This window comes from Talpa occidentalis, unplaced genomic scaffold (genome assembly GCF_014898055.3).
Source record: "Talpa occidentalis isolate TD23 unplaced genomic scaffold, MPIMG_talOcc4v2.1 talOcc4.5, whole genome shotgun sequence".
Classification (NCBI taxonomy): Eukaryota; Metazoa; Chordata; class Mammalia; order Eulipotyphla; family Talpidae; genus Talpa; species Talpa occidentalis.
Window position 1 is genome coordinate 78461963 of NW_023604861.1, and position 72089 is coordinate 78534051.

At 39.2% G+C, this 72089-nt stretch overlaps 2 long non-coding RNA genes across 3 annotated transcripts; one reads left to right on the forward strand and one right to left on the reverse strand.

The window, feature by feature from the left end:
- Positions 1-30222: 30222 nt before the first annotated feature.
- LOC119259845 (uncharacterized) lies at positions 30223-49382 on the reverse strand. 2 transcript variants are annotated; one of them, XR_005128585.2, is made up of 7 exons: positions 49286-49382; positions 48920-49176; positions 47548-47737; positions 45597-45707; positions 43935-44042; positions 38021-38129; positions 30223-30401 (listed from the first exon to the last, which is right to left on the reverse strand). It is a non-coding gene; the product is annotated as an uncharacterized LOC119259845 (long non-coding RNA). The 2 variants fall into 2 exon arrangements; XR_008554347.1 differs by having other exon boundaries at positions 49281-49382.
- On the forward strand, positions 48658-59476 carry LOC129146943 (uncharacterized). The gene is made up of 3 exons (XR_008554348.1): positions 48658-48806; positions 58844-58958; positions 59388-59476. It is a non-coding gene; the product is annotated as an uncharacterized LOC129146943 (long non-coding RNA).
- Positions 59477-72089: the final 12613 nt, after the last annotated feature.

The window sequence follows — 72089 nt, forward strand, 5'->3', positions numbered from 1 at the left end:
TGTGACTGCTAACATTTGAAGCCAAAGAATTCTTCATTATTTGGGATGATGCTGTATATTGTAGAAAACTTAGCAGCATCCCTGACCCCTATTGACTAGATACCAGTAGCATACTCCACCTTTCCTACCCACTACCTCCTTGAGTTGTGACAACCAAAAATGTTTATCCAAATTTTGCAAATTTTGAGAGTGCCAGATGATCCCTAATGGGGGCCAATTGTTTATTGGTCATCTCTGGGGATTACTATAGGGAAGAGCTATCTGTCTCTCAGAGATTTTTTTGAGCTCTGCTGACATACTCCTGATTGACCAAATGATGAACTTACTGCTCTGTTGAATGCCGTTTAAAAAAGGCACTCATGCAAACACAAGCATACCCACATGGCAGAATATTCGAGGAGCTTATTTCTTTAGATCTGCTCACACCTGGCACACTATCATGGGCAAAATTATTTTAGCATCTTAAGGAACCAGGCATTAGTTATTCCCCAACAGCAACACAGAGGGTGATATGGCTGAACACATGTCATATAATCAGATTTTTAAAACTCCAACTCATCAATTGATGATGATAATATACTTGGGCATTGCCCATGTTGTTAACCTCAGCAATCAAAATAAAGTAATTATACTAATTACAAGCCTCTCAAAACCCAGCTCAGTGTCCTTGTGCATGAGCAGCAAGCTGTGCCACAGTCGCTTCACAGGGCTCTGATACCCCATAAAGGTTTTAGTGGCTCATCATGGGGGCCAGACTAGTCACTCTGTCAGGCAAAGGAGAATTAGAGGTGAGTCCATGGGGAGACGGATAGTCTTTTCACACAGGAATGGCCTTACATACTGGAAATAGTTGTGAGTAGCCAGCTAAGCCTGATGATCTGGAACCAGAGATTTAAAATGCACCCAAGCCCAGCGAGCTGTGACTATCCAGAGTGTTCTGGCTGACAGAGCCAGTCATCCACTTGAGCCGGATCGCTTAGAAGGAATTAAAGGAAGATCCAGTAAATGCACAGTTATCGGAGACCTCCCTACTGAAAATGGAGGTGACAGTGTGCGGATCTGCAAGGTAGCCACATTTTATTACCAAATATCTTGAATTGGCAGCCAGGCTACGAGAGTAAAATGTGGCAAATCTGAAACTGGTCATGGTGAAGAGAAGCCTAGTTATTGAATCTCAAATGGATATATCACCAGGTGTGAGAGCTCAGGTCTGGGAGCCATGAGCAGAAATTTGAATATGGGTAGAGTACTTTGTATTCCTTGAAAAAATGGAAGGAAAGGCATAAACATCTAACAAAATTATAATAGTTTTAGGAAACCATAGCACTCGACAGTTTGCAAGAATTACATTCATGTGGCTTTGAATTTCTTTCATACTCTGACCTTTTAAAAGATATCACACTTTCCAAATTTTCTACTCTAAAATAATTAGGCTATTATGCATTACCTCAATAGTCAAATGATATGTCAGGTGTCAAATAACATGCATAAAACATTTACTATTGGATTGTTACAGCAGTTGGAAAAATGATTTAAAATAATCCACATCATAGCACTAACGGGGTGAATAGGGTGAAATGTAGTAAAACAATGGGACAGAAATTTGGCAAAGCCACTAAAAGCCTGGGAAGACTTATGTGGTATGAAAATAACCATGGATCTGACAGACTAAACAATAAAATTGCTCAGTTAATTAGTATCTTACATTGAATGAATTAAGTGAAGATAAGTTGATGGGAATAGTTGACAAATGCATACAAAACATTATAGAAATAGAAGGAAATTCAGGATTTGAAAAATTAAGATAAGTAATTCCAGGAAAACCAAATAAAATGTTCTTGGGTTTGACAATAGTGCCAATTAGCTCTATGAGCTTGTTCCTCAAATAGGATGTGTGATTGAATTGTTGGCAAATGTTTGCAAAGTTCCTCGTTCTGAATGACTGCAGCATTATGGTTGTGCGGGAACTAAATAGGGCAGATGAACCATGGAATTGTCAACCTATTGTCATATCTGAACAGGAGGTTACTGAAGAAATTCAAATAACAATTCACTAGAAAGCAGCAGGTTCTGACTTGCAACTAATCTAGTGCAAGAAGCTCCTAGTAACATGTGACCGTATTGCAAGATGTTTCCTGCAAACACCATGTCAGTCAGACATAAAGGTTGATTCATGACATCTGGAAACAGCTGCCTTTTACTGAAAAACAATGAAATTTCAAATTGTGTTAAATATAGCCTGCAAATATGCTTACCTGCCATCCACAAATCATTGGCAGACATTTGGGGCTAAGAAGATTTCCTCATGTCAGAAAAATCAGGTCATGACTAACAAACAGAAATTATGTTATAATTTGAACAAGGAAGCAACAACCAGATCCACCAACGGGTCAAGGACAGTGAAGCCAATGAAAACCGTCTGGAGCTGTGATGTGGTTACTCCAAAGTTAGGTTGTCTGGGATTCCACGTGAATGGAGTGACCTGTTAACACTCTTTAGCAGTTGTCTCTTTTGGGAGACACCTGTCCAGCCTGGATCAGATAACATCCATCGATATCACTGAGAAATCTGCCTGTAACTTAGTGTGCTCCTGTCTCATCTATACCATGATCACTGCTAATTATGCACAGTGCCTTTTTTTCAGAGTGGCTGAGAGCTGGGCAATCAAGATGGGGTGGCAAGTGTAGTGTAAGGTGGGTAAAGCTCAGCAGTCCAGGAAGAAGGCAGAGGTACCAGGATCTTGTGCATACTCAGAGTTGGTAGCATGCCATGTTGGATAACAGGCTCAATGTGAATGGTTATGGTAAATGTGCAAGTCCCCAAGTTTGCCTTTAGTAAGTCTTTTTTTTTTTTAAGATTTTTTTATCTACACTTAGAAGAACTGGGGTACAGGCCAGAGGTGTGGGAGATGAGAGGATTCACCAGAGACAGAGTGGGGAACAGAACAGGCAGAGTGACTGAGATACACTGCTGAGGTGAGAAGCAGGTGAGCCAGGAGAGGTCTGCTGCACCATATGCGTAGCTCCCTGGCCAGCCGGGAATTGAACTCCTGCTGCAGTGGCTGGGCATAGCTTCATAGGTTGCATCTTAACCCCTTGCGTCTTAACCCCTCCCTGGTTAAGGGGGTAACCCCTCCCTGGGAGGGGAGGCCCAAGCAAATCTTTATACCATTTGATGGGTTGTATGTTAATAACATTTGCTGCATAGAAGAGATTATTTGGAAAATCCTCATGTTCTTCACTTTTAAGCCATCTCCATCCTGATGTGCTGATAGTGATTATTTTTTTCTAACAGCTAGATGCTCAACAAACCTGTTTCTCTATGGCAAATATCTCCCCCAGTAATAACACTATAAAATTATATATCAGCCACAAAAAGCAAACTGGAAAAACCTCAAACAAGTGGAGATTAACACCAGGCTTCTGAATAGCCAGCCATTGGGTCAGTGAGGAAATTAGAGAAGAAATGAAAAATTATTTGGAGATAAACAAATGAAAACATGAGTTCTCAGAGCCTATGGGATATAGCAACAGTGATATGTAGAGGGAAATTAGGGGCCTCCCCTGGTGGTGCAGCGGTTGAGCGCTGGGGCTGCGAAGCTGCCCGCAGTCTCTGCAGCAAGGGTTTGATCCCCGGCCGCCAGCAAGGGTCCCACATGGCGCGCAGACCTCTCATGCCACCCGCTGCTCCCCTCAGCAGTGTATTTCATCACTCTGTCTGTTCTGTTCCCACTCTGGCTCTGGTGAATTCTCTCGCCCTCCCGTGCTTCTGACTGTACCCAGTGCTTGTATAAATAAAAAAATAAATAAATACGCCTCATCAAATATCTTTTTTGCCTTCTTGAAATTATGGCTTCATCTGTGAGATGAGGAGAGTAAAAGGTGACTTGAGAGTCCTCTCCTAGTGACTTTGATAGCCTATAGAAACAAGAATAAATTGTTTTTAAAGTGAAATTATATGGAATATTGTTATAAACAATACAGTTCAGCCATAATAGTTGTGCCCTCAATTCATCAATTATTTGTGTTTGTGGATTTTTTATCAATTCCTTTCTTATTTTGAAATAATGACATTGTTTATTGCTTATTTAAATAAATCTCATTTTGAAAAAGTGAAAAAAAAATCTTAAGAGGGAAGTTAGAATAGAGGGAAGTTGCAATAGAGACTTACATCAAAAAATAAGAAAAAAATCTCAATTAAACCCTAACACCCAAAGGAACTTGAAAAAGAACAAACCAAACCAAACATAGGTATAAAAAGGAAATAATAAAAATCAGAGTAGAAAAAAGTAGGAACCAGAAAGACAATACAAAGTATCAATGAATCAAGGGTTGGTTCTTTGAAAAGAAAAACAAAATTGACAAACCTTTAATTAGGCTCACAAAGAAAAGAAGAGGTAAAACTCAAACACAATCAGAAATGAAAAAGACAAATTACAATAGATACCATAGAAAAATAAAAGGATCATAAGAGATCATTTTGAGCATCTCTATGCCAATAAATTTGATAATCTAAAAGAAATGGATACATTTTTAGAACAATACAACCTACCAAGAACGAACCAGGAAGAAATAGAAAACTTCAATAGACTGATCATAAATATGGAACTTGAAACTCCCAGGACCAGATGGTATTACTTGTGAATTATACCAGTCTTCAGAGAAAAATGATTAACCCTAACCTTTAGGTAGATATGCAAATCAGTGGGTTTGTTAATGTGTTCTCTCCCTATTGTCCACCTCCAATTATACCCCGGTGTTGACAACTTAGAAGAATAATAGCATTTTTAAAAGCAAACATACTCAACTAGGATTGCAGTATTACTCTGGTCTAAGGAAGAGGAGAGGAAAAGACAGCAAGTTTTAGGGTTTGTAGTTCTCTCATAATTTAGAAGTATGGACCAATAGTTTGAACCTTTTGTCTGTGGACTGTATGAGTTAGGCGTAGCCCATAAGACCCAAGAGCTTTATTCTGGTGGACATCTCTTCACATGTCTACACAAGGATTAAAGTCATGTCTACAAACCACAGATGGTCTAATGGTCGCAAAGCATGTTCCTTTTCAAACTCATGTTACCACTGTGGCCTTTCCATGAATACTTTTTTTTATTTTTTTTTATACAAGAACTGGGGTACAGGTCAGAGGTTCAGGAGGGTGAGAGGATTCACCAGAGACAGAGTTGGGAGCAGAACAGGCAGATGGACCGAAGACACTCCGCAGGGAGCAGTGGGGAAGACAGGAGAGGTCTGCTGTGCCATGTGGGTTGCTCTCTGGCCAGCCGGGAATCGAACCAGTGTTGCAGAGACTGGAGACAGCTTCACAGTGCTGTGCTCATCCACTTGCACCACCAGGGAGGCCCTCCATGAATACTTTTAAACCAGCCAGAACACTCCTGGCTCTTGTATCTTCTCAGCCTCCATTTGGGGAAACCAGTCTCTTCATTGACCAGGCTGCTGTATGAAGGGTACTTGGAGAGCAGTGAGGAGAGATATAAACCCTTAGTTTGTCAGATGAGCTGAATCAGTCTTCAGAAAGTAGGCAGTGGTATATTCAGGTATCTTGCCATATTGGTATAGCCGGTGTCCTGATGGATTTTGTCATTGTCTTATGGAGCATTTCCCATCATAGTTATCATTGGTTTGGATTATCATGCCTCTTGCTAGTGTGTAAATTGGTTATTAATAAGGTCCCAAAGTCAGAATGGGAAATGAGATATGTCACCCAGTCACATAAAATAATGTGCATTTTATCTCCCATTCACACAGTGCATTTGTTAGTTTATAAATCCTCCAGTTTTTTATTTTGTTGTGCAATGGAATGAAACTATTACAGCTTTCAGGGAAAGTTCCTTTAAATTAAAGGCAAAACTCTTAAGAACAGTGACTGTTTCAGGGAGACTTGCTTGGTGTATTATAATTCTGCTTGTGAACTGAATCTATAAAAGATAAAATGAAATACAACTGGCTTTCACTTTAAGATCAGACATCAGAACCAATATCACGCAACAATATGCTGTATGTGACAACATTGCATTCTCAGCCAGTTCTAAGCAGGGCGGTGTAGCTGCTAAGAATAAGAAACTTAGAGATGATCTATAGTTGGAGTGAGGTATCAATGAATTTAAGTCACCCCAAATGATGAAAAGAGATCCTATTCAGATGTCTGGGTTGTGGTCAGGAATTGATATCTTCTGAGATTAGAGGACTAATCCCACAACATTTGGGATGTGTCAGTATTTCAGAAGAGATGACTACCCAAAAATAAAACTCCCTACCCCATTTACATATGAAAGGCACCTTAAATTTTGTAAAGCTCTCTATGCTGCTGCTTGATGATCCAGGGAGGTAGAAAAGAAAGTGGGGGAGGATATATTAAGGGGCATTACTGCATGCTGCTGTTTAGCTGGGAGAACAGCAAAGACCAAATGTCCCCCTCTGGGCCTCGAGGTGCTCCGGCATTGCCAGAGTCTGGAGTGACTCCTTCGGTGAGTAGCAACGGAAAGATTCTTCTGCCCAACAGTCAGGAGAGTCAGTGAACGTACGCAATTCATTTTCTGCACAGATTGCAAAACTGAATGTTGATTAAATTCAGATATTTAGAAATTGACCTGTATACATGACCACAAACTGTGATCTGGGCCTGGCAGTGCAAAAACAGCACTGACCACTTTCCCACAATCTTAGAGCTGAGTCAGGTTTAGAAATAGGTAGTACTCAAATGTTTTTGATTAGCTCACTCAATGTTCATTAAGATGACCTATAAACAAAAGGTCCTATTTATAGGAACTTGGAATAAGATGATGTGGAAAATATTGAGTTGATATAATGAGAATTATACTTGAAATTAAAGGAATACGTTACTTTCTCTTACTGTTAAAGTAAACAGCTAAAGCTATGCACAGACAGATTATAACTGGGTCAGTACGTGTGTAATGGGGCACTAGAGCATAAAATAGTATTTACAGTAGCACAAAGCATGGGGAGACTGTTTTTAAACCATATTCACATATTTGGACAAACAGGAGCTCTGACTTGCTCATTGAAAATTTTTTTGCAAAAGGTAGTGGATATTATTGCTGTCCACTAAACAGAAATGTCCCAAGAAGATAAGACAATGGATCAAACTGAGACAGATATGCAGATTTCAGTTTATGGAAGTAAGGCAACTCATTAATTTGGCTGCCAGACGAAACATTATGAGCCCTGAACACTGCTTAGAAAGCCACACGATGTTTGCCTCTTACCCACAGATGAGAATAGGTTTCAGTATCTCTAAGTCCTGTTTTACTCATTAGTTCAGAGGGCTATAATTCTGAGACATCTGACACTATTGGGAGATTAGGAAGCTAAGAAACAGTTCGATAGATTTCAAATTCACTTTGTTATGAAGTGATTCATGAGACAAGATCAATCTGGGATGTAGAAATATTAAATAATAATAGACCCTAGAATTTATGGGACATCTTCCCTCCTAGGAGTCTAAAGTATTTTCACATGGAATCTATTTGTTAGGTTAATATGAGCTAATGCAAGGAAGTAGAATCATTCCCATTTAAAAGAAAGAAGAACCAAGGCTCAAAAGATGAGTTGATTTACCTGGAAACTGAGTAATAGAAGTAGATCTACAGGTGTCACTTCATCAAGGCGTTCTCCTGCAAATGTTGATGGTCCGTACCCCAGGAGCATCAAAAATGCCAACATGGCAACGTTTTGTCTCTTGCCTCATATTGTTGTAATATCTTTATCAATTTTGTGTACTTTGACTTGAAGATTTCTCATGCCTCTGTGAGAGAAACAGAACATTAGAGTTTCTTTGGAAGTCAAGGAAATCATTATGATTTTGTGGAAGAAAAGAGAACCTGGCTAATTATTGCTCTGCCACTTTGAAAAATCAGTAGCAAAGACTTAGTTAAAGCTTAAAAGAAATAAATGTAGGACAATAAGCCACCTGCCATGGCTGGGAGTACAGAGGCAGTAAATCCAGGAGGTGGTTTTCATGAACAGTGTATAATTTGGGCCCTGACAGAGCTAGGATGAGGAATAGGCCTATATAACTATTGATCCACAGAGCTATCAGGGACATCATTTAACTTGATGGCTTGTGTTGGTCCCATAGGATGTGGAGTCAGCTTTAACCTGCAAAGGAAAAAAAATTAAAGGTAAATGAAAGGAATAGAAAGGGAAACCATGGAGAATCTTCCATACTCTCCTTTTTAATAGGAAATATTTCTGAAGACTGCAGTTTTCAGTTGTCCTAGTAAGTGTTGGCTTATTTTCTTCATGTACTTATCTAATTATATTGAGAAATGCTTATCGCTTAACACTGTGTTACACACCTAGTATTGCACAGTAGTCACGGCCTAGGAAACAAAGGAAAATGGCTACCACTGGCTATAATCAGTTGTGATCCCGGCTAATATGAGACTCCAAAGGGGGGTAATGGAATGCTGCCATTGGTGGATGGAGTCAGGTTTTGGTTAAACACAGAGCTCTTTCCTTTTACCTAGACTTTGCTGTACTTGGAACTGCAGAAGCTGGTGCACTTTAAGCTTTTGATCCAGGCCTGCTAGTGCTTTAGGTCATCAGACACATTCCTGAACCGTGACTCTGCCTCCACATCTTTTGCCTTCTGCTACATCCTTGCTGTGGCCCTCTTTAAAATTCTGTATTTGTAATTTCCAAACCAGTTTGCCCTTTACTTGGTTTCTAATGCCTTGATTGGGTTATCTGCTGGTGACTTCCTTCATTCTTGGACCTAATTGTCTGGCACTGTTACCCTAGTCTTGACCCTTTTCTTCTTCCTTTGACCACAGTTCAGATCTCTTTCAGCTACATTGTGTTTAACTGCCTTTGGTGAACACTCCATTTGGTCCACATTTGGGGCATTTGGGCGACATTCTGAAATTTAAACCTCACTGTATGCTTTCAAAGAGCTAATGCTCCCTCCAACTTCACATCACACCTGAAGGTTAGAAGCACACATATTTAAGGGCTGAAAGATCAAAATCCTAGTCCAAATTAATTTCTAGTATTTCATTCATTTCTGCCATTAACTTGAATACTTTGTTGATAATCAGCCCACAATCATTACTCAATCTTGGTGAGAAATGAGATATTTGCATGTTCTATCTATGAATGTGCACAGCTTCCATAGATTCAAGGTCCTTAAAAGTGGTGATGGTCTCTTGTTTTTCCTTCAAGATGCATCCTCAATGAATATTTCAATTGTTTCAGTGAGAGTGAATTGACAAAAAAATGTTTGTACCTTCTAGAAAGGGGGATTTCTGCTCTGTCAGGTGCCCTGGCTCCATGCTCTTTCAGTTCCTCATCCACTTCCCTCATCTTTCTAATTGTCCTCCACCCCATAGCTCAATTTCTCCCAAATCTATAGATTGAACTTGTGCTTTTTTCCTTTTAAATTCCAATGCCTTTTGGATTTCACTACTTAATTATAAAAAGGAAATTTCCCACAATAAATGCCCTAACTCATACTCATCAATTTCACCTCCTCAAAACTGATCATTCACTTGTATTCTCACTCTTAAGTGGTACCCATATTTCCTTTCCCACCTTCACCTGATATGACCTACTCCCAAGGCTCCTTGGCCAGTTGTTTTCTCCTTAAACCCACTGGGCACAGTATATAATAGGAATTCAACAAATATTGCATCAATGAATGGATAATAAGTATATTAATGATAAGTAGAGAACAAAGCCTTAGTGGTGAGTACAAGCAAAACCAGGGCAGTTAAATTTCAATTAGGTGTGGCAAGCACATTTCTTCTCCCTTACCAAGCACTCTCTTTTAGGACTGTCATAGTAAGATGGGGTTCTGCAGGTAAGAGAACAGTGGTCAGATAGGAGGGCTTAGAAGGAAGACATTCTGATAAGCCTTCTTATCAGAATTTTGCCACTTCTTTCTCTCTAAGCAATAGGATTTCCTCTGATTCATAGAGTAGTTAAAAAACATGACATTGACAAGTGTCATGGATAAATAGCTATGTGTAGGATGGGTTGTGATGGAGAAAGACTAGAGCCCCTATGTGAGTATGTGAACACATGTATGTCCTTGACTGTCTTCTTCGTGATTCCTGAACACATAGTTTTCACATATCTACATGGCGCCTTGCTGTATTCATGAGTTTCTGGAGGATGTGCTTTTTATTTCTAAACATTTTTGGATGAAAGTTTTCTTGCATTATTCCCTAATTATAGAACCTCAGTGCACCACTTTAGGATCAGTGGCTCAAATGGACTACCCAAGAATGGATTCTCCCAAGAAGTTTCCAGAAATTAGGAACCCCCTTGCTTGATGCATGTGTCCCCCAGAATAACTGGTAGAAAATGGGTGTTTATTGGCAGTTGTAAATAAAGATCATGGGTATGTTATCAGAGGTTATACATGCATCCCTGAGGCCAGAAGTTATGCTGCAGCAAAATGAGTCCAAACGTCCTGACCTGTCGGAAAGGGTGTGCCTTTATATGTCCATACACGTGAAAGTAAACACATTGCATTTTGCAGGTACCTCTGCTGAGGCATCTTCACTGTGTATAGGTTTATTCATAAAATGTCCTGAAACATAAGACAAATGCTTGTTTTCCCCCTCTTTCTGGCATCCTTAACGTTAGAAACAATTTTGCCCCTTTCTAAATGAAATTGCTGCCAATTGCATAGCACCATGAACTCTGCTGGTTAATATGGGAGGTGAAAAGAGCCCAAGTGGCTGAACATAGAGAAGAGAGCAAAAATGCTATCCCCTCGGGTCTGCAACTGTTTCTCATCTCTGAGATTTCTAGAACTTTACACGTTAAATATTACACTGGAAAATCTATTGAGGATCAAATGAACCTCCAGTTTATAGGACTGGGATAGATGTGTGGTCAAACATAAAACAACAAAATTAACAAGTCACCTGAGATTGCCAAAGAGAAGTTCTGGTGACATGAGGACACATGGCTGTGCACCTTTGGCTTGAGAAGCTGCTGAGTTTATCCCTATGGCATCTTGAAGTTACCTACAATGTACTGAAGGCACTGAAGCTTGACCTTAGGGATGAATGCAATTCTACACACTCCAGCATAATTCTAAGGTAACTATAACTGGAATAGAAGTTAGGAGATACAAATCTAGGCCAGATGCCACTCTGCCACTAACTTATTTAGAACAAGTCACTTATCTTTGAATGCTTCTATTTCCTCATCGTGGGATGCAGATGATACCTTCACCTCATACTTCTCGTTTTTGTAAGGATAAGATGAGCTTCGCCTGTGAGTGAGGAGCATGTGTTGAGATGCAGCTAGCCAAGAGAACTCTCAGTGTCTGATGGAAAATTACAAGATACCTTGATGGCACAAATTGAAGACATCAGGAAATGGAGGTGGCTGAGGGAAGCAGTGAGGAGATAAGGCATGCAGAATCTCTATAGCAGTTAGCAGGAGCATGTATATATTTACTTCAACAATATATTTTTGGGTCAACCTGCCGTCCACAAACACCAGATTTACACTGATTAGCGAAGGGAAGCATCAAGAGCTACTCGAAGTAATTGGTGGCCAGACTTGCTCAACTTGCTCCCATTTGTCCAGTTAATGGGAGCGTTGGCTTTGCTTCTGTGCTCTGGCCTTGACTTTTTTTTTTTTTTTTTAAGAAAAGTGAGTTCTTTATACTTCACTTTAAAAGTACTTTATTTGTCCTGGTCAAGAAAGACTAGAATCAGGAAGAATTGGTTTCTCAAAGGATACTATTTGAGGGATAAAACTCTCAAAATTATGGCCTTGCCATTTTAATGTGGCTCTCTGCTGGGCCCTGTGTGCTCTTGCTAGTTGACTTTGGTTCTTTGAGGTAGGACCTGGCTGGTTATCGTCTGCTTACTTTCTCAATAGGAGGATTAAAGATCAGATTTATAGGAATTTAGCTGACGCTGTAATATTTTCTCTCTGTCATGGGTTGTGGCAATATGGGAGTGCTCGTGGTCGTTCATATCAAGATTTTAAATAAAAATGTTCAAGAATGGTGGCCTAGCACAGAATGGAAAAATATGTAGGGAGCATGGGCAGAGGGAAGGAGCAGAATATGGAGACATTGCTTTTGTAGTTTTCAGTAGAAGAAAGAAGAACTTGCATAGTTCTTGGCAGGGGAGGAAACAAAAGGAATAAACTCTTGGGGCATTTAATGTACTTGAGTCTTGGGTCTCCCTCTTGAGGCAAAAAGCAGCTACTCAGAGAAAGACAATATAGGGAACCCTGGTTATGAATTCAGTGAAAGGATGCTATTTTTAGCATGCCGTATTTCTTTAGGCAGGGAGTTCAGTGTTTAGCCACACAGGAATTGGATTTGGTATGGAGGTTCTACCAGAAGAAAAGAACTGCTAGGAGAATGTGGTAGATGTTGATCGAGCAGGTCAAGGTCAGAGGAGTATTCATTCTGTTCATGAATGAAAAGGCAAGTATTGGAAACACTAGGACTCTGTTTAGGGGGGATTTTGCTTGTGATAGCAGTTCCAGTAAAGCCCTTTAGCTTGGTGCTTGAATTTGGAGACATGAATATGAAGTTGGGCTGTAGCAGATTGGAGGGTGGTTTCTATGACCTACCGTGAAGCTGGGTTTTTGCTTTTATTTAAGGGTTGAAGAAGGGGATCATCCCTGGAGTAGGGTGATCCAAAATGTAAAAACTGTGAAATCATTTGTGTTTAGCAATGTGCCATCAAGTCAATTGTTTGTGTTGTGAGAATTAAGACACCAGATTACTGAATTTATCTGAACATATGAGAAAGACTATTAAAAAACTATTAAGGAGAAATTTTTAGTTAGCTTTCAAAAAATGAAATTAAGCACTCAATCTTAGTTCACAGAAAAGATAGATATTAAAATTCTAGACTGTTATACATATGAAATAAAAAAACATATTCAAAAACTGATAGATTGTAGATAAAACTATAAACAAAGGAAAAAACCCAATAATGGCACCAGAGCAGTATTTTTAAAGATGGAAAATGCTCTCTTCGGAAGTTGGACTCCCAAGTAGTGTATTTCTTCCTATTGACAGGAAGTTAAAATACAAAACTTTATCTTTTATTTTAGAAGGAATGAATTGACATCCTTGGATCTTTAAAAAATTTCCCTGATATGGCAGGTCCCTGAATCTCCATAGATTTTTATATCACACCCATTGGAGAGCTATTTTACTAAGCTTGTTACTTAGTAAACATACTTGTCACTTATCCTGCCCGATAGAGTGGGTCAGTGCGATGATCTACAAAATGTCCAATATATTCCAGCCTCTTAAGGTTACAGTATGACAGAAATAGAGGGAGTTCACACACTATCTGGGCAAGATGGTGAATATATTCTATTGCCTGTACCTGGTAGGGCTGGAAAGCACCACATTCACCAGATTGGTGGCTCTACACCATGCATTTGAGGCTGTGTTGATCTGCTTTAGAAAAGGCACCACATCTGGCACAGCAGCTTTAACTGTAACTACCACTAGGCTGAGTTTGATGTCATCCTTCACTCTGTCTGGATTTTTAGTAGTCAGACTGCTGCATTAAATAGAAATATAGTGGTGGCTACCAGCTTGCATGCTAGGTGATGGCGAGGCCCTTAAGGGGGCTTTAATCTTTGCCATTTTCCCTAGTACACAATAGTATATTTTATTTATAATGCCCCTGAGAAGGGGCATTTTCAGAAGCTTCCACCTAACCTTCTCCACTATAGTAGCTCTTTCCCCAAAGACCAAGGAACCCCCATATAAGGACTTTACCAACTATCAAATCTATCCATTTTGTTTACACATTTGATGTCTAAGGACATTTTCGCAGAGTGGACCTGTGGACCCAGTGGGCCTGTAGTAAGTAAGAGTAGGCATTGTCTTCCATTTATTTCTTGGCCTCAGTGAGCTCCCACTTTGATAGGGTTCATGAGGATGTTTTGTGTGCCCGTATGTCAACTCAAATACTTTGTTCAACAGTCTTTGAAACACTGCCTTATTCCACTCTCAGTGTACGATTACCAGAATAAGTGGCTATAGATCTCTTGAGATATTATTATTCATACAACCTTGGTCTTGCAGCTTCTTTCTTTTGAGTATTTAGCTTCTCCTTCAGTCACAGGCTTTTGTGTTAGAAAACTAGCTAAAGGGCCTCCCTGGTGGCTCAGGGGTCTTAGCACTATCACCACCGCGGCCTGAGTTTGATCCCTGGCTAGGGAGCTGCCCACAAGGCGCAGCAGACCTCTCCTGTCTCGCCCGTTGCTCCCCTCAGCAGTGTATTTCAGTGGAGCTGCCTGTTCTGCTCCCACTCTGTATCTGGTGAATTCTCTCACTGCCCCCCACCCCCCACCTCTGGCCTGTACCCAGTTCTTGTGCATAAATAAATAAATCTTTCAAAAAAAAAAAAAGAAAACTAGCTAAAATCCAGAAACTGGGCAAAGGATCATGTCTTTTTATTGGTGGTGTCTTCCCTTAGCCTTCTGATTGCCCATCTGAGATTTTTAGGGTTGTTTAGATCAAGCAGTGATTTCATTGTCTGACCATCTGTTTCTCCCATTAGTATGTCATCTACATAGCTCTGCATGCTTCAGGCTGCCTTGTGGATCTTGCAAGTCATTATGATCATGTGCCTTTCGTGCACTTGACAATTAAGCATTACTACTAGGTCTTTGTAGTTTGGATCTGTCCTCTTTATTACTACCGTTGAGCTTAGCTTTATACCAGCAGCTCTTTTCCTCCACACAAGCCTACAGTGGACAGCCACTCTCATAAGCCTATTTTTTATTGCCTTATTCTTTGGTAAATGGGGTGTCCTCTGGACTCTTTACTGGTGAGGTTTTGGACCCCACTTTCCACATTCCAGTCCATGGAGTATTTTGTCTAGCACACCTACTTCCCTAGGTTTTTAACCCCCTCATTCTACTATCTGCTAAGGCAGTTTGGCATTTCTACTTAACCTAATATGGGCTCTTTCTCTGGTCTTTCAAGGGCAATCCTAGTGGTGTGTTAGTATCATTTCCTGGGTCAGGATATTAAATTAGATTCTGTATCATAGGAGAGTGTCTTCATATTGATAAACTCTCCCTAGCTCAACTTTATGTTCTGTGCTCTTGTTCCAGTAATCTCAGGATCCAGTCCCATACATACACTTGCAGCTCCTAGCAGTACAAGATGGCTAGGTCTTACATGACCTTGGGGATATAGTTTATTTCTTTCCTTTGCAGGCCCAGAATATTATCATCATCCAAGTAACCTGGTAACTTGACCCTCCATGTTGTTACTTTGCCCAGAAAGGAGTGGTGGGGGAGGAGTTGAAAGATGATATGTGGTCTTTGCAGGACAGAAACCCCTGCATCATCTTTGAGCAAGGAGGTGCTCTATGCTAGTGGAGAGCTTTGTGTCACTTCTGTAGACCCAGAGAGGTTGGAGGATCTGAAATGTAAAGGTTTTCAAGTTTATTGACCCAAATGGTCCATCTCAAATCTCAGGGTCTCACTCATTCCAAGTTAGGTCCCTGATCTTTTAGTGGCTTACTAGAGCTGAGAATTCAATTCCTCTGGAGTTGAATTGGCTGCACTTATAATTTAGTCTTGGGCTTGATCCTTAACCCTTACCTCTCCCAGAAGATCAGAAATCAGAGCTTCTTTACATGCTAACAGAGGTCCTTTGATTTTCACTCTTAGCCTTCAATTAATGATTAATTACCCTCAGCTTTTTCTTGTCTTTCTCCAGTGCTTCACTAACACTTAGCAAGCTATTATATTCCTTGCCTTTAGACTTATTATTTCCCCACAACCTCTTAAAGTTTAAGCTGCAGCTCTGCCAGTGCACTTCTACCAAGGGTATCCTGGCCCAGGTTGTCACCAGTGAAAAGTGTCAGCACTTGCACTGCCTCAGCACACCTGTAGTTTTCAGGGCTCCACCCACTAGGATGAGATCGTCATTGCCACCTGGTTAACAGATACTCCAGTTCCGAACTACATTCGATCTTCTTCCCCAGATAACTCCTGGCCATGACTGTCTTAGGACTGGTTCCCAGGGAAAAATAGACTCATAAGCGGAGATTCTCACCACCAGGAAGTTTGCTGGTGAAGGCTCTCAGGCCCTATACCTTAGGGGCAGTGGAGGGGGGTGCTGGGCTGGATACAGTTGCCAAAAGACCACTTCCATTTTCACGGGGAGTCCTGCAACTGAGTTGATTCTTCAGAATTTCCCTGCTCTGAAACAAGGGGCCTGAACCTTGATATATCTGACTTAGCTACCAGTCACAGAATATGGTCGTGCTGGAGGAGGAGTGTGACTGTGGGCAAGGCAACTTTCTCTTGATAAAGGCAGTTCCAGAGAGGCATTCAGCTTAAACCTGCCATCCATCATTACTCTACAAATAGTGCACAATCCACAAAGGCAGATCCCAGCTGTACATCACAGCAACCATGTAGAGTTCCTGTATATTTGTGATAGTTCAGTTAAAAAAAAAAAACATGATGGTAAAGATGATCTCATTATTAATAGCAGTCAAAATATAAAATGTGTTCATACAAACTTAATGAAAAATGTTAAGGCTTATTTGAAAAAAATAACAGCTTTTATGGAGAGATACTATTTTGATAAATGAAAGTACTTACCTCTTTCTGAATAAGAAAATTTCTGAATAAGAAAATAGTAAACGTGTCAATTCTTTTCAAATTAATGATAAAATATCCAAAAGTAGAACTAAATATATATAAGAATTTATACATAAATACTGAAAATCACTGGGGAAGGAAGGATTATTTAATATATTGTTTTGAAACAAATGCCTAGCCATTTGAGGCAAAAAAAAAAAAAATGAAGATTTTCCACTTCATATCATGTACCAAATTAAGTTCCATATGAACTTAATACTTAAATAGGGGAATAAAATCCATAGAAAGAATAGATGAAAAATATGGGTGCTTAAAAACAGTCATTCTTTAGTGGAGAAGACATTTAAGGCATAATGCTGAAAGCAGATATGTAAGAAAAAAAATTCATTTGCTAAATAAAGTCTTTCATAAATATAATGAAAATTTTAAAGTAAGTGAAAGCTAGCAATAAAATATTTATAAGGATAGGTCTACTACTATCCTTAAGGTATAAAGAACTGCTGTATTTTAAGAAAAAAGCACAAGCACCCTAATAAGAAAATGTACAAAATGGATTATGAGCAGATAATTCACAAAAGCAAACAAAAATCAATAAAGAGATGAAAAATACCTACTAGTAATTAAATACATGCAATTGAAAGCAGTAAGTAATATCATTTATTCTCTATAAAATTGGTTAAGTTTCTTTAAAAAATTGTAATATCTACTGTTGTCCTGGATGTGAGTGTATGTTCTGACTTCCAGAGAATGTAAATTTAGAGAATATAAAATCCACATAGAAGGTGATTTTTACCTATATTCTCCAACTTTGATTTAAGCACTTTCACCCAGATGTTTCATTTTGGGGAATGAGCCCTGAAGAAATAATCACTGATGTGCACAAAGGCTGTTCATTATACAGTTTTTCCTAATACTCAATGCTGGAAACAGACTATATCTCATAATCGGCAGCTTAAAACTAAAAGTAGCTTATCTATATCATGAAATACTAAATAGTCTTTTAAAATGATGTTGTAAACAGTATTTAGCGATACGGAGAGATGTGCATAGTAGTATTAATGGAATTTAGCAAGCAGTAAAATGGGATGCACAGATGATCCCATATTTTCCCCTAGTGAATAGAGGGAAACCCCTCTAAGAGTAATTCCTAAATGTCAATGATATTATTCAAAGCTAGCTGGCCACATTTTGGATAAATTCAATCTTTTACTTTTTGATTTTCTGCCTTTTCTGTAAGGTTCTGTCAATTAGGTTTACAGTGAGCATATTAGAAATAAATTTAAAAAAGATTTGTGCTTAGTTAATCCTGATTCCACCCTGATGGTATTCTGAAGAAGTCCATAGAAACTGCTTTGATTCTATTGATCCCTGAGCTCAGATTTTTAAAGATGTAAAGAAACATTATTTAGTTTTTAATAAAATGATAAATCCTAGACCAGGATTTAAAATGTAAAAATGAACAGAGCTAGCATAAAAAATAAAGGAAAAAAGGAGAATAACAACAACTACAACAAAAACCCAACCAGAAACCAAAAGCTCAAAGTGAATCAAGGCTTTCAAAAATGCTTAGCATAGGGAAAAGGATTTGAAACTAAGCATGGAATAAGAAGAAAAGAAACCCTCTTGGCTGGGAGCTTGGCAGCACCAGGGTACTGCTGATGAATGATCAGTACAGTGCGAGTCTATCAGTCCTGCTTTACATTCATCTTTTCTGCCAAAAAGATTGACACTGGGACTATAAACAGAACAAACATCAGTAGGAAGGAACTGAGGCCCAACGTGAATGAACAGATCCAGGGACTTCCCTGCTCTGGATGAATTCTAATTTCCTGGCTGGAGCAGACACTTTTCTACGTTCTTGTACACATGAGAGCAGGTCCCTGCCAGTGTTCGTGGGCCGTTTTAGAGAGAATGGATGTGGGGCCCGCAGGTGGGCATGTATAGCTCCTTGTTTCAAAAAAAGAAAGGTATGGCTCTTAAACTTCAGTCCAGTGGGCAGGATTCTCAAATTTTAAGGGAAAGGTTCTAAGGGAATCCAGAATAGGAAGCAAATAAGCTGTGTAAAATAAAGATGAATTAAGTCGGGGGAGGGGAAGTGGTACAAATCTGAGAACAGACGGGAGAGGTGTTATTTTGATGTTGTGCGCGAGCATGTGATGAGGGACAAGAGGTCAAGGAAGGATAAGGCTGCCACCTGCACACAGCTCAGGGGTGCTAGAAAAGAAAATGGAATAGAACATTTGTTAATTGTTTTCAGGAAAAGTGCAGGGGAAGGGACAAGGCTGTGTACTAATTCTGGCATTTCGATCAAAGATGCAGAGATTGCTGTTTCAGTGTGGACATTTAAGCTTAAGAAATTAGTTGGAGAAGTCTGGAAGCCGGGTCCTGGCTGGTACCTTACAGCTCTGCAAGAAAATTTTTGGATGGAGTCTCTGCACAAATAAGTAATTTTCACTTTTGAAGTTGATGACTTAACACTAACACTGAGTTACCTTTGTGGCAGCAGACGTGACACCAGGGTGGTGATAGTAAATGTCCTTTACACAAATCAGAGGGGAAACAATGTGGATACTAGAAGATATGGCCAACAAAGTGGGCCATGAAGGGAAACAAAGCCAAATCTTTTGTGAAATATGGGGCCATCATTTGATCAGGGTGATGGGAATACAGAAACAGGAGTTTGGAAAAAAGAAAATGGGCAAAATTTATCAGTTGTCTTGATTCTGATCACATACATTAGAAACACAAACACATACACAACAGAAGAACGAGTAATAAAGGTGGTAAAAGAAGTAGAACTAACCAGGATGGGAAAAGAAACATTAGGGAAGAGGAGAAAGTAGAATAGAGGATGGACAGAAAGCTCATTTGCAGCCATGAGCAACTGGTGTGTAATATTTACAGAAATGCTCTTAAGATAACTAAATGCACATCACATTTATGGGCTTTAATGCCTATGAGCAAATGTGATAGCAGTTGAGAGTACTTGGAACAGTATAAAGTTCTATACACATGTAGGGAATTCTTTTTAAGCTTTTGCAGTTAGAGAAAAAAATATTCTTTTGATCAGAATATATTACTTGTTCTTCTCCACTTAAAACCACAAAGGAGTAGATCAGACAAGTAAAGGTGTGTTTGCTTCTCACACAATCCCCAGAGGAAGAGACGTGTTCATATGCCTTAAGTGGGGGAATTTGGGCAATTTATTCCAGATAATTTAGGACAATGATATTCAGGATCCTCCGTGTGTCTTAGCTATTCTACAGGGAATGACTGCATCTGTCAATTCTGTTAAAGTCTCAGTTTGAAGATTGTTTCATTCCTGCAAGTTCCTTTGATAAATCAACGAGTGTCTTAATACTCTGCAGACATGACCAAATGTAATTTGAAGGGAAATAATACTGGGAGGTGGGATTCAGGGAAGGTATCGTCCACCTTTTGGCTTTCCCAGCTGGCGTTGATTTAGGCCAATTGAGAGAGAGAGAGAGAGAGAGAGAGAGAGAGAGAGAGAGATAAAGAGATTAAAATATCAACTCCCTAAAGGGCAGGCATGTATTTATGGCTTTTTTTTGTTGTTAGCCAGTTAATGCAGCTAGTAGATTCTTGATTTTACTCCTCAGCTGAGTTCTTGATGCCCACCTGGATGCCTGTCCACTTGGGTTCTTCCTTATCACCATCTCTTAGCACCTGACTGAGCCAATTACCCTACCCAGAATTCTGGCTGCCACTTGGCATTATTTATAGAAAAGTCTGCTCTCTCAGGTTATCCCCCACATAGATTTCTCCTAGCTTCTCCTTGCTTTCACATTTTCTTTGATGTCTTTTCACCTGTTGTTTTTTTTTTTTTTTTAACAAAAATAATGTCCTGGCTATGCTTCTGGAAGGGGATACCCTCTTGCTCTCCTCTCCTGTCCATTCTTTATTGTCTGCCTCCTTTTTTTTCTTCCCTGGATGGTCAAGAGTAGTGAGGTCAGGGTTACATTAATACCTGCCATGAATTCATTCCTGTTCCTTCTTTCATCCCCCAGTTGGAGCCCTGAGGCAGATGTCTGGGCTGTAAGAATTTCCCTGGAGGAGTCTTCGCCTCCCTCCAAGGTGGCTGAGTAACCTCCTACATGTGGCAGGCACATGGCTGCATGTTTGGCCTTTGCGTGGGATGGGCTGTTGATTGACAAGGCACCAATAGTGATTTTATTTTATATTCCCAGAGCTCAGCTAAGCTGTACTCCTCATCAGGTGGCAGACTGGACTGAAGGCCTGCAGAAAGTGGGAGTGTCTGAGTGAGTTTTGGTATTTAATTTTGCTCTGATCCATTTGAGAGGCGGAGAGGGAAGGCTGTGGGTGGTACAAAGCCCCTGGGTTGTAAGTGACACTCTGAAAGCATTCCTTCCTTCCTCGGTGGCTGGTCCCTGATCTAACAGAAACAGAAGGCCACAGAGAAAACTTCTAAGCTTTAAAACTTAACTGATTCATTTGGGGAATTGAGGGTGGGGAGCACTCTTTCAAATTGATACAAAGACCTCCAACATGGAAGTAAAAAAAAAAATCCACACCTTTAAAATAGCTGAAGACATATTAAAATAAATAGGCCACCATGCTTTTTCCCTTTTGGACAAGATTTTTATGAACCACATAAGTGTAATCACTGTGCCTGGGAGCCTCCAGCACCGCACAGACACCTGATGCATTCAAGATAGAGGCTTGGAGGGACATGCTGATTGGGACTGAGCCGGAGAACACGTGACAAAGGATTCCTGTATATTCCCCTCTCCTCCTCTTCCAGTACACTATATTTCATGGCATTTAAGGTGTCTTTGAATGTAATAGATGCCATTTCTTTACGTTTCATTATGAGAAAAAAAACCAAATTATCAAGTTGTTCTCGTGCCAGCACACACAGGGCACACATTTGGGCAGACGGGTAAGAGTTCTGGAAATTTTTCAGGCCTTTAATGATGCTCTCTCAGGGAAACAGGTACAATGGGCAGGGAGGCTGGCATGCAAAGAAGCAGGCACAGCTGGGCAGGGGGTGGGGTGGGGAGGCAAGCAACCAAGCCCCCCTACCACCCACGAATTTCTATACTTCTCTGGCCTCTCTCTGGTGTTCTAGTCTCGTGCCATCTTGTGGTCTCCCCTCAGGGGTCCTCTTATCGTAGTCATAGTCATCTCAGAGTGCCACTGCCCTTTTAGCCTTTTCTCAGGGCCCAGGTGGCCATAATACAGGTGCTCTCAGCCCTGGGCAGCCACACTAGGGACGGGGGAGGGGCAGGGCAGAAGCCTGATAACTTCATTTATCTACAATTGTGATATGCCATTGCTTATAAGATGTTTCCTGATTTTTAGAGATGTTAATAGGTGAACAGCCATAGGATAAGTGAAATTCAGTAATAAAAGATTTGTAAATCCCAGAAAAAGAGAGCGTTTGCCCATCCTTCACCCAGGTCCCTTTACCGAAACGCAGAGCTGAACGCCTGCACTTCCTTTTGGGCTTCTCTTTAGCAGGCTGAACAGACCTTAACTGGTCTGTTACCTGCATCTAGTTGGTGATTAGGAGTAACTTTGGCCTGCATATCTTTTGTGCACTTTGGAAGTTTAGTATGATCCCCGAAGCCCAGAGATGAGCAAATTTGTGAAACAGATGGCGTGTGCTTTTCAGACATCTCCATCTTGCTGAATCCAATTCATTTTTGTGACACTCCATTTTTTTATTCTCCACAATACTGCTTACCCTCACATCCCATAATGACTGCCAGACTGCCCTCTGGAATCCTGTCAGTGTGTGGGTTTAGGGGGGGAGAAATCTAGATTCCTTTCTTTTCCTTCCCCCCAGGTCAAAACTTACCTGTCTTGCATACCATTCCCTTGGGCTTTTGCTAGGTGTCTTCTAGTTACTCTGAGATTAAATAGTGGTGTGCTAATAATAGCATAGATTATTCCTCCCACGATACACCTTTTAAGGTTAATTGGAAACTTGTTGAAGATCTTTAATCATAAAAGTGATTATTGAGAGCTCAAAATAATTGAGAAAATTTTGACCTGAAGAGGTTACCATATTCCTCGAGTCAGACTGTACACTGAGCACCATGTATTTTACCAGGTTAGTCTTCAGTCTGACAGAATAATCCAAAGGTGGCAGATATCAAAAATTACTCCCTACCCTCTATTCGATCATAGCCAGCTTTTTATTCAACTGACACATAACTACAGAATCCCCCTTTATAGAACTTTACACCAAGTAATTAGAGTTGACACATGAAGTCTATTTTCTAGCTCTGATATACAGAAGTCCTCATTTGCAAGGATATTTATCAACTCACATATCTTTCTTACTTTTGAACAGTTAGCTTCTTTTCATCTTGGGGCTCTTCATCCATCAGGTTAAGGTGAAGTCAGTAGTAAGAAAGTATATGGAATGTTGTTTTCAGAAGCATCTCTGTCTAAATGCACCAGGCCATTTGTCAGAACTGAAAACTCGAGCAAGTGTTTCCGGAGGATAGTGTGTGCTTGTCCTGTTTCGAGCTCTCCTGGGCAATGTAGACACACAGACTTAGACCAGGCTCTGGGCCAAGCAGGAGAGATGATTAAAGGGCTGGGAGGGCATCTGTGTGTGGCACTGGTAAAGAATGGATTCACCTGGAAAAGAAGGGCCTGATGGGTAACCCGAGAGTGGTCACCAAGTGCTTGGAGTGTTATTGTAGAAAGGGTGTTCACCAGCTGTTTTCCATCTCACTGAATATGATGGACCTCAGGCCAGAGGAAAATCCAGGTGTGCTTAAGTGAAAAGCTCCCAGGCAGATCCACGCACAGATGCTCACATTGAGTACTTAGCATGGCGTAGATGCTTTCATGGGGGCTTCCCATCTGTGGTGAAGTTTAGTGGCTACAGATTTCCTGCTCTGGGGCAGCTGACAGCTAGTGTGAGAAGCGGCACACTATTAATAGTGCATCCTATGAACATATAAAGCTTGCAGACTCTGTTTTCTGTGCTTTATATATACTACCTTATTGTACCCACTTTACAAGCAAGGCGCTGAGGCTTGAGTTCTGTAAACCGCCCAGGATCACACAACCGGCAGTGATTTAAGCATTACTGGACCCAGGATTCACAGCACATAGTTGGGCTTCAGAATCCACATCTGAGATGTAATACTGTGCTCTCTCTCCAGCTACTCTTCTTCTGCAGAGAAGAAGTTAATTCTGAAAGAGAACTATAAAAAAGAGGAAACTTTCCTGGGTTACTTCATCTGAGCTCACTGAGATGCACTGGTGGCCATTGAGAAATTATCATTGATAGACTGTGTTGTTCTTTCCTAAACTTCAGAAACAGCCTTGTGGCTTTATTCTTTGTGTACTTGGTGAAAAGCACAATCTTTGACGGGAAGAATAAAAGATTAAATGATGAATGGCTGTATGTATGTATTGTATATTTGTATGTTTAGTCTTGGCATCTGCCTCATTTTAGAAGACACACACAGAGAGAAAAGAACCCCTCCCATTATGGAGGGACAAATTGTTATTTCCCGTGGTCCCAGGGAGTCTGCTCCATCCAGCAACAGCCAGAATTCAAGACTCTATTCCTAGCAGTAAACTCAAAGATTATGTCTTATTAAACTTACCTGATACTTAACTTTCTCCACAAAACCTCCTTCCATGTTAAACATCTGTCTCTTGGCTCCGTCTCTCAATGCTTCTGCATATACTTTGCATATCTCTAATATGGAATGACTTCTAATGAATTCTAGTACAGAATGAATTCCATGAGGTTACACATGAACTGTTCAGGAGAGGTAAGCGTCCGTGTCTTATTTCTTTCATTCCTTGCTTAGTGTTTTGGTTTGGCCAGAATGGATATTTGAGAAGTACTATGTGCATTAAGCAGAGTTAAATGTTTCCTCCCAATATTTAGTAGGTGAACCAATGCCAGACACAGAATGTGAACAAAAACACTATGCTTGCGTTATTAACATAATACCAAATGTGAATTTTCTTTGTTTAGAAAAGAAAAATCTGGATTTTGCTGCTATGATTAATAAATGATTGCATTTGTTAACTCATTTGACTGTGGAAGAGATGAGATCAACCAAATCTTTAGTAGCAGAGCTAAGAATATATCTGGCCCTTAATTTAGTGCTTATTCCCATAGACCAATATTCTACAAGAGACAAGGCTAAGAAGTCCTGATAAATGACAGCAGTTACGGGCAAACTTACTGGTTACTGGTAAGGTAGGGTGTTCAGGGGAAACTATCCAGGTTATGGTTCTGAAAATCTGTCTGTGGGTTATATTTCTTGGGTTCTTTTTTAAAATGTGTATTTTTGGATGATGCCGCAGAACTACTGAATCAGAATACCTGCAAGACAGCCCAGGACTCTGGATGTGAGACTTTCATGAATTTAATGCACCAACTGGTCAAATGTTTTCCTATACTAGAAACTGTTTATTGAATAGGATTTTTTTTGCTTAAAAAACTGTTTTAGGGGATGATTTATTTCTACTCCTTTCATCTGTTTTCTTAAGGTGTCTTTCTGTTTGTGAATTTTCATATAAAAGTATATGTGTGTATATGTATAAAGTATATGAAAGCATATTTACATATAAAAGGAATAAACGAAAAGAGCACATAATATTAAATGCTGGTTTCCTTAAACTTGCAATTTCATCTGGGTCACATGTAACATATACACATACATAAAAATTGTTTTCAGATACATACAATTTGTGTTGTTTATTAGCCTCATGCAGTTGCAAAGTATATATGTGCAAAGAGGTTCTCTCAAAGCTGGCTCACTAAAATTGGCAATCCTGCATAGAAGCAATTTGGAAAAGAGTGAAGTTTGGAAGAAACCTTCGGTCTGACCTAATACCCTTCAGAATGATTATTTAATTCCCTTTTCTAAACCTATTTTTTCCCCCTCAGAGTTTCCCATATGACTTTAATGTAAATCCTGAGATAGGCTCTACACAGATCAGGCGTCACAGAGAAGTGTCCACAGGCCCGGAACCCACTCCTTCCTCTTCCCCTTGTGAGGCTCTGCCTGACCGCCAGGTGCATGATGAGATACCAAGGACACTCTCCAGCTCTACATTTTGCTAAAAGAGCTGTAAAATAGCTACATTTACATGCCATCAAAGTAGCAGCAAAGGTACTGCAAATCTATTTTTTAAAAAGGTATACTTACGATATGCTGATACATAAGCGCTTTGAATTTTTGCCAGGAAGGTATTAATCAAGCCTGGCCTGTCGCTTTGTTACAGTCCAGTTTTTCTCTTAGCAATAATTTTCAAATGAGATTAATATTGGAAATCTCAAAAAATTGAGGCTATTTGAGCTAAAAGTAGATACTAAAATCCAAACATAATTTCATAGATCATCTGATCTAGTAGGCATACTGAAGCCTAGAGAGATAAAAAGGATTTCCCTAAATCACATAACTAATCAGTAGCAGAACTGTTGAATCGTCTTGGGACTCTTGGTCTAGAGTTCAACTTGGAATGCACCAGAGAAGGGCTTGTGTCTACTGTCATAGATTTTTTTGCATGCTCATTAGCATGGCTGAAAAGTAGCGGAGACCACAGCTGATTCCCAGGCATCCATGATTCAGAATGGGAAGATGGTATCTCTCAGGAAAAATGCACCTGGAGTCTTTTTATTTTTCAGGACATACAAACATTTTCTTAAAGCAAAAAACTGGCCATTATGCAAATCATTCTGGCCTAGTGTTCTTGCAAATTTTATTCATGCTAAAATTAAAACATAGAAGTAGATTTTGTTCACTTACATTGTAATATGTTTCTCCAAATTGCAGTGATAGCCCTTCAAATATCAGCTGTGTGGTGGTGTTGTAGCTACTGCTGTCTCTGTGCTGCTTTTTTCTCATTCTTAGTATGGACATGAGAGGATCTGACCCTTCCTAGCTTCTAATATACAATAGTTGCATAGAAGAAATGAGATAACTTGTAATATTTTTTTGTTTTAGATTTTTTTAAAGATTTATTTATTTTTTAAAGATTTATTTATTTATTTATACAAGCACTGGGTACAGTCAGCAGTGCAGGAGGGTGAGAGAATTCACCAGAGCCAGAGCAGGGAGCAGAACAGGCAGACTGACGAAATACATTGCTGAGGGGAGCAGCGGGCATGGCAGGAGAGGTCTGCGTGCCACGTGGGCCCCTTGCTAGTGGCCTGGGATCGAACCGGTACTGCAGAGGCTGCGGGCAGCTTTGCAGCCCAGCGCTCAACCGCTGCGCCACCGGGGAGTCCCTAAAGATTTATTTTTTATTTATACAAGAGCTGGGGTACAGGCCAGAGGCGCGGGAGGGTGAGAGGATTCACCAGAGACAGAGCAGGGAGCAGAACAGGCAGATGGACCACACACTGATGAGGGGAGCAGCGGGCAAGGCAGGAGAGGTCTACCACGCCAGGTGGGTTGTTCCCTGGCCGGCTGGGAATCGAACCTATGCTGCAGAGGCTGCAGACAGCTTCACAGCACTGCGCTCAACCCGCTGCACCACCAGGGAGGCCCGATAACTAGTATTATTTAAAAATTAAAAGACATGTTAAAATACCTGTGAACTGTACAACCTTTAGACAAGAGTAAGAATGGAACTACCACTCATCCTCACTGTACAGCTTTAACAGGCTGACTGGTCTCTTTGAGGTCTCATTTTAGGTGAATGGTTGAGTGAACCTTTCCATCATTCTCAGTCACTTGGTGGCCCTTTTCTGGGCTAAATTCAAAATACAACATCTCTACGATATTTTATTTTTCTTGTTCCCTGTGTCTTGAGTGGAAAGCTCCAGAAGGGTGCAGTGATTACCCAATGATGTAAAATTTTCCAAAGATTTAGAGAACCAAAGTCAGCCTGGTGAGAAAGCAAATAAAGAAAATACTAAAATAACATTGAGGGCAGAGGGCCCCATAGAACCTGCCAAAAAGATATGAAGTTTGATTAGAATAATTATTTTAATTGAATTATCATTTTAAATCAATTAAAAGGAAAGATTTCAATGGAAGGATGCCAGACTCCACGCATGGAATCCATTTGTTGGGCAGCATGTTGGGAGTCTACATGATTGCGGGGTACACTCATGCCCTCTTTAATAAACACACTCACACACATTCTCAAAACTTCTCACATTTGATTTTCACACCCAAGTCTGCAGACCTCAGCTCTGCTGAGCCCTGTAATGGGATAACTCAGGGTGATTATATGGTTTAGTAAATATCCATAAATTAAGGACAGTGTTTGAAGCCTGCCAATAACGACCACAGTTTCTCAGAGGAGTGAATTAATTCTTACTAAGAATTCCAGTGAAGGCAAGCAAGGACAGAGATTAACTCCCTCTATATCTCCCCTTCCATAATTGCTTACCTTCCCGGTCCCTCCCAGGACACTGAAAGTGTTTCATGTAATCTCTGGGTCTCGACAATAATGTACTTCGAAAAGGAGGCTGATTATGTTGACTGAAATCCATCCTGGCAAAAGGCTTTCGCTGCAGCTGGTTCCATTTACATTTTGTATTTTTGGAGCTTGTGCCTGTTCCAGGGAGGGATGGGATAATTGATTTAAATCAAATTATGAAATGTGATACTCTGAATTCCTAAAAACATGTTTCCTGGCACTGCATTCAGCAGTGGAGCCCTCGCAGGTACGTTGGAATGGGATGGGTGAGGCTGAGCTTCGTGTGTGTGTGTGTGTGTGTGTGTGTGTGTGTGTGTGTCTGAGAGAGAGAGAGAGAGAACACGCGAGAGCAAGCGAGCTGACTTCATACTCTTAGAACTTGGACCAGGGTCTGTGCCTGAAACCATTAAGAGAGGCCGGTTGCCCTTTGTCATAGGTGAGAAACAACTGTCATATTGCCACTGTTCCTCTCACTAAGCACAGCCATTGATTTTAATGGTGAGCTTCTTGAGTTTCATTTCTTTGATCATGAAGCTGAAATTAAAGACTGTACATTGCGTAAATGACAAAGGAAATAGATGGAGGCTCAGCAAAAGATGCTAATAACTTTAAGACTTCACTGCATCACACATTCATTTCCATTTGGAAAGACAATTTGCCTCCTAGATTTTAAAAGCTATTTTAGAACGGTTTCAAAATCAAGATCCTTAATGTTGCTTTGCTCCCATCTGTAGCCTAAATTATTTGTAATTAAGTTAAATAGCTTCATATAAATAGTAGACCTATGCAGTCGGGGAATGATTGTTTCACATATATCCATGCTTTGTGGAATTGTGAGTAGCAACAGCATCATTGAAAAGCAGCCCCCACTCTTATTTGATGCAGATCTTTAATGTGGAATTTCTGGAAATGATTCTCCAAACATTATCAGAGCTTCACTGTAAACCCTGCGTTGAACAAGACAGCCACATCCAAATTTCACCTTTGTAACTTACTAGTTCTGCAACTTTGGGCAAAATAGTTAACCGCTCTGTGCCTCAGTTTCCTTTTTTGCAAAATAGAAGTCATAATACCAACCACAGGAGCTAATGCATAAAGTTCTTACAACTCTTATCACGTAGCAAGGCTGTTATTTCCCTTTTCAGTCGTTATTGAAGAAATAATAACATCTGCCCTGACCATCTATAGTTCCTGGAGTATTTCCAGCCTTTTATATGGGTGGCTTGTTGAGCCTTGCTGTTTGCATTCACATGAGTAATTTCTGGTAACTTAGGCCAGGCCAAGGACATCTTGGGAGGGTTGGAAAGTCTCGTAATGTAGATTCCTTTGAGCTGTGGGGTTTTACTTCACTGGAGATGTAACCCAACAAAAGGGTGGACCTTTTTGAAAACCCCATCTTGACTGACCCTACATTTATTTATGTGTTAACTTAAGAAGAAACATGGACTTCTCAAAACAGGAATTAGCTTCAGAATACCAATGCTTGCCCTGTTGCCAACTATTATAGTCCAGCCAGAAAAGTATATTACTTCTTCTGGATTCTCTTCAGCAGTTATCCCAGGTTTGGCTCTGCAAGGCTTTTTTTCCCTAAAAAAAAAAAAAAAGTCATATATGACAACTGTTAAACTTTTTAGGTAAACTCAGACACGAAACTCTGACCTGACATATAGCAACCCCTGGGCCTTGGGAAAACCAAGGCAATTCTGGAAAAGTCTTGAGATAGGGTAGGGAAAAAAGATATACAACTTTGCCTTTTATGACAGGAATTTAATGAAACAGTAAAACCCAACCTATAGTTCACCTCTTTAAAATAGAAATATTATATAAAATTAAGTACTTAGGATTATTAAATCATTATTAAAATTAATTTTGATCTAAATTATGCATACACTTAAAAATCAGATGGCGCTAGGTAACATGTAAGAGAAAGCTATCTCTTTATAGAAATATTTCAAGTAATAAAAAGATATGATAGAATTAGACAATAATGATTTTGAAATTTGGATGCATCTAGATAAGAGGTCAGCAACTTTTTTGCAAAGGATCAGATTACAAATATTTTAGGTTCTGTGAGTCATATAGTCTCTGTTGTAACTACTCAAGTCTGCATTTGAAGTGTAAAATCATCTGTGGGCAATATGTAGACAAGTGGACATGATTAATTCCAATAAAACTTTATTTATAAATATAGAGTACACTGGCTGGATTTCACCTTTAGGCTAGAGTTTGCAGATCCCTGATATAGATACTGATTATCAATGTCTGATAACATCACAATATAAGAGACAGTAGGGTCCGGGCAAGATGATGGTAGAGTAAATATGTTGGGCTCACTTCCTCTTGCATATTCACAGCTAGATTACAGCATAACAAAGCCAAAATCTTCTGAAAGAAAAAGAGACAATTACAGCACACATTAGGAATAATATCCACAGGAGGAAATCCCCAGCAAGCAGTGGAATCTACACTATATACCACTATATATATACACACACTATATATATATATATATATATATATATATACACACACTATATATATATATATATATATATATACACACACACATATATATATAGTGGAATCTATACTATACCACTATACCACAGTATACCACAGAGAGAAAGATGGGCCAAGCAAGAAATCTTACAGGTATGTGGGGTGAGCCCTGGTAGGCCATTTAAGAAGAAGAATGTAACTGGTAAGGCCCTTATAATTAATAACCCTTTACAGACCCAAGTGAGCTCAGGGACAGTAGAAACAGTCCTCTGCAGATATCAACATGGCCTTAGTAAGTTCTATAAAGGGGCCCAAGGTCAGACCTACCATAGCAAAGCCCTGCAAACATCATTGCAGCCTTGGTAAGCCCTGAGAAGGTGCCGGAGGGTGGACCTGCCATAGTAGACACCCTGCAGATATCTCTGTGACCTTGATGAACTCTGGAAAAGTGCCTGAAGGAGGATTCACTATAACCGATCCTCCTCATAGACATGACCTCCCGCAGCTCACTGAAGGTCCAGCTACAGATTAGTTCCTTCTGACATACAGCATCATCTATTGAATGTTGAAACCCTACACCCTTAATATTTAGAAAGCAAATAATAGGGAGCACTCTACCACAGAAAGAGAGCAAATCTTCAGAACCCAATCACAAAGACAAGGAAGATCTTTTCTTCCTAATAGATATGGAGTTCAAAATTGCCATGGTAAAGAAATGGAAGACAACACAGAAAAGCTGACCAAAGAGAGAAAAAAAAACCCACAAACCTAAGAATAACAAACAAATGTCCTGAGAAACAAAATTAACAAGCAGAAGGTCAAAATTGATGCTTTAATGTAAAAAGACCAATAGAGGAGATTAAAAAAAAAAAAACTGGAAAAAGAGATGGACGTAAATCGATCAAATGGAGATAGAATCAGTGATCTTGAAAATGACAATGCATGAATAATCCAGGTGGAAGAAAAGAGGCATATGAAGGAAAAGAAACAGATATTTGAAGAATTATCCAACTTCTTGAGGAAAGGCTATATAAGAATAATGGGTATCCCATAGGAAAAAGAGGAGAGAATGGAACAGAGAACTTATTTAAAGAAATAATAAATAATAGAGGAAAACTCCCCAAATTTGGAGACGGAACAAAATACACAAGTACATAAGTCCATGAGGTTAAAAGAACACCATGGTATCTAAACAGAATGAGACCTACAACAAAAAAACATAATAATAAAACTTCCAAGAGTTCATGGTAAAGAGAGACTATGGAAGATGGTTATGGTGAAGTAGCACATAACCTATAAAGAAACCCCAATCAGGCTTACATCTGACTTCTCTGAAGAAACACTATAGGCAAGGAGAGGATGGAATGATGTGATCAAAACACTTAGAGAGAAAAATGCTAGCCAAGAACACTCTATCCTGCAATGCTCTTATTCAGATATAAAAGAAAAAAATAAAAGCTTTCTTAGACAAACAGAAGCTGAAGGAATTTTTAAACACTGACCTCCACTGCAAGAAATGCTGAAAGGAGCTCTTGTATCTAAATAGAAGAGAAGAACATGCAAATAGAAGTGAACAAGGAAATAGAACCACAAAATTAAGGCTAAAATGGCAATAGAAGATGTTCCTAGATCAGTACTTACTCTAAATGTAAATGGACTGAACCCAGCAATTAAAAGGCATGCAATTTCTGGTTGGATTAAGAAATAAAATCAAACTTTCTGCTGTCTTCAGGATATGCATCTGAATTCCAAAGATAAACATGCTCAAATTGAAGAGTTGGAAAACAATCCTATAAGCAAATGGGAACCAAAGGAAGGCAGAATAGCTTTTCTTATATCAGATAAAATAGATTTCCAGCTAGAAAAGGTATATAATGATTAAGGGAATAGTACATCAGGAGGAAGACATAATGCTCATCAAAAAAAGGAGCATCAAAACAAATAAGGCAATCATTATCTAATTTGAAAATAGGTATTGGGAAAGACACATTTGTGACTGAGAACTTCAAAACCCCTTTAACATGAATGGACAGATGAACCAAATGGAAAGTAAACAAGGACATAATAGTCTCAAAAAATTAGGCCACATGTGCTTATTAGATATTTATAGGGCGCCATGCCCCCCAAAGAGCTGAATACATATTCCTCTCAAGTGCACATGAGACATTCTGCAGGATTGACCACATATGGGGTCACAAGGCAAGTATAAACAAATTCATGAAGGTTGAAGTCATACCAAGCATCTTCTTTGACCACAATGGTATCAAACTAGAATCAACCACAAAAAGAAAGCAAGAAAACCTCTAATATATGGAGACTGAACAACATACTAGTGAGTTACTGTTGGGTTAATGAAAAAAAAAAGAAGAAATGAAAAAAAAAAAACCTCAGGAAAAATGATAATGAGGACTCAACCTTCTGGAACTTAGGGAAAAAGCAAAAGCAGTACTAAGAGGCAAAAGCAGTACTAAGAGGCTACTAGGTAGCAATACAGGCCCATACCAAGAAATAAGAAAGAGGGCCTCCCCTGGTGGCACAGGCAGTTGAGCGCCACACCATGAAGCTGTCTGCAGCCTTTGCAGCACTGGTTTGATCCCAGCCAGCCAGCGAGGATCCCACATGGTGCCACAGACCTCTCCTGTCGCGCCTGCTGCTCCCCTCAGCAGTGTATTTTGTCAGTCTGCCTGTTCTGTTCCCTGCTCTGTCTCTGGTGAATCCTCTCACCCTCCCGCGCATCTGGCCTGTACCCTGGTTCTTGTATAAATAAATAAATCTTAAAAAAAAAAAGAAACAAGAAAGAACTCATATAAGTAATCTTATCTCTCATCTTAAGGAATTCTAAAAGAAAAAAGTCAGCAGTAGGAAGGAAATAAAAATTAGAGCATAAATAAAATCAGCAATAAAAAGTACAAAAGATGAATGAAATCAAAAGCTGGTTCATTGAAAAAAAATCAATATAATACACAAGCCTTTGGTGAGACTCACAAAGAAAAGGGAAAAAACTCAAATAGGGTCAGAAATGGAAAAGGAGATGTTACAATATACTTGTCAGAAATTCAGCAATCATAAGAAATTACTGTGAACTTTTGTATGCTAGTAAATTGAACAACCTAAAGGACAAATTCTTAGAATTATATAGCCATCTGAGTTTAAATAGGGAAGAAATAGAAAAACTGCACAGAGCAATTACTATCAAGGAAACTGAAACAATATTCAAAACCTTTCCCCAAAACAAAAGCTCAGAACCATAGGGTTTCACAAGGGAGTTCTACCAAGCCTTCAAAGATGAGCTAATATCTGTCCTTACTTTCAAAAATATTGAGAGAGATGGAATGTTTCCAGACAGTTTTTAATGACGCCAACATTACCCTAGTACCAAAACTAGAAAAAGACAACACACAAAAAGAAAACTACAGACCAATTACCCTGATTAACATAGATGCAAAATTCCTCAACAACATCTTTGCAAACTGAATTCAACAGTGCATTAAAAGGATTGTACTCCACGACCAAGTGGGATTTATTCCCAGGACACAAGGATGGTTCACCATCCAAAAATAATAATTCACCACATCAATTAAAAAAAAGATAAAAATCATATGATCATATCAGTGTATGCTGAGAAAGCATTTGACCAGATTCAATGCACAATTAAGATGAAAACCCTAAAAATAAGTAGCAGTAGATGGAAGATATTCCAACATAATAGAGGGCATATGACAGACCCACAGCTAACATCATCCTCAGTGGTGAAAAACTGAAATCTTTTTACAAGATCTGGTATAAGATAAGGATGTCCTCTTTCACCATTACTCTTCAACATAGTATTTGAAGTCCTAGCTAGAGCATTTAAGCAAGAGAAGGGTATAAAAGAAATCCAAATTGGGAAAGAAGAAATAAAGCTATTAGTATTTGCAGATAACATGACAATATACATAGAGAACTCTAAAGATTCCATTAAAAAACTAATTGAAACAATAAATCTTTTCAACAAAGTGGCACATTACAAAATCAATGCACATAAATCAGTTGCCTTCCTATATGCAAACAATGAGTTAGAAGAAAAAGAAATCAAGAAAAACAATCCAGTTTACAATGGTATCAAAAAGTATTAAGTACCTAGGAGTAAACTTAACAAAGGAGGTGAGGGATCTATCCAAAGAAAATTACAAGATATTGTTAAAAGAAATAGAAGAAGGCACAAGTGGAAATTTATTTCCTGCTCATGGATTGGAAAAATTAACATTGTCAAAATGGCTATGTTACTCTGAGCTACATACACATTCAATACAATTCCTACCAAAGTTCCAATGATGTTCTTCAAAGAAATAGAGCAAGCATTACTGAAATTCACATGGAACAACAAAAGACTCCAAATATCCAAAGCTATCTTCACAAAAAGAGGAAAAATGCCAGCATCACATGCCCAGGCTTCAAACTATACTACAAAACTATAATAATCAGAACAGTATGGTACTGGAGCAAAAACAGACACACAAAACAATAGAATAGAATTGAGAGGCCAGAAATGCACCCATGCCTGTATGGACAGTAAATCTACAACAATGGAGACAAGAACATACACTGGGTAAAGGGAAGCCTCTTCAATAAATGGTGTTGGGAAAACTATATAGATGTATGCAAAAGAATTAAATTAGACCACTATCTCACATTATACACAAAAATCAACTCAAAATGGTTAAAAGACCTGGATCTGAGACCTGAAACCATAAAATACACATATGAAAAGAGGCTTCAGGCTTCACAGATGTCTTTGTGGACTCGTCTCCAACAACACAGAAAAAGAGAATACAAGCCAAAAAAAGAAAGAAAAAGAAAGAAAAAAAGAAAGAGCAATTTGACTATATCAAGCTAAAAGGTTTTTCCATATCGAAAGACACTAACACTAAAACAACAAAGTGGCCTATGGAATGGTAGAAAATACACATAATACATCCAAGAAGGAACTTGCAAGACTGGCAAATTTCTCATACAACTCAAGGAAAAAAAAAAAAAAACAATCCAATTGAGAAATCGGCAGAATAGCTAGAGGCACTTCTCCAAAGAAGACATACAGATGGCCAAAAGACTTCTGAAAAATGCTCATCATTATTTATTATCAGGAAAATACAAATCAAGACCACAGTGAGATACCATATCACACCTATGAGAATGACCCACATTAAAAAGAACAAGTGTTGGTGAGGGCGTAGAAAAAGAAACCTTGTTATACTGTTGGTGGGAATGTAGACTGATCCAGTCCCTATGGAAAACAGTATGAAGGTTTCTCAGAAGAAAAATTGAATCTACTGTATCACCCAGCTATTCCACTCCTATGTATCTACCCAAAGAATGCAAAAACATTAATTTGAAAGAAAATAAGCACTCCTATCTTCATTGCAGCACCACTGATAATAGCCAAACCTTGGAAACTACCTAGGTGCCCAAAACAAATGAGTGGATCAGACGATATATACACACACTATGGAATACTATTAAACTATCAAAAAAGATGAAGTGCTGCTGCTACTTGTGACAACATGGATACAACTTGAGGGGGTTATGCTGAGATAAGTCAGAAGGAGCATGATAAATACTGGATGGTGTTACTTTTATGTGGAATATAGATAAACAAAACAAAGGGTCAGATAAAGCCAAAATAACAATAATCTCTAGAAACTTGACTGTAGAACTGAGACTTCTGGGGTTGGGGGGAGGTGTGAGAACAGTTGGGAGCATAGTAGACTGTGGGAATGGACTCTGGATGGTACGGTGGTAAGTGTGGTATAGTAACAACACCTGAAGGGGGAGATCATATACTGCTAAACCACAATGTTGTTAACCAATGGTACCTCAAAAAAATTGCTAACATGGTAGCATGGCTTTCCTATTATGTGTGCAACAAAATCCAATCATCGTTTCTTTGTTAAATGTTTGTATTTTCCAGCTTTTTGAATTACAAGTAATGGGCCAATGAATATACTTAGAATCTTTTTTTTTTTTTACATCTCCCTGAAAATGACTTCTGAAAGCTGAATATTCAGTTCAAAGAATAAACATATATAAGACCCTTTATATTAAAAAATTACAATTCAGGAAGGCTGGATCTTTCACTCCCACCATGAGAATATAATTCACTTGTGTCTTTACAAAAGTGTGTATGATAATATAAGTCAGTCTCTGCCAAAAACAAAGTTTAATCAGAATTGCCATTCTCTCCTGGTGATGACATATGTTAATAAATGGCTTCCTTTGTGGAAACAAAGACACAAACAAAATATATTTTAATCAAGAAAAATCAAGAGACAATAAAAGTTTATGTGCCTCCTAATGGAAGTATGCAATTCCAACTTGAAAAATAATCAAACCAGTATCTGATCAAACCTCTAGATTCAACTACCTATTTTCATGAGGTAAAAGGAACAGGGATAATCAACTGATTTCTTAAACAAAAAAACTACAAGATGAAAACAATGTGGTAGAGTAACCTCTGTAGATTAAAAATGACATAGGAAACATGTCAAATAATCTCAATGGTGAATGTGGTAGTTTCCCTAGAAAGAGGGTCACCATCTCCATTCATGTTCTCCTATGAAGACAGGGGGATCTTTTTCATCTCCTTTGAATCTGTGTTTGCTCTAACTTACTTTGACCAACAGAATGTGGTAAAAATGACTCTGTCCTGGGCTCATGTGTTTTCTGTTTCTTGGAGCACTCAGCTACCATGAAAAGAGAAAACAATTACTCTGCTGGAGAGAATGCATAGAAACAGAGGTCGGGCCCTCTATCAATCCCTATCAAGACCTCTAGCATGAGAGTAAAGCCTGCATTATTCCAGCCCAGTCAAGATGTCACCTGAACACAGCTGAATGAACCAGAAGAATCATGCAGTCAACCTAAAGAAACATGCAAAATAATAAATGATTATCTACATGGACCAATAATAGAATTTTCACTGAAGTCTTTCTAATCTCAAGAATTATAATTCTCAACAAGAAACAAGAAATGGGAGATAAGCTACATTGTGGAAGGAACTAGAAGGAAGCACAGGTAGGAAGAAAAGTCAACTAAACAAAAAAATAAAAAAGGGCAGTATGGAGCCCTGTTGACCATGAGACCTTGAAGAAAGTACTGAAAGTAATGAATGTCCCAAATGCAAATATCCTTTTTTTGTACCAATAGGGCATGAATGCTAGATGTTTGTATGGCATGTGCAGGATGGGAATTGTTGGGCATAACCTCTTGAGGGAAGGTTATGACTACGTTATCAGTAATTACAACTAGCTAATAGACATCTTCAGTGGCTTACTGTCTGCGGTAGCCAACTATTTCAAAGGGAAAGTCACATGAATACATTTTAAAAATGAAAAAAAATCTTTAAAATAAAATATATGTATTTAGGCACTAATTATTTATTTTAGAGTTTTAAAAAGAATAGGAGCAACATAAGAAAAACTAATGACTAGATAAAACTGGAATCAGTTTTCACTATCTGCCCTTCTTACCTTATTCTGGAATAAACCATCATGTTTGGAATCCTTTTCAAACTTTGAGGTCAAACTCAGTGCCTCTTTTCCTTATGTAGCACTCCTGGAATCTCCCTAATAATAAAAACTATAAACATAATAGTAAAATTCAGAAAAAGAGTCTTCTCTTCATGCCTTACGTTTTATCTTCTAGTTAGTTATTCTTGGAGATTTAAAAGCCCTTTGAAGTTAAACCTGTCTTGATTTTTTTGTAGGTCCACATTGACTAGCAGAGTATGTGCTATATATTAACGCTCAATAAATACTTGTTAAATCGCATTTTGCCTCACCTTCAGAGCCTGCAGGATCTCTGAGCTGCACCATTGACTGGTTCTAGTATGGTATGAAGTCCCACCAGCTTCCATTCCTCTTCATAGTGAACAGAAAGTGTATTGGGTCTGCCTAGTGCGTGTGTGTGTGTGTGTGTGTGTGTGTGTGTGTGCGCGTGCGCGCGCGCGGCGAGTGCTCCTTCCCTACCCAGTCTATCTCTGGGGATTTGGCTCATTGTCACCTCTTGCTTATGTGTTCTTGTTAGAAAAACCCATCAAATATGGGTCAAACCTAAAAGCATTTTTTTATTCACACTTTAGGATCTTACCTTTCTGCTAATTTATTACAACTAAGATAGGACTTGTGAAATTCTCTTTTTACACTTTTGTGTTTCTTCTCTTATATTAGGAAAAATAGGTGATTGCCATTGCATAGCTTCTTTTTCTTTGCAGGCCTCAGGTTTTTGCTTTTTGTCTCTTGCTATAGACTTCAGAATAACAGGTTCAACTTTGTTTTCTGAGCTTTCTGAAATGTTTCTGATTGTAAGAGCATAGAACAGTAATTAAATGCTGATTTAGGGAGTGAGTTTCTTTTGTCCCATTTCATCATCAAGGGAAGAAAACAGTAACAACATAGCCATCAATCTGTGGGACTGTAAGTTGCTAATGTAAGGTTTTCATTAAAAACTTTTAATCCACGGTACTTGAAACTATACTATCAGTACTTGGAATTTTCTTTGGCTGTGCCAGAGCTTCCCAGGAGGATCCTCACACTGCCTAAATGGCTTGGAGACAGACAGGATAATGCTACACACTTCAGGGTTTCCTTACATCTTCACAGGTGCACCCTGTATAGCCTCTGGGTCCAGGTAAAATGCTGGCTTGGGTGGTTGGTTTGAAATGTGATCCTCGCACACATCTGCTGAGGACACTGACTATGGCAGAGAAAGTGACCCTCTCCGAGTTTTATTTGGGTCATAAAAATTCATGCTGAGCACCACCTCTTTAAGAATCTGTGCCATTAAATGTGGTTAGATCCAGAGTACACTCTGGAGGAAGCCAGAGAGGACATTAAAATGCTTAGTCTATGACACACTTCCTTATTTTTGTCATTTTGACATTTATGTGTTGTTTCATTAGGGATTTTTAAGAGAAGACCCTTTTTCGGCAAAAAGTTTTCCCCAGATCTCCATAAGAATCAACAGTTTATAATCAAACAGCTGTCTGGTTTGCATTTAACTGAGCTGGACCACCTGCCGGCTGTTAACCTCTGGAAGGTTATTATGATACAATTGTTGTTGTTTGTTTTAAAAGTTTCAGAGCTCAAGGAAAATATTAGTAATGAGTTACTTAACCTGCAGTGTTTACTGTTCCCACTCAACTTGCAGATGGTGTTCCAGTGGCCAGCAAGAGGGAGGGCTCATCTGAGGCCAACGCTATTTTGCACTTGTTTTGGAGACGAACCATAAAAATAGGCTTGGCAGTGAGGAGGACTGCTCTTGTGGGAGGAGGGATGGGCAACCTTACAAAAACCTTTTAAAAGGAAACACAACCGTTTCTGATGACTAAGGTTGAGAGGGGCAATCTCAGCATAACCCTCGGTTCTGAGCACAGTAAACTTGAAGCTGAGGTCACTGGAGCAGCAGATCTTTGGGCACATTTGCTTCAGCCTTGACATTTCAAGGCTTGCTCACCATCTGCTTTCCTCACTCATAAGCACACCCCTCTGACTAATGGAAATGATGGCTGCAAATTCTCTCAAGTGGTCATGTGGGTACAATTTTCTAGACCTTGTAAAAATCCAGTCCCGTGGACACCCTTGTGTAGGCTTTGATTACAAGACTGTCTGCCTCCACTCAGGACTAGGGGGTCCAAGAGCTAAAGCATCATTTGCAGAGGTGGGGATGTCTCTGTATGAGTGGGTGAGTGTTTCCCTGACCAGATAATGGACCACAGAGGACAGGACTTTGCTGGAATAGATCATTCATGAAGATTGGGGTTTCATCTATTTTGTCCCCGTCTTCATCCCCAATGCCTAGAGCAGGGATTGGTGCGTGGCGAGCATTCACTAAATATTTAGTGTAAGAAAGAAAGAATGGATTTTTTTTCCCCTTCACCATCTCCTTATTTATCCTTCAAGTAATAGTGACTACTAGTGCTCAATTAGTATGGTTGACTCTCAGCATTCATTATCACAAGATTCCCAAAATTCCCCAAATTTTTGTTATAGAAAACTGGCCAAGATATGATGGGTTCTAGTCCTGTCTCTGCCAGTAGCTAGTTGTGTAACCCAGGACAAGTCATCTCTGACTTTCTCATTTGTAAAGTGAAGGATATACTTATGTTGATTCTAACTAGTAGGGAGCATTCCAAAAAGTAGAACTGTGAGAATCATTATGTTGCAAAGTTTTTATAACCCTGGGATAATTAATGTGAAGTTACTTGATCAGCTGTTAAATATCTTATGAATGTCAGTTCAGTTCATTTTCACTTCAGCACATGCTTATTGAATATCGGCTATGCACCAGGCTCTGTGCGGAGTATGGTTACATACAGAAAAGTAAGGCACAACTACCCCTGAGGAACTTTTAATCCAGTGGAGGAAACTGTCATAGGAACAGAACGCGGTTACTTCTGTGATGGTAAAGCCCATGCTTCTTTATTTTACTCATTGTCCTATTGTTGGCATCTTTTTTATTATTATAAATTAATATATTTGTGTATGTGACTCAGAAACATAGGATTCCACCTTCATAGGTATATGTTATGATGTCACAGCCACCACCAAGGCACCCACAGCCCTCCACCATAATCTATTGGGTTCTATCTTCCCTTTCCTCCCCACTTTCTCCCTCCCCCCTATTGTTGGCATCTTATTAATAAAGGGTTTGGTGGAGATAGAAGTTGGGACACCTGGTGTGGGATTTTCCCCCTTCTCTTGTATTCATGGACAGTTGGCTACAGGCTGTGTTACTAATTTCCTTATTATTAGATTAGAACCATTGTAGGAGACTCATGAAGTTAGTGCCTCTGTCACATCGCATGTCATTGCTCAGGAAAGTGGCAGTGAGCTACTGTCTTCTCTTGCAAGTCTTCTTACTGTCTTCTCTTGCAAGTCTCCTAATAGTCTTAGCAGCTACCATCAATGGTGTCAGGGGGATACAGCTGATGATGCTTGGATGCATATATACACATATACATACACATGAACCCTTTCCTCCTTTGAGGCTCATGCTATCCAATTATTCTGTTTTCTGCTTCTACTTATAGTAATTTTTCATATTCTTCATTATTCCTTCTTTGCTATTGAAGACACTGACATCTTTTAAATCTTCTGTCTCCAAGTCAAATCTTCCATTATCCAGGGTGAAAATAATCCCTATCGGAAGACCCAGTAACACCCACCCAGGCCACTTCAGTCTTAATTTTAACCTCTGCTTGTCTACATCCATCTATTCCTGTGGCTGATCTCTGGACTTTCTTGTCTGCTTTGCTGATGAAACCATTGCCATGATACAATTTCACCTTTTGTTATTAATCTGGAGCCTGTTAGAGCCTCTCTTTCTCAGGTCGCTGGGCATTTTCCAGTTCTCCATTTCTCTTGTTTCTCTCATCTTACTTTCTTCCTTACTCATCCTTGTCCCACGGTCTCTTTTCAAACAGTCTATTATAAGCATCTTCAACTGCTGCTTGTGCTCATTATCCTTTTATCATGTATCTCAAGTAAAACCCCCAACCATGGGCTCCTGACCATTGTCTTCTCCAAGCTAGGCTGCTGAGTAAATAGAACTGCTAAAAATTCAAAATCTCCAATGTGAATGTACTTGGAAGTCTTCTAATTGTTGTCCCAATCATTTCTTTATTTCTTCATCCTGTTTTTCATAACAGCTATAAAAATATTCCACCATCTTTGCATGTCGTAGTTAACCATTTTTTTTTTAAATTTTTTTGAGTAGAGGACCTTGTGTCTGACTTCACAGAGAAAATGGAAAGCATAGTATAGTGACTATCTAAGCTTTCTGCAACTAAACTTATCCACCTGCAACTATATCTTGTCTCCCCCAATAATTCTGCCTCAATGATGCAAGAAAAATAAATCATTCTGAAGTTCAAATATGATCACACCGCCCCATACTTAATGCCTTTCAAAAACTCCCCTCTTGCCTGTGGAAAAACTTCAGGTTTCTTGGTACAACTTAAAATGTTTCTTAATGAGTAGCTCTGGTTTGCCTTTCTAGTTTCATTTATTACTGATCCGTGGTATCCTCAGCTCAGCCTCTATTTTCTAGCTATACACTCTGTAAAAATTCTGTGCTCTTTCTTACCTCCTGATCTTTAAACAGGAGGTAAGATCTTTAATCTTTTTAAAAAAGATTTATTTATTTATTTATGCATACAAGAGCTGGGATACAGGCCAGACAGCAGGGGTGAGGGGATCCACCAGAGACAGAGTGGGGAACAGACAAGGCAGATTGACCAAAGTACACTGCGGAGGGGAGCAGCAGGCGAGACAGGAGAGGTCTGCTGCACCGTGTGGGTAGCTCCCTGGCCGGCTTGGAATTGAACTGGTGCTGCAGAGGCTGCAGACAGCTTCACGGCACTGCACTCAACCCGCTGCACCACTGCCCCCAACCCAACTATTTTTTAATGTCCTAAGTTCTCTGTTCCTCAAGAAACCTTCCCTGGCCATGCCAAGTCCCCAAGTATTATGTACCATTTATCTGTTCTTAATGCATTTTTAAAAAATGTTTTGTTTGGTTTATTCAGTGTTAACCTGCAGTTTTTTTTTTTAATTTATTTTTTATTTATACAATAGCTGGGGTGCAGGCTAAAGGTGCGGCGGGGCAAGAGGATTCACCAGAGACAGAGTGGGGAGAAGAACAGGCAGACAGACTGAAAGCACTGCTGAGGGGAGCAGCGGGCGCGACAGGAGAGATCTGCTGCACCATGTAGGATTCTCCCTGGCTGGCCAGGAATTGAACCCGTGCTGCAGAGGCTGCGGACAGCTTCACAGAACTGTGTTCAACCCACTGTGCCACTGGGGAGGCCCTATTATTGCATATTTTTATTATCTGCTTCACTATAAAATATAGTAAAATCTTTTAAGATAGATTGTCACTAGTTTAACTTTGTCTCTCTGGAGACACCTAGAACATCTGATACTTATAGACACACAAAAAGTATTTACAGAATTAATACTGAGTGAACATGATATCATCTTAGCTGGATATTGAATGGTAGCATTTGAAAGATAGTAACATGAAGAACTATGGGTAATGCATCTCTTGTAGAAGGGATGGTCAAGTAAGCCATATAACTCATGAGATAATGGAGAGAGCAGAAATTTGGGCGATGTATGGGTAGAGGCCTAGAAAACTTTTGAGATTTATAGGATATTAGCTTGTGGATGCCATTGAGCAGAATTTAGCAATCATTTTCATGATCCAATAGCAGATGGCTGATTGGATTGATGAGTTGTCTAATTAGTTGGTCAGTTCAGTGAAATAGTGCAATTGGTATGAAACTTAGGTTTATAAAACTCAATGATAGGCCCACAAATACTCCATCGATATTATTAAAATGAGGAATAATTTAAAAGCAGAGTATTAAATTTCTCTCACTACCAAGTCTTCCTTTAATTCTTCAGGTTCTCAGTTGTTGTCTCTCCAAATATACTGGTATGATTTTTTTCCTGACACGGAGAAGTTGGAGCAAGTATCCCCAAGTTTTTTCTATAAAGAAGCACATAATAAACATAAATAGACTGTGTGGACCATTCTGTTGTTAGCTGCTCAATTCTACCATTGCAACCTAAAAGCAGTCATAAACAATATGCAAACAAACAAGAATGGCTATTTCAATAAGGCTTTATTTATGGATACCAGAAATTGAATTTTCATATGTTGCAAAAACACTGTGTTTTGTTTAATTTTTTCTAGCTATTAAAAACTAAAACCCATCTGTGGCTCACTGTACAAATACAGGCAGAGGACTGGATTTAGTCTGTGGGTTGTAGTATTTTGACCCCTGTGTTAGGAATTATAAACTGAGATGCTCTATCTCTTAAATTTCCTTTTGTTACTTTGGTTTCTTGAGTTTTGTTCTGAACAGATTCCTTGATACCATTTTCTAATTTAAGAATCCTGTTCTTGATTGTGTCCAGTATAGATTTTAAGTTGTCCTTGAGTTTCTTTTATAATTTTAATGGCTATAAGTTTTATTTCTAAAATGTCTAATTGAATTTTTTTCCCTGACATGTTCCTGTTTTGTTTCTGTCCTTGTTTCACAGTTTCTTACTGTCCTTTAAACCAATTATTTCATTTCAATTAAGTATCTTAAATATACTTATTTTAATGTCATCGTCATGCTGTTCTAGAAAATCAGTTTTATCTGGCATAAATTCACATTCCTAGTGATAATTGTTCTCATGTCTTTCTTAGCACTAGATTATCTCTTATATTTTGGAATTTTATTAAACAGGCTCATTTTGAGTAGGTCCCCCCAACTGTAGTTCCCTCTCAGTGACCTCCTCTCCTTGAATAGTAATTTTGTGGTTGCCTCTCTCTTGCCCTTTGCTGCCTCTGCCTCAAGTTCAGAATCAGATCTTAAAATAATATCATTGTGTACTCTCTCCTTAAGAAGATATTGGGAGTGTGGCAGATCTAGGCACTGAGTCAGTGGATGGTTTAGCTAAATTCTTGTTTGTGAAGCTGCATATGCTCCTACACAGCTTCTGCTGTCCATAACCATAGGGTGAAATTAATGAGACAGTAGTCTCTTACTCCTCAAGGAGGCTCAGTTCAGTCCTCGGTTTCACCTCATTTTAAATGGAGCTGAATTCCTATCTACAATGTTGCTTCTAGACTTGAAACTCAGTTGGCCAGTTACTTCAGCTAAGCTCATCTCTTAATATTTCTGGTCCAGGAATGGTTAGCTATTGAACTCAATTATTTATATTATTTTGCAAATTTGGAGAGAGGGATTGTCTCAAAATGTTGGTACTCTTCACCATCTTGATCAGACATAAATTTACTTAAATTTACCTTTGGTCTGACTGATAGGATGTAAGCAGCTCAAGGGTAGCACCTCTGTATACCCTATGGCTACTGTAATTGCCAGTGCTAAGCACAGAATAACTGCTAAATTTAAGATTTATGGGAAGGTTAACCATTGAAGAAGTGATATAGGTAGTAATAAATGAATAATCTAGATGTATATAAAATCAAATCTTGTTCTTTATGCTTGCAATTTTATTTGATGACAGGCATAATTAGTGCCAAACTCACTCATCCATTTATTCCATGTGTTCCATGCTTATAGGAGGTATTTGTGGACGTCGGTATAGCTGTATATTTGTAAGTTATTCTTCTGCCTCCCATTAGCATTTGTCTTTACACCTGTGAGCATAAATAAATCAAACTATATAAATGCCAAGTATTATAATTATTTTTATCACAGCATTATTATGCTACCAGTAATGTCAACTTAAGGTAACAATAAACAGAGGTGAAGCAGTGGCACAGGCATTCTCGATGTCCAGTTTGGCTATTCTTGCCACATGGAATACCAATGTACCAGTGGAACCCTTAACTCAAGTTCTAGCACTCTATAACTTTGTAAAATTGATTTTCTACGTCAAGACTCCTAGGAGTATAGCAGTCTTAACTGTCCAGCCATCTCCCTGGGAATGTCAGCCTTGTAGTATTCTAGGGATCAGAAGCCTGGCAGACTGACCAGGGAAGACCACACATAGAACAGTCTAAGACTCACTGTGTTTCCTTCCTTGTGCAGTTTGACAAGGTTCCAGAGACAACAGCTCCTTCTTATTTCTGCTTTCTTTGGGTCGCAGAGTAAAAGAACTTGCTACTGCTGAGAACTTCCCAGCAAGTTGAGAGGCAGCTGTGTTTCCTGGGGAAGGGGTACAATCTGTCTAGTGCAGGTGTCTCTGTGGAAGTATGTAGAGCTTATTGAACTCATCACAGGGAGATTTACCTAACAGAGAGCCCATGTTAGGTATTATTATTATTATTAAGAGATAGTTTGCTCCCATTAAGAGCCATGCTAAGTGCTGGAGAACAATTTATATTTCCAGCTAGGATAGTAATATTGGGAACTTACTGAGATGACAGAGTAATCTTGTTAGCTAGACTACTTTTCTATATTGAAAACATAAAGTATTCTGCATCAAATCACATAATCTACATTTTCCCTTTCTCTTTAATTTGATTATGAACTATTACCGTGCTTTGCCATAAAATATGAAAGTTTTACATTTTGATAGTTTTTCAAATGCTGATTTTACTTTCTGTGCAAATACTTCATATCATTCCAGCATAATTATTTAGCAGCCTTTTCGGGTTAATTATTGTCATTAACAATATGAGTCCTATGAGGGAATATCAATTAAAATATGCACAGCTGAACTTTCAAATGAGTAAATAATTTAGTTTTGGAAAATGACTGGAAACAGCAGGGTAACAGTCAAAAGGGGAACAATTATTTTAATGCTTATTTGACAAATGAGTCATTTTTACAGCAAATTAGAGTCTTATCATAGCACCCCTACTGGTTACCACAGGAAAGCTGTTAACATGAGTTTTTAAAATAAAAGCTGTTAAGTTATGCATGCAAAGTTAAGGAAATCATTTGTATGAAGAAAAGGTGATTAGGATATGCATTGTTAGCTGATGGAATACTGCCACTGGGATCTAATTAGGGCCATAAATCACACAAAATGATGTGTATATATAAGGTTTGAAGCATTGGAGTGATGCATGCCATTGATGGTAAGATGGATGATTCCACCCACCCTGACTTTCTTGGCTGTCTTCATCTTTGTGATGGCCAGACCCTAAAGTTCTACTTAATGACAGGGTAGAGTGGAAAGCTGAACCACAGGAGTTTACCACTGTAAAGGATGCTTGGTAAATTCCAAAATGGAATGCCCTTCCAGTAGGAAAAAGCTCAGGAAAAACAGATTGGTGGTGATCTTTAGGATAAATAGCTTTGAGTTGAGGTCCAACTTGTGTTTTGTCAACTTAATTTAATTTTAGTTGTTTTTTTTTTTTTTAACCTCAGTGATTGTACAAAGAAAGACAGAAGGGAGGGAGGGAGGCAGGGAAGAGGGAGGAGAAAAGACAGACATTCATAGAAGCCATGTATTATTTCTGAGATATGAATAATTCCTACTCCAGGACCCATATCTTCAATTTAGTATATAGTTGAGGCAGAGCCTACCTGAGAATTTTGGAGTTCTGAAAGCAGATAATGATGTGCTTTCTTTCCCCCATTTCTTTCACTGGTGTGTTTGGATTGAACTGTTTCTCTGGCTCTCTGCTCACTCCATTGTGCCTTGGACCTCATTCCATTGGCCAAAGAATTAATGCCACATTCTTCAATCTGTATGGAAAGTTGACCCCTCTCTGCCCTGGGCAGATTAAGTTGGACTCATGAAACCTATCAGTCATTAAAATCAGAATCCAAGAAATTATCTAGACTGTTCTCAGAGCTGCTGGCATCAGCATCACCCAGGAAATTGTTAGAATTGCAAATTCTTGGGCCCCTCTCCAGATTTACTGAATCAGAATCTGTATAGAGTTGAGACCCAGCAATTTGTGTTTTCACTGGTTCTTCTGGGGACTTCACTGCATGCTCAAGTTTGAGAAACACTGATTTAGTCTAGCTCCCGAAGAACTAAACTGACACTAATTCTTTCAAGGAATTATCAAAAATGAATCCAGAAAGTCTCTAGGATTTCAGAGCTCTTTTGAAACATCAACCCTGTTTTTTTCCACTCCCCCCATCATTCATTGTAGCTATACTCGTGACCGTGCACTTTCAGAGTTTTCAAGATCTTGGTTCTTCCTGGGAAGTGAGGGTAAAACTGCCTTCGGGGAGTCAGGAATTTGGGCAGATTAACTTATAACTGACCTGTTAGCTCATGATCTCTGAATTTTAATATGGTTAGAAAGATTAAAACAAGTAAAATTAATTATCAAAATACTCTTTCAATTTTTCACTGAGAAAAATACACTTACAGTTTTCTAGATCTCTTTCAAAGTGTTCAACTCTGAACTGTCTCCCCTTGTGCAATTTCGATAGGGGGACCCAGACTGCCAGCTCTGACCTGGGCCTGGTAGGCACCTACTAAGCATCTATACTCAAAGTTTGAAGAATTCACTTTCAGGGTCACACGCTTTAGTATCAGCTTGCTGGAACCTTAGCTTTGGAACAAGTAACTCTGTTCCTCCCTAAGTATACTGCCACACCCAATGGGATTCTGACTTCATCTCTTTCTCATCATTGAGAAATAGGACTTTTGTGACTGTCTTGAAACCTGGTTCAAATTACATTCTTTTCTTTTGCCTCCCATCTAATGCTTAGGTCTGAATGGTTTCCTTGAACTATCTACTGTTGATGGAATGAACTTATCCACCCAACATCTCCACCAAACCAGTTCTGCAGAAGGTTCTGGCTCATTGTGATGAAGTTGGGAGGTAGGGGTGAGAAATGAGGGGTCAGGTGGGGCTGTATCAAATTTTTAGCAATTATTACTTGAGGGATTCTATCAAGGATACATCCAGCAGACAAGAGTGGGCATGGAGCTCACATTTTGGAAATGCCGTTTAGATTTCTCCTTTTGTACAAAAAGTCATGTCTAATCGGGACTTGAACAAGGTCACTAAAATCATCTGGTTTGGAGACTTGTAGGAAACATCATTTCCTTTACTTGGCCTCTCTATTGTGACCAAAGCTTTCTTCAACTTCTTTCAGAAAGAAAATTTCCCTTAGAGGAATCGGTGCATTTGCAGTTAGTCCAGTGTCAGTTAGTTGAAGATTTCATTTCACACATGATGAAGCTGAAACCTAGGGATAAAAGGACAAGATGAAGGTCACATGGCTAATATATGGCAGAGTTAGGCATAAACTTAGACTTTCTGATTCCTGGCCAGTGTTCCACAGAGACTTACAGTACCTAGCAAGCCTGGGGAATCACAGTCATAATAAATATCACTTAAACAGCCATATAAGGTACTGCTTTATTAGTCTCATTGTACAGATGAGGAACTAAGATTTAGTTGTGTTCTAGAACTTTCTCTCTGTTACATAGCTGGTTAACCACAGAACCTAGACTCATACCCATAGCTGATGACCCAGAAGTTCACTCATGGACTCACTTCATTGTGTGTTGATGTGAATCATGGCTTCTAGATAAAATTGGTACCACAGTTTGCTTTTTCAATTTTATTATTAATTTCCAGGCCTCATACCTCAAAATGTAGTAGAATGTGAAGAGGCTGTTTTAAGGGCAAGAGTTGTAGAGAATAGCACGATAAGAGAATAACAGAACCCCCTGTATACACATAAAGATAATAAAAAATTCAATCCTGTCTTATCCCCCAGGATTTTTTCTCCTTAGAAAAAAGGCCCCAAATTTTTACATTTGCAGAGTTCTTACTTCACTCAGATCCTTAGAAGAGGCCTGGTACAGCCACGTAAATACAGCAGCTTACACAGGATCCCGTGTAATATGACAGGGGAGTTGGGATTCACAGAGAATCTTGTGTCTGTTAAAACTAGAGCTACTGCTGAAGCATTAATTCCCAGACCCCAACCATATTATGAGCGCATGTGCTCTGCGGCCCTTGCTATAGATGTAGTGCTATGGCAGCAACTGGCATAGCTATTAACACTAGGAGAGATGCTATTTGGAGAAGGCACTCAAGACTATAACCTTAGAATGGCCACGAGAAAGAGTCCATCCATCATTGTCTTTCTGGTGTCTTGGCCCTTCCAATCAGTGTTTCATGCCATACCTCCTGTTTAACTCAGGCTGCAGTTTCCCCCATGAAGACTTGCAAGGCCAGAGGAGCAAATGCCTGAAACATTGGGCTTTTTTCTTCCCCCCCTTCCCCTCCCTGCTCCCTCCCTCTCTCCCTCCATCCTTCCATTCTCTTGCCTGCCTTTCTCCTTCCCTCCCTCCCTCCTTCCTTCTTACCTTCATTGCTTCTCTTCCTCCTTTGCCTTCTTTGTCTCTCCTTTCTCCCTCTTTTTCCCCCTGCTTTTATTTCCTTGACATTTCAAGGGGTTTTTATTTTTAAAAAGTTAGTAGTGAAAAACACTTTGTTCTGCATTAGCGGTCCCATGGCTATGCATACAGCCAGTGAGTGGTCAAATTATTGGTATGAGTCTAGCGAGGGACAGTTTAATTACGAGAGGATCCCTTTGCACAGTGTCCTCATAATCCAGAGGAGTGCCCATGGGGGTGTTGGGTGAAGCAGGCAGGTCCACTGATCTGTGTTTGTGTTAAACCAAGAGTTTCTGAACAAGAATCAGACTTTGTTCTTATCTGGAGGTTCACGCTTCTGATCTCTTTTAAATCTGGGGAATTAGATTCCGTTTCGTAGAGCACTGCTTTCATAATCCCAAATATAGCATTATATATGTTCCCAATCCTTTTTGGAACAATGACACGCAGAGTCAGCCTAACGTTCTGCCAACTCGTAAATCACTTCTTTTAGCACTTTGCACCCCCCCTTTCCCCACCCCTCGCTCTATCTAGTTCTCCACCTTTCTGTGTCCTTGTCAACCAAAACCTTTTCTGGCATGCCATAATTAACCCTACCGTGCTAGTCAGTGTCTTCTAGTCAAACAAAGCGTATCTTTCGTATATTTTTCTCCCTCAGAAGTCTTGATGGGTAACTAAAACTAACATGATGAGTCAATCATCATGAGATGTTAACGCCTGATTTCTGTTTATTCATGACACTCTGCATTTTAGGGAACTGTTGCAACAGATTACTTGGCAATGCAGGAAAGAAGATATCTCAGCATTCAGAGACTTTTCTATAATCTCAGAATTACATAGCACACCTCCTGGGCTGCCATATCATTTCATCTAATTGCTGGGACTGACCTTTTCATGGACTATTCTTTGTTGGTTCTGTTACTTGCTTATGACACCTGTTTTAAATGTAAGAGTCAAAGCAATTCCAAGTCAGCATTGCAAGGACAATTTTTTTTGATTAAGGTAACATTGGTTTACAACACTATGATTCAGAAATATAGGATTCCACCTCTTCAGATGTGTGTTTCCATACCACACCCACCAAGGCACCCATAGTCCTCCCCCACAGTCCGGTGTGACCCCCTCATCCTTTCTTTTCTACCCTCCCCTTCTTCCTCTGTAGCCTCAGTTTTGTAGTCATTCTAGGATTTGTTACTGATTTGGTATTATCTGGCCCTTTGCTCTTTATTTGTATTTCACATATAAATGAAACCACGTGGTATTTGTCTTTCTCCTGAATCATTTTGCTTAGCATTATCCCCTCTAATTCCGTCCATGTTGTTGCAAATGGCAAATTGCTGAGTAGTGTTCTGTTGTGTATCTATACTACATCTTTTTAAAAATATTTATTTATTTATGCATACAAAAACTGGGGTACAGGCCAGAGGTGTGTGGGGGGTGAGAGGATTCACCAGAGACAGAGTGGGGAATAGAACAGGCAGATTGACTGAAAAACACTGCTGAGGGGAGCAGCGGGTGAGTCAGTAGAGGTCATTTGTGCCATGTGGGTAGCTCCCTGGCCGGGGATCGAACTTGTGCTGCAGTGGGTGCGGATAGCTTCATAGGTTGCGTCTTAACCCCTTGCTCTGCCAGGGAAGCCCTATGTCACATCTTCTTAATTTGCTAATCTGTCCTTGGGCTCTTAGATTGTCTCCTAAACTTGGCAGTTATAAATAGTACCACAGTGAATTAGGAGTGCATATATCCCTTTGAATTAGTAATTTTGCATTCTTTGGGTAGATACCTAGGAATAGAGCTACTAGATCTTAGAGTAGATCTATTTTTAATTTTTGAGAAACTTCTTTTCCACAAGGGCTGTGCCAGTCTGCATTCCCATCAACACTGTACAAAGTTTCCTTTTTCTTTACTTCCTTGTGAATACTTTTTGTCCCCGTGAGGCTTTTATAAGACTTATCAGAGCAGTCTTTGAGATAACTATGTGGTGATTGGAGATTTACTTTGACAATGCCTCAAAATGTGGTCCCAGATTTTCCCAGTATGTGTGACCTTTGAGATGGGTGGGAGAATCTGTGATTTGGTGCTCTAGAAAAAGTGAGAGTTCAACCATCTTTCTATCTTATATGGCACCTCTTACTGGTTTTTGAGTAGCAGTGGTTACATTCATATATGTAGAACAAGTAGACTCATCAGACATTTAAGAATTTGTGGTAAATAGGTATAATGTGAGTACATGGACTAGAAGTAGAAGCTGAATGAAAATTAACTACTGGCCACTACAGGGGTAATTTTTCCCCCTTTCAGTCAGTCATTCAAACAACATTCATCTTGATTGAACACTCATTTCATTAAACTCAAGGTGAAACTAAACTCAAGTAACTAAACTCAAGTAAGCTATGTGAAAACTTAAAACAAATGTCAATACTGGCCTTATTCTCAAGGATCTCATACTATCATACTATCTCATACTCATCAGTGCAGGAATTCCCAAAGAAACATGGTGTGAACAAAAGAATCATCAGAAATATCCAGAGTTTTTCAAAAAAAATCAAATATTTGGGAATAAATCTAACAAAAGAGGTAAAGGACCTATACAAAGAAAACTATAACACACTGTTAAAAGAAATAGAAGAAGACACAAAGAAATGGAAAGACATCCCCTGCTCATGGATTGGAAGAATAAACATTATTAAAATGGCCATCCTACCAAAAGCAATCTACAGATTCAATGCTATTCCAATCAAAATTTCAATGTCATTCTTCAAAGAAATAGAACAATTATTGATGAAATTCATATGGAATCACAAAAAACCCCGAATTGCCAAAGCTCTCCTGAAAAAGAAAGAAGGGAATGGAGGCATCACACTCCCAGACTTCAAACTGTACTACAAAGCCATAATCATCAAAACTGCATGGTATTGGAACAAGAACAGACATACAGACCAATGGAATCGAATAGAAAATCCAGAAATAAACCCACAGATCTATGGTCAACTAATCTTTGACAAAGGAGCAAAGACTATGCATTGGAGCAAAAAAAGTTTGTTCAATAAATGGTGCTGGGAAAACTGGGTCGCTACATGCAAAAGAATGAAGCTTGACCACTACCTCACACCATACACAAAAATCAACTCAAAATGGATTAAAGAACTAGACATAAGACCTGAAACCATAAAATATATAGAAGGAAATATAGGCGAAACACTACGTGATTTGCACATCAAAGACATCTTTACAGACACATCACCCAAAGCAGTGATAGTGAAGGCAAAGATAAACAGCTGGGACTACATCAAATTAAAGAGCTTCTGCACAGCAAAAGAGACAATAACAAAAACAAAGAGAAACCCCACCGACTGGGAGAACATTTTTGCACCCAACACTACTGATAAAGGACTGATCACAAAAATCTGCAAAGAGCTGATGAGACTCAACAACAACAAAGAAAATAACCCAGTCAAAAAATGGGCAGAAGAGCTAAAAAGAAACTTCTCTGATGAGGAAATGCAAATGGCCAACAGGCATATGAAAAAATGTTCAACATCACTTGTAATCAGGGAAATGCAAATCAAAACTACCATGAAATACCATCTTACACCAGTGAGAATGGCACATATTAAAAAAACTAGCAACAAGAAATGTTGGCGAGGTTGTGGAGAAAAAGGAACTCTCCTGCACTGTTGGTGGGAGTGCAAACTGGTCCACCCACTGTGGAGAGCTGTGTGGAGCTTTCTTGACCTACTAAACATAGAGCTTCCATATGATCCAGCAATTCCACTCCTAGGTATTTACCCAAAGGACACAGAAACATCCATTCCAAAGAGCACCTGCACACCTATGTTTATAGCAGCACTGTTTACAATAGCTAAGCTTTGGAAACAGCCCAAATGCCCAAAAATAGATGACTGGATCAAGAAGATGTGGTACATATACACCATGGAATATTACTCAGCATTCAAAAAAGATAAACACATGCAATTTGCGGCAACATGGATGGCGCTAGAAGGGATCATGCTCAGTGAAATAAGCCAAAAAGAAAAAGAAAAATACCGGATGGTCTCACTCATAGCAGGAATCTAGAAAACTTAAATAAGGGACCAGGAAAATGAATAACTATAAGAAAGTGAAAATCAAAATCAACAAAAAACTATGAACCAGAGACACTTTTTGGGGGGTGGGGGGAGGGAGGGGAGGGATTGGAGTCAGAATGGGGGGATTGCAATTGTATGGGGAATATAAAAATAAAATTTATTATAAAAAAAAAATATCCAGAGTTTTTTTTTTCCTCAAAATACAGTTGCTTTGGTATTAATCTGTATCTTCTGGATAAAATCAACAGGAGCAAAGCCATCCTGATATTTGTCCCTTGAAAGCACTTCCATAGGTTATTCTGATGCACATGCCTATTTAACAAGATAAGGTTAACAAGATAAGGTTCAGAGTCAGGTGGAAGGTCAAATAGACAATGGGCCATAGATGAGATTGCCTAGTACCACTCTATGGACTAGTGATCTGAGAGCCTTGGAGACAAGAAATCTGAGTTAGGTTTTGACAGATGGATTTGTAACAGAACAAGATAGGAGAAGGACATTTCTTCCTTTTTGCTAGTCATTATTTTCCAAAATGTTTGAACCATTAAAACCACACTTTAATATTTTGAAGAGACACATCCCCAAACCTTATCTCAGAGCTAGAGGATCATGTTTTCTTGGAGCAGATCCTAGACTGTGTTTTAAACAACTGACTCAGATAATTCCAGGAGTTAAACAATTTTGTCAAATATTGAACTATTTAGTAATTTTGTTGAGATTTTCAGATTGTGCTTGAGAAGCAAGATATGAGGCAGTCTGGCACTAGTGTGTCGCTTGCGAGTTGGTGGGGTGTTTCCAGTATGGTAGGCCTTCCATGACAGACCAGAAACTTTGAACTTTTAAAGTATAAGAGTGTCTTTAAAGCTTTTTTTAAGTAGGGGAATTCCAAGATAATTTATTATTTTGAGTTATCAGCCTGATAAAGATTCCCAAAGAACAGGTGGGGGGAGAGGAAGAAAGAAGTTTGGATAGCTTGAATCTTTTGGAGTGAAGAGCCCAAGGAAGAATTACAGATGTTGTAAGATACAGATTGGAACTTATAGGCAGAGGGTGAGCAGTGGGATCAGCATGTCTGCTTTCATTTGCCAGCCCATGGAGAGGGCCTTGAGGGGCTGGATTTAGTTTTATAGTGTATGAGTGCTGCTGCGGGACAGGAAGTCTCCCTTTTTGCATGGGGAATTTCTGACCAAGACTATGAGAATGGGGTATTTTGCTGTCATAAGGATGCCATGCTACGAAGGAAAGACATCTTGCAGTAAATGTCCCTGGCTCGGAGAGGTGACATACCTGTTCTGATAGCATCTGAAGACTAGTTGGGAAGATGAGATTGCTGGGGAGAGGAAGAAACCACTGATCTAGCTGGTTCTTTGCCAGGCAATTTAGAAGGAGCTGCCAGAGTCAGCCAGGGGTAAACCTAGTTATTTCTCTTAGAGCATCTCCCAAGGAGGGAGGGGTGGGTGGGTTGGGAATGGAGAGTATACTTTTCTTCTGATGCTAGCCCTTAATCTCAGTGTTGTGCAATTCTGTAAAGGAACAACTAAGGAAAAACACTTTCCAGGAAATCACTCAGTGAAAGCCCCTTCTCCCTCTTACATCATGGGTGTTTCAGTAGGTGGGACAATGTCAGAATGTTTTTAATTATAAGAGGCCACACCTTCAAGTAAGCCACTCTTCAAATTCCTTCCCAGGCAAACTCAGCACTCTGTAAATAAACTTGAAGTCACTTTTACATAAAAGTATTGAATGTACTGGCATCTTCTCTGACAATGGGGCAAAAGAAAATAAACAGAATCTCCTTCTGTCAGCTAGGATTGTGTTTATCTACACGCTACAGAAAACTGGATTTTGATGGCTTAAACTAACTCAGAGTTTGTTTTTCTCTCATAACAAAGTCAGAGGTAGGTGATTTCTGAAGTTAATGCAGAGACTCAATAATATCAAGGTTGACATCTCAGGGTCCTTTTGGTTGACCTTGCCCTTTTGGTCCTTGGCAAGTCCAGCTGCACCTGGGTGTTCAAGGACACAAGCAGGTGGAGTCTAAGGAGGCCTATGAAGCACAGTTCATCTCTTTTGAATATTTTTTTATTAGTGAGATACTCTTATTTTACATCCTTATACATTTTTTTTTCCCTCTCAGGTGTGGTCATCTTAGTTCTCCTACCATCAGGACACCTATAATCATTCACCAAATTGTCCATTGTGTCCTTTTCATAAGAACAATAAAAGTATTAAGAAGCATCTACTTACCATCTTACACAAGTGAGAATGGCACATATTAAAAAAACTAGCAACAACAAATGTTGGCGCGGGTGTGGAGAAAAAGGAACTCTTCTGCACTGTTGGTGGGAGTGCAAACTCGTCCAACCACTATGGAGAGCTGTGTGGAGATTTCTGGACCTACTAAACATAGAGCTTCCATATGATCCAGCAATTCCACTCCTAGGTATTTACCCAAAGGACACAGAAACATCCATTCGAAAGAGCACCTGCACCCCTATGTTTATAGCAGCTCTATTTACAATAGCTAAGCTTTGGAAACAGCCCAAATGCCCAAAAATAGATGACTGGATCAAGAAGATGTGGTACATATATACCATGGACTATTACTCAGCATTCAAGAAAGATAAACACATGCAATTTGCAGCAACATGGATGGCGCTGGAAGGGATCATGCTCAGTGAAATAAGCCAGAAAGAAAAAGAAAAATACCGGATGGTCTCACTCATAGCAGGAATCTAGAAAACTTAAATAAGGGACTAGGAAAATGAATAACTATAAGAAAGTGAAAATCAAAATCAACAAAAAACTATGAACCAGAGACACTTTTTGGGGGGTGGGGGGCGGGAGGGGAGGGATTGGGATCAGAATGGGGGGGTTGCAATTGTATGGGGAATATAACAATAAAATTTATTATTTAAAAAAAAAAAGAAGCATCTACTTCTGACCCAGTACAACTCTTGTCCTTGGCCCAGATCTGGACATATAGTCACATCTAACTTTTATGAAAGTTGAGAAAATGAGTTATTTCTCTTTTCAACCTTAATGGAGACAATGGCAGGGGATAAGCTGGTTGGAAATGTCTTTTGAGTGCCCAACTACCTGGATCTGCTTTACTACTCAGGCTCATTAAATTAGAGCAGTAATTCTCAGCCTTGACTGCTCATTAAATTAGAGCAGTAATTCCCAGCCAAGGGAGCTTTCAGATGCTGGGGCCACACCATACCCCAGACCAATTTCATCAAGACCTCTGAGATGGGACACAGGTATCAGCATTTTTTAAAGTTTCTTAGGTTAGTTCAATATGCAGCGAAAGTTGAGAACTAAAGATGTCCCCCCTTCCCAGGGTTTTTTTTTTAACAACTTCCTAGGAAATATTGATGCAGGTACCTATCCGTCCTTTCAAAAAATACTGCCAAACTCTCATACATTGACAAATTTATTTATTAACCCAGAAGTATTTACTGAATGCTTCCATGTTTATGGGTGCAAGAGAAAAACGAAAATAAATTTATGCTTTATGCTCTTAAGTTACTTGCAACCTTCTATCGTATGGTACTTTACAATGAAAATACTTTTATATATACAGTCTCTCATTTAAACTTCAGAGCAAGGCTATGAAGCTTTATTGTATTATTATTTCTTGATATTGAAAAAGGTGAAGTGAGCTCTCCAGGTCACTTAGCTTGGAGTTGCTGTGTGGTGGAGGTAGCTCTGGGGAAGGGGTATTCTGTCCACTGGAAGATAAAACCCATAAATATCCAATAACTCTGTCCTTGTGCAGACTGAAACAGGTTTATGCAAATGTGCTCAAAGTGGGTGATGCAGGAATATAACAAATACTAGTTGAACTATTACTGTCTAAAAGCAATATTCTCAGTGATATATTGTATGCACTCATAATCTTCATAAGAAGCCTATTTGAGAGGTACTGTTTTCTCCACATTACTTAGGAGGAAACTAGAAGTTTAATTACTTACCTAAGGTCATAGGGCTAGTAAGAAAATGAGATAGGACTTGAACTCCTGGATCTGGTTCCAAACCTATGTTCTTAATTCTGAACTACCTTGTACAGTTGAACAGGTTTTTCACTGTGTCAGAGGGGCCCCACCAAGAGGTATAGTGGGAACTAAAATTCAGCCCATGCTCAGCTCACCAAGTCTCCACCTGGTCACAGGGCTTTATGCTCCTAGAGTGACAGTGTTTCTGTAATTCTTGCGCACTAACATTGTCTTATGTGTGTATATATCACTCCTTAAATTCATTAACTACAAAGCAAGAGTATGATTGTAGGAATTTTCCTTATTATTGTAAGATTTTTATCTTATTATTCTTTTCCATCAAAACAAAATATTCATGTGGTAAGGAATAGGGTAGTTTTGAAAAATTAAAGCAATGATCACCCACTCTGCCTTCCAAGCCCCACCAGAATTGCTAATTCACAAAACATCCTGTGCCTTGAAGACGCTTTCAGACTGTCTGCCCAAGGGACAACAGTGGCGCTGAATCAGAATATGGAGTCTGGCTTCCCCCGTGTAAGTAGAGCCTCTGAAACTTTCATGTACTAGGAATTGCTGTAACTTTCTATCTGCCCTCTCCTTTACTCTTTTCCTGCTGCTTTTTTTCTCTACCATGTCTATGCCCTTTGCACCGAGAATGGTGTCTAGCACACAGTAGGTATTTAATAAAAATGTGTGAATGAGTAAAGGAAGAGATTGCAATTATAGCTAATATTTATATAGGACCTGACAATTTTCAAAGTGCTCTGCATATAACTAATTCACTCTTATTAATAAATTATGGACTTGATATCATTACTGAATCTATCTTATATATGGAGGTTGTTTTCATGGTATAAAACTAATGTGCCCAGATGGCAAGATGGTGAGCAGGTGCCTATGCTGAAAACAACCGGAATATGCTCAATAAAAATTTAAGAAATCTTTTTGTAATTTGTCTTTGAGCTTGCAAGAAGTAAAGAATGCGTAGCATGGCACCATTGGAAGTGGGAGCCCAAGTTACTCATGAGAGCAATTTTGAAGTAAGACCTCCAAGTCCAAGGTAAGGAGTTTAACAGAAAATCCTCCACAAAGCTGTAATCCAGGGAGTTACTCCCACAGTGGAAGGGCGAATTAAAAATAAAACTAACCGGGCCTCCCCTGGTGGCACAGGCGGTTGATCGCCGCACTGTGAAGCTGTCTGCAGCCTCTGCAGTGCCAGTTCGATCCCGGTCGGCCGGTGAGCGTCCCACCTGACGTGGCAGACCTCTCCTGTCTGGCCCGCTGCTCCCCTCAGCAGTGTATTTTGTCATTCTGCCTGTTCTGTTCCCCACTCTGTCTATGGTGAATCTTCTCCCCCCCACCCCCCGCCACCCCACGCATCTGGCCTGTACCCCGGTTCTTGTGTAAATGAGTAAGTAAATCTTAAAAAAAAAATAAAACTAACAACTCCTTTGTCAACTCTGGGGACATGAAGGAAAACTGTCTCTAACCTGACACTAATAGAAGAAATGCTTAGAAAAAAATGTTCCCCTGAAAATTGATAACTATAAGCCATTTCTCATAAGTATTTGCAGACCAAATTCACATCACCTGGGTGGCCTAAAAAATCTCAAATAAATATTTTTTTTTCTTAAAATTTCCCAGTATCAGTAATGTCTCTACTTACAGAAGCAAACATTAATCTCTTTTAGAGAACTCTGCCTTCATCCTCAGACACAAAAACATTCCACAGGTAAAATCCTAAGAGTTAGTAGCTTTCTATAGTAAAAAGTTATTAAACATACAAGATAATATGACACTATTAATGAGAGCCAGCAGAAGCAACAGATAGCAAAGACCTTATAGAAACCCTTCAGGTTGTAGAAAGATCAGCCACAGAATACAGGATAATATGTTTTATTAAGTGAAATAAAATATGAGTAAAGAGTAAAGGCACTGGTAAAAAGAATTTCTAGAGGTAAAAATATAATATTTTAATGATTTTGTTACATTTAATATTATACATTATGATGTACTTTTTTAATACATTATGATGTACTTTTTATACCAATTCTGTTATAAAGCCTTAATCTGATAAAATTTGCCATTGAGATGGTGTTTGCTTCAGAAAATTCTATTTTTCTTTCCCTAATATTTCTGTTCAGAAAGTAATTTTTACATGATCATGATGTTCTTAGTTTTAAGAACCATCCATTGTGAGAACAAATGCATATTTCTGTTTGATGACTTGATGGTACTCTCTGGGAGATAATGCTTATTCACTCTATGGTGGTGATAATAATTCCACCTTTGTTGTGTTCTGAATAAAGTATGATTAAGACCTGTTTGCTGGGGTTAATATCCCATCTCTACCACTTATTTGGTGTGTGACTTGAAAAAGTTTTTCATTCTGTCTGTGCCTTTGTTTCCTCGTTTACCAAAAAGGGGATACTAATAGTACATGTCTCATAGTGTTGTCAAAGGGGTAAATGAGATATGGATATTAATTTGCATTGATTTGCTTAATTTGCACATGACCAGCACAGAATCCATGTTAACTATGATTGTGATTTTATAGTGTATTAGTGTCTCGTCAGTCCATAAATGATGTTCTGTTAAGTATTCTTAATCAGAAATTATTTGAATTAATATCATTAAAGATGACATCTTCTAATTTTAAGCTGGAAAGTACCTTACAGTTCAACTAGTCCAGTCCCTTAGCTTTGCTGGCAAAAAATCCAGGAGGTAAGAATTTGTATCAGAGACGGTCTTCCTGCTTTCTCGATCTGTAGAAATTCCAGTGAAGGAGCGAGTCAAATATAAGAATTTTAAACATGGGGGAAGGTAAATCAAAACCGTATTCTTCAGGGCCACCCCTGGTGGCGCAGCGGTTGAGCGCGCTGGGCTGTGAAGCTGCCCGCAGCCTGAGCAGCACTGGTTCGATCCCCGGCCACTGGCGAGGGTCCCACATGGCACGACAGACCTTTCCTGCTGCCCGCTGCTCCCCTCAGCAGTGTGTTTCGTCAGTCTGTCTGTTCTATTCCCAGCTCTGGCTCTGGTGAATTTACTTACCCTCCGCGCTTCTGACTGTACCCAGTGCTTGTATAAATAAATAAATCTTTAAAAAAACAACACCATATTCTTCAATATAAAACCACTTGTGTCTCCAGAAACATCATAGCTAAGCTTTGGAAACAACCCAAATGCCCAAAAATAGATGACTGGATCAAGAAGATGTGGTACATATACACCATGGAATATTACTCAGCATTCAAAAAAGATAAACACATGCAATTTGCGGCAACATGGATGGCACTGGAAGGGATCATGCTCAGCGAAATAAGCCAGAAAGAAAAAGAAAAATACCAGATGGTCTCACTCATAGCAGGAATCTAGAAAACTTAAATAAGGGTCCAGGAAAAAGAATAACTATAAGAAAGAAAATATCAAAATCAACAAACAACTATGAACAAGAGACACACTATGGGTGGTGAGAGGCGGGGAAAGGAGGGATTGGGGTAAAAATAAGGGGGTTGTAATTGTATGGGGAATATAAAAATAAAATTTAAATTAAAAAAATAAAACCACTTGTGTCTCAATGAACTTTTTTCTCTTACGGAGTAGGACTGTCAATGGAGCGGGCTAGAACTGCTGGCAGTCACCAGAAGTTGTAGGAAATGATGAGTGTGGGAGCTGCTCTCTCATTTTAATCATCTCTGGGGAGTGGGATTGGAAGGAGGCTGGAGGGCGAATCCTTCATCAGAGATGTACAGGCAGAGCCAGACACTGAGAAAAGGTTGACCAGAAAGGAGAGGTTTATGAGACTGAAGCAAGAGAGAAAGACAAAGAAGGGAGAGGCAGATGGATGGGAGGAGAGAATGTAAAAGAAGAGGAAAAGAGAGGTTTAGACATTTCCCACTATAAGAAGAGAACGTCTGTGGCCAATTTATTAATATTTTAAAATCATGCAACTTCCATGTTATTCTAAAGGCTGTGTACAGTTTTGAGTTTGAATGGATTATAAGACATGCCCCCCAAGCAATATGAAAAACTCTTGTAATGAAACCAATTTGAGTTTCTGTCAAATAACTTTTCATTGTAAACGATGTCTGCTTTGTGTAAGGCATATAGGAAATAGTTTTTGAGCTTTTTTTTTAAAAAAGATTTATTTATTTATGCATATGAGAACTGGGTATAAGCCAGAGGTGTAGGGGGTGAGAGGATTCACCAGAAAGAGTGGGGATCAGAACAGGCAGACTGACTGAAATACACTGCTGAGGGGAGCAGCGGGAGAGGCAGGAGAGGTCTGCTGTGCCATGTGGGTTGCTCCCTGGCTGGCTGGGGGTCGAACTCGTGCTGCAGTGGCTGGTGATAGCTTGATAGTGCTATCTTTAACCCCTGCGCCACCAGGAAGCCCCATGAGGTTTTTTTTTTTTTTTTTTTTTTTTTTTTTTTTTAAGTATCACTATTTACCAGACTGAAAAACCTGAGTATGTTGCTCAGGTAGTTGAGAACTTAAGTAACTAATTAACTCCTCTATAGAAATTAGTTTTTTAACAAGTTCTGCCAGATGTTCTTTTTGAAAATAGCTACTAGGGGATTAGGAAAGTTTGGGCAAAAATGAATAAAATGGAAACTTAACTACTTCTATTTGTAGAGACCTAGGGAAAGAGGCTTCTTTACTCTCTGTTGTCACATGAAGAGAATGGAAGAGACTTTGAGCACTGAATTCATTCCAAAAGCCTGGATAAGGTACCTAGAATATCTGTTAGTGAGACAGAAAGAGAATATATGGGCATTAAGAAGGCCCAAAGTACTATTTGAATTTAAAGGAACTCAGAAGTTTTGGACAAATTGCTGACAAGGGATTTTGATGCCAAGTTAGCTATTCAGTAGGGTGATTTAAAGAAAACTAAGAACAACTGAAAAAGGTACTTAGTTGTATGTTAGATGTTCATTTGTTTAAAACTTACTCTAAAATATGATCTTTGAAATTATTCATTATTGGCTGTTGCTAACTCATATATAGAAGACAATTCTATTTCTACTTTGTATTTTCATTCTGAAGTAATTTGTGCTAGATGACAAGGAAATATATTATTAGGTGACTACAAGTATAGCTGTTTTTAATCAGTAGTGGGAAAAAAAGTTTGGTAAGGAGGCCTAATAAGTCTATATCGAGAGAAGTATTAGTAGAGCTCTACTTCTGAATGTTAGGCAAAGCCCAAGGTTTTTGTTGAATCAGGTGACTGTAGCAGGAATGCCACTTGGTGGCAGCATACTTAAAATGTGCCTACTTGTTTTGAGTTGGGATCGTGAATAAAGTTCTTTTAAAAGTTGAAATACTGGATGGTTTCACTCATAGCAGGAATTTAGAAAATCTGAATAAGGGACCAGGAAAAAGACTAATTATAATAAAGTGAAAATCAAAATCAACAAGCAACTATAAACAGAGACACACTACAGGGGCGGGGATTTGGGGGGAGAGAAGGGAGTAGGATCAAAACAAGCATGGTGGGAATTGTATGGGGACTATAGCCAAGATGAAAATGCATACATTGTGCAAAAATGAAAAATGATGTAAAAAATATATAAAATAAAAAAATTTAAAAAAAGTTGAAACTGTAAAGATTTTGAAGTGACAAAAAGTTATAGCAACAGTGCTTGAATGACTTAAACATGACCAAGAAAATATAAAGTATCTCTTGTGTTACCAAGAGTAAATACAAGACTGAAAGAGCTTTTTTTTTTTTTTTTTTGCTATATTCTGTCTAGATCTTTAAATTGTCTATTTATTTTGGGGTTTTGCCTCAAATTTTTTATTTTGTGTATATTTGAGTTATTTAAAAATTATCTCTTATAGTTGAGTTATTTAAAAAATTATCTTTTATATTTGAGTTACCTAAAAAATTATCTCTTTACTTCCCTTTGGGGCTTGGGAGAGTGGAAAAAAAACAGCTTGAGTTGTGACTTATCAAACTTTTTTAGACCAGGGAAATTATTCTCTCTTTTGGCTCTTTAATCACTGGATCACTGGATCACAGAATTTAAGTGAGAAAAATATGGATATTTACTTTAGAGTGGAAAAATATTTCAATGTCAGATGTTTTCTTTGTTAGCTTGTTTTTGTTTGTTCTTAATATGAAAATCCCTGTTTTGAACTAAATGAACTACTGGACTGTTTTAGGCTTAGCTCAAAAAGTATTTTGTTTTAGATTTTTCTAATTTGATAACATGAGAAAAATATGTAAGGTCAATACTAACTGAACCAAGGTTTGTTACTGGGTTTAAATTTGGAGGAAAAAAAATACTCCAGTTGGTGATTTCACTGAAAATGTTATTATTTGTGTTTGCTGCAGTTTACTTTTAACTTTGTGTTCTGATGTAGTAGATTTAAGTTCCTCATAGGAAATAACAGAAATGTTGAAAATGTAAATATAGATATATGAAACATCTTTAATTTATGATACACTAAGATAAATTATTTTAGTTTTACTGGTATTTATGGAACATGCTTGTGCCTCTCAGTCTCCTTCTGCACTATACACATGATGATTTGTAATCTTAAATTTATTGGGCTTATGCAATTCCTGCTTATTCTCTAACAAATGAGAACCTGAGGCACAGTTTATCAATGTCTGGCTCACTGGCTGCCACCTTCTTAAGGTGGCAACAGGGTCAGGTAACAAATTTTGTACACATATCAAGCATGGGATTATTACCTAGTGTTAATAGTTGGGTAATGATTTGTTACAAGACCTACCATGTGTTTGGTTTAGAATAGCTTATAAATAAGCATCTCATAAAAAAGTGGAAACCAGAAAACTCTGATTGTCATCTGAGGTCAAGCCATTGTGCTTCAGTGATAAATGGCATTTAAAATGGAGGGGGGGGGATTTTTATGGAAGGCCCATGCTAGCCTTAACCTCTCCTGCCTTTTGAGAAGGATGGCATACTTAATGCTTTTTTTAAAAAAAAAAAGATTTATTTATACATACAAGAACTGGGGTATAGGCCAGAGGTGCAGGAAGGTGAGAGGATTCACCAGAGACAGAGTAGGGAGCAGAACAGGTGGATTGACTGAAAATCACTGCTGAGGGGAGCAGCGGGCAAGAAAGGAGAGGTGTGCTGCACCATGTGGGTAGCTCCCTGACTGGCTGGGGATCAAACTCATGCTGCAGAGGCTTCCAGATAACTTCATAGTGCTATGCTTAACCGCTTGCACCACCAGGGAGGCGCCAAAACTTTTTTTTTAGATCTATTTATTTATACAAGCACTGGGGTATGGGGTACAGGCCAGAGGTGCTGGAGGGTGAGAGAATTCACCAGAGACAGAGCGGGGGGGGTGGGCAGAATAGGCAGAAGGATTGAAATACACTGCTGAAGGGAGCAGCGGGCAGGACAGGAGAGGTCTGCTGCGCCAAGTGAGAATCTCCCTGGCCGGCCGGGAATCAAACTGGCACTTGCAGAAGCTGTGGACAGCTTCACAGCGCAGTGCTCAACCCGCTGTGCCACCAGGGAGGCTCCAAAAATACTTTTTGAGCTATGCCTGAAATTTATCTACTGACTTTTTGGTTGGTATGTTTATATCGGCAGCTCTTAATAGGAGTGGCACCTCCTTCCAAAGGACATTTGGAATTTTGTGGGAGCTCTTTTGGGTTGTGAAATGATCAGTGGGTAGGAGCAGTAATGCAAGGACAATCTTAGCCAGAGAGTTGTCTCTCTGTACACCTTATAAATATCCTAATGGACATTCATGTACATGACTGTTCATATGTATGCTTGTGTGACCAACCTACATATACTAGTATCACTCTGCATTTGTAGTGTTGTGTTCTTGGTGGTTTGCTCTACAGGGGCAAGTATCTCCCAGCTTCATCATGCTCTCTAAAGTGGTTGTGCTCAGAATTTACACACTGAAGTACACATTTGTATTTTTAATATAAATTACACATCTTTCACTCTTTCTATTATAGCTAGGGCTTTAAATTTTTGAATTAAGTGTATAGACAGGTTATGTTATCTACAAATTTTATTTTTGGACTGAAAGACAGGTGTTTCAAAATATTTGTTATCAGAAAAGGGGTACTCTAGATATCAAAAATCAAACCAATGGGATCACTGAGGCCCCCACACTCAGGCAAGAAGTTACAAACTGATGGCTCACAAATAAAATTCAGTTCACAGATGTGCTTGGTGTGATCTGCAGAATAGTTCAAATGGTGTTCAGATGTATTATCAACATTTTCAAGCACTATCTGCGTTTCTGACTTTCTTTGGAAATTCTCACAATACAGAGACTTGGATGGTCTTGGCTGCCCATCCCCTTTGGAGGACATTAGCTGTCAAGATCAGCATGGGTCTACCCTGGCCAGCTTGACTCACTGGCATTTCTGTCTGGTCCCCATGAACAATTACATTTGTGACTCTCAGACACAGTGTGACTTGTTTGGTAAAGATGACCCTGCTGCTTTTGTTCAGCATGGTGTTAGTTGTGCTGAAAAGAATAGAACCCATCTGTAGTGTAGTTGCTCCATACCAGGACTCCCTTGCCTACCTAGTACAAGTGTCCAAATCACAACTTCCACTGAGATTTGGCCCCTTACTTGGGGTTTAGATTAGGAGGTTTTGCTGTTACTGCCTAGCCTCCAGAATTATCCTTGCCTCCAAAACCCCATACCTAATACATGACCTGTGCCCCTAAAACCCCATACCTAGTCACCTGTGGTAACAAAAAATTCTGATATTTGTCTTTCTACTTCATTGCATTAATTTGGTGTTTGAGTTTTGAAGTTAATGCTAAATAGACGGATCCTAATAGTTGAGAGCTTTCTTTTTTTTTTTTTAAAGGAAAAAGCAATGCTGGGACGCAAGTGTGAGATACTCCTAAAATCATTTGCTATAACTTCTTCTGCACAGGTTTTAGTTATTGTATTTTCTGGTTGTAGAATGAGGAGATAATTAAACTCTAAAAAATGAGACATCTAGAAAGAATTATACATGCTGCATGTCTGCGATGAAATTACATATATTTTGAAATCAGATTCATGGAGTATAGTAAGAGACTGAAAATTTGGGAAGTGAATGGTAAATCAACTTATATTTTATGTTGCTTTATTTTTGAAACTCAAACTTGTCTTTGGAATTTCTGTGATGTTTTATTCTCTTAGGAGCTGGCCTGTTTGGGGGCTACAACAGCCTCTCCACCTGTTGGAATCCTGCCCAGATCATCAGACAGTCTTGAGTAGATAGATTCCTCATCCTGACCAAGGAGAGGCCCAGTTAGTGAAGCAGAGGGTCAGCCAGCACCCCCCTGCATTACTAATAATAGTGCAGTGAGTTAGTCACCTTTGAGAACTCACATACAACCCTGCTTGAAAATACAGGAGAGTGAAAAAGTGTATAGTTAAAGTTAAAACCACATTTCAATAAATACCCTTGTAGTTTCTTATATTCCATGGAATAGCCCTCACTGACCAAGTCTCTAGAACAAAAAAAAATCTTCATAACGAGCAGACTCTCTTCTCATCACTTGTGCCAAGTGAGACCCTTTTATAAAATAAGCACTTGATAATGTCTATGGAAGGAAAATTTGGCTAGTTCTGATATCACCTCAACATATTTGTTTCTTTTTTTACTCATTTAATCTGAAGATATTTATTTTTCCACTTCAAAATCTTTAATCTTTATTTTTTAAAAATGTCATTTTATTTTGTTAAGGTAATGCTGGCTTACAACAGTGTATACAATTTAAGGGAATATGTTTATACCTTTTCAGATGTAACTTGCCACAACACACCCAACATCTTAGCACCCAAAAACCTCCACACAGTTCATTGGACCCCCCCCAACTTTACTCCCTACCCCCCATCCTCTTCCTTTGGTAGCCTCAGTTCTGCAGGTAGATTTTCAGGCTTTGTTTTTGTTTGTTTTTGTCTATTCCTTTGTTTTGTTTCTTTATATTATGCATATGAGCAAAAGAATGTGATACTTGTCTTTCTACTTTTGATTTATTTTGTTTAGCATAATAACTCCCAGTTCCATCCATGTTGTCGAAAATGGAAAGATTTCATCTTTCTTCAGAGTTTAGTAGTACTCCACTGTGTCTATACCGCATCTTCGTTACCCACTCATCTGTCATTAGGCACTTAGGTTGTTTCCAGTGTAAATAGTGCTGCAGTGAACACAACAGTGCATATTTCCCTTCAAATTTGAGTTTTTGCATTCTTCAGATACAAAGCAAGGGGTAGAATTGTGGGGTCGTATGGCAGAGTCATTTTAGTCTTTTGAGGAACCTCCAGAATGTTTTCCTTAGGGGCTAGACCAGTTTACATTTCTACCAACAGTGTATGGGGGTTCCTTTTTCTCCACACCCTCAACAATACTGTTTCTTTTCTTTTTTTGGTCTCCACCACTCCTAGGGAATAAGGTGGCCTCTCATTGGGGTTTTGATTTGCTTTTCCCTGGTGGTAAGTGATGATGGACATTTTTTCATGTTCTTGTTGGGCACCAAGTTCCTTAACTTAATCACATCAACAATGACTCTTTTTCTAAATAAGGTCCCATTTTGCAGGTCCAGGAGTAAGACATGGATGTCTTTTGTAGGACCATTTTTAGCCTCCCACAGTGCATTTATGTACTTTTGTAGAATTAAAAAGATAAAGAATTTTTTGAAGGGTGAGTGGAAATCAATGTCCCTGACTACTGTGTCAAGACCCAGGTAGGAGGTGATTGGCCTTATCAAGAGGAGAGATGACAGTAGCAGAGACTTGGAAGGTGGTGATAGAGATGAGAAGAGTGGAAAGGAACTGATATGCAACCTGGATATAGTTTTTATGAGTGACTGGCAGCTCAGGTGAAGATGAAGAAGGGGCAAAGGGAGGAACAAGATTCATGTTTATGGCTTAAGAAGCTGAAAGGAACCTGTACTGAGATGGGGAGTTCTTAGGGAGGAGCAGGTTTGGATTTCAGCTATAACATTCTTGTAAAGTTGGCCTCCCCTATGGCGCAGTAGTTGAGCACTGGGGTGCAAAGCTGCCCGCAGCCTCTGCAGCGCCGGTTCAATCCCGGCCGCTGGCGAGGGTCCCACATGGCGCGCAGACCTCTCCTGCCGCCTGCTGCTCCCCTCAGCAGTGTACTTCGGTCCTTCTGCCTGCTCTGCTCCCTGCTCTGTTGAATTCTCTCACCCTCCTGCACTTCTGACTGTGCCCGGTGCTTGTATAAATAAATAAACAAGTCTTAAAAAAAAAAAAAAAAAGTTCTCATAAAGTGCTAAATATATTTTCAACCTTTTAAAACGTGATCAAAATGACTGAACTAGAAGTATTTAGCATTTTAATAAACTGAGTAATTTCTCATTGAGGGCTATTAAGGTTTGGGATAGAGATTTTTCTAAAATCACACGGATGGCAAAATGTCTTCTAGATGGTTTGCAGAGCACCTGGCTCTGTCTCCAGATTGAGTGATCCAAGGTTATCCCAGAAAGCGAGTGCCCAGATGACTGCAAATGGAGATGTGCTGGCCATGGTTTGTGAGGCTGAGTCTGTGGGTGTGGTTCCCCTGAGCCTGACCTCTGGTAGTTGATCTCCACAGTGCCAGGGGTTCTGATGTTATAGCTTCTTCATGTGTTCAAAATGTCTTCTCACCTGTCCTCCAAAGAGTAACAACACTGTATATAGGAAAAAATAGTTTCTTTTGCAAATTCTGTACTTCTCTCTGGCATACCAAGGGCTTTAGAGTTAGACACAGGTCACAGCTTGGTGGCCAGCTCTGCCACATGCCGTATGACCTTGACCTTGGGCTAGTCACCAGCTTGTCCAGGCCTGTGCTTCCTCTAGGAATTGTTGTGAAGGTCAAAATATGTGCTCAGTAAATATTTGATATTATTACTATTAACCAGCTTAGCTTCTTAGCTTTCAGAGAGCTCCCTGTAGTATACTTTTATTTGGAAATGCTAAAATTTAACATTTCCTTCATAATATAAAAAAGCCCAACACAATTAATGTATTTTTTTCCTCTACCCTTGTGAAGACTGCTTTTGAAGATTGCTTATAAATGAAAAATTGGAGTATTCCTTCAAATGGCTTTCAACCTTTTCCATTTTGTCCACACTCAGCTGCAGTTTTCTAGAAAATTACTGCAGAACAGCCCACCTGCTTTAACTCAGGTTTTCTAAATCCCTGTGGCAAAATGGAGATAATTACTGGGGGGTGGGGCGAGGCAGGAGAGGTCTGCCCGGACATGTGAGTGTCTCCCTAGCCAACTGGGAATCGAACCCACGGCTGCAGAGGCTGCAGACAACGTCACAGCATGGTGTTCAACCAGCTGCACCACCAGGGAGACCCTTGTTGTTGTTTTAAAGACAGAAAATCCAGCAAGCAAATTCCATGCAACCATTGTTGTCACGTGAATTGAATTTCCCAACAATTGCCAAAATTGTCTGACCTCAATTTGCAAATGAAGACAACCCAGACTGATGGGAACATCTTACTTGTAAATGTTAAATAGTTGAACTATAAAATAATTAAAATTAAAAGAGTTGTTTAAGCATGAAGACATAGTTACAGAAGAAGGAAAAGGTATAATTATCATGAGCTATTATTTCTTTTTTTCCTTCTTTTTTCCAGTGAAATGAGATTTTTCCCCATGACCATGGTGACTAATAATTTAGTGCCTTTTTCCCCAGGTGCTAAACTTCTTAGTTCCCAAGCTGCTTCCCTTAAAAACACTAGTCATCCCCTAGTCTCAGGGGTTGAGAGCTCTCTGTGAAAACAGCAGGCTCCTCTAACAGGGAGCCTCCTTTCTTTAAATGGAGCTCTAGGTTTGGTCTAGGAGAGACCTAGTTCCTCCCTCCCATTTTCTTTGTCACATTTATTTCCCAAGACAGCCTTGATGATATCTGTAAATTCAATTCTCCAGCTCATGATTAAACTTTGTTTAAGGAAGCAGAAACTGTAGGGTTACCTCCTGGGTTCTCTAAGTGCAGGGCCTGAGCCAGCAACATCAGTGTTCTTGAGCCCCACCCCAGATTTCCTGAACCAGAAACACTAGGGCCAGACAATCTGTGTTTCAACAAGCTTTCAATGTGATTCTGAGATTTGAGATTGCAACAATTCAGAAAAATTGAAACAAATTATTTTGCCTCTTCCCAGTTCTACTTTAGAGATACACAAAGTAGACAAGCAAAGTCAAATGGCAGCAAGATGTTTTACTCTGTCAGGTCACCTATGACTGGCAGAAGTGCCTCTCCTGGGTTCCCGCCTCTAAACAAGACAAGCGTCTGGAAACCCTTACTTCTGTGTCTTCAGCCTGGGTGAGTGTGTGCTAGAGGGGAAAGTAACCATCCCTCCTCTGTTTGAAAATATTTAGCTTGAGTGATGTGAAGATTTCAGTAGACCTGTGACAAGATCAAAAACCATAAATTATTTAACAGTGGTTCTACTTTTGTGGAATTATTTAAAGTATCATAATTGCAGTTCAGCTTCCCAGACTTCATTTTCGAGTCTGGAATTCTTTGGGGAGCTATCATAATCACTGAAGAGTATAATATTACAGGCTGGGTATAAAAATATCTTTTTAATGACTAGCAAATTCGTGAAATGTCTTGACCTGAGTGGAGACCAAATAGAAATTGGTATCTTTTTGAAAGGGGGAAAGACTAAATTGTCACCACATTGTTATTCTTGT